Source organism: Glycine max, chromosome 2, assembly GCF_000004515.6.
Source record: "Glycine max cultivar Williams 82 chromosome 2, Glycine_max_v4.0, whole genome shotgun sequence".
In the NCBI taxonomy this organism is placed as follows: Eukaryota; Viridiplantae; Streptophyta; class Magnoliopsida; order Fabales; family Fabaceae; genus Glycine; species Glycine max.
Genome location: NC_016089.4, coordinates 12,866,393 through 12,934,639, shown reverse-complemented (window position 1 = coordinate 12,934,639; position 68,247 = coordinate 12,866,393). Strand labels below are relative to the sequence as shown.

At 33.2% G+C, this 68,247-nt stretch overlaps 3 protein-coding genes across 7 annotated transcripts; all 3 read right to left on the bottom strand.

Annotated features, from left to right (window-relative positions):
- Positions 1-10,421: 10,421 nt before the first annotated feature.
- LOC100793349 (transcription factor FAMA) lies at positions 10,422-14,280 on the bottom strand. 3 transcript variants are annotated; one of them, XM_006574936.3, is made up of 5 exons: positions 14,115-14,280; positions 12,764-12,893; positions 11,828-12,619; positions 10,929-11,363; positions 10,422-10,632 (listed from the first exon to the last, which is right to left on the bottom strand). In XM_006574936.3, the coding sequence occupies exons 2-5, from the start codon at positions 12,785-12,787 to the stop codon at positions 10,543-10,545; spliced, it is 1,341 nt and encodes a 446-aa protein (XP_006574999.1). In that variant the 5' UTR covers positions 12,788-12,893; positions 14,115-14,280; the 3' UTR covers positions 10,422-10,542. The 3 variants fall into 3 exon arrangements, with proteins under 3 accessions (XP_006574999.1, XP_040868360.1, XP_014622344.1); XM_041012426.1 differs by having other exon boundaries at positions 11,828-12,893; positions 14,115-14,271; XM_014766858.3 differs by lacking the exon at positions 14,115-14,280 and having other exon boundaries at positions 11,828-12,639; positions 12,764-12,879.
- Positions 14,281-29,674: 15,394 nt separating this feature from the next.
- Positions 29,675-54,806, bottom strand: LOC100792825 (importin-9). Of its 3 annotated transcripts, XM_041012420.1 has the most exons (33): positions 54,413-54,665; positions 53,611-53,672; positions 52,472-52,564; positions 51,436-51,607; positions 51,004-51,119; positions 50,400-50,486; positions 50,185-50,301; positions 49,995-50,058; positions 49,766-49,908; positions 48,519-48,566; positions 48,360-48,428; positions 47,223-47,298; positions 46,577-46,707; positions 45,553-45,612; positions 45,343-45,412; positions 45,174-45,238; positions 45,040-45,101; positions 44,849-44,972; positions 44,714-44,771; positions 43,710-43,822; positions 41,031-41,108; positions 40,882-40,944; positions 40,694-40,789; positions 40,483-40,592; positions 36,803-36,992; positions 36,263-36,377; positions 31,988-32,100; positions 31,814-31,891; positions 30,693-30,758; positions 30,482-30,610; positions 30,301-30,357; positions 30,132-30,212; positions 29,675-30,044 (listed from the first exon to the last, which is right to left on the bottom strand). In XM_041012420.1, the coding sequence occupies exons 1-33, from the start codon at positions 54,534-54,536 to the stop codon at positions 29,994-29,996; spliced, it is 3,081 nt and encodes a 1,026-aa protein (XP_040868354.1). In that variant the 5' UTR covers positions 54,537-54,665; the 3' UTR covers positions 29,675-29,993. The 3 variants fall into 3 exon arrangements, 1 of the variants encoding a protein (XP_040868354.1); XR_005889834.1 differs by lacking the exons at positions 29,675-30,044; positions 30,132-30,212; positions 30,301-30,357 and having other exon boundaries at positions 30,540-30,610; positions 31,814-31,939; positions 32,038-32,100; positions 54,413-54,806; XR_005889835.1 differs by lacking the exons at positions 29,675-30,044; positions 30,132-30,212; positions 30,301-30,357; positions 31,988-32,100 and having other exon boundaries at positions 30,540-30,610; positions 31,814-31,939; positions 54,413-54,806.
- Positions 54,807-64,766: 9,960 nt separating this feature from the next.
- On the bottom strand, positions 64,767-66,736 carry LOC100783984 (uncharacterized). The gene is made up of 2 exons (NM_001317551.2): positions 66,308-66,736; positions 64,767-66,126 (listed from the first exon to the last, which is right to left on the bottom strand). The coding sequence occupies exons 1-2, from the start codon at positions 66,625-66,627 to the stop codon at positions 65,256-65,258; spliced, it is 1,191 nt and encodes a 396-aa protein (NP_001304480.2). The 5' UTR covers positions 66,628-66,736; the 3' UTR covers positions 64,767-65,255.
- Positions 66,737-68,247: the final 1,511 nt, after the last annotated feature.

Sequence of the window (68,247 nt, the reverse complement as noted above, 5' to 3'; positions counted from 1 at the left end):
AAATACAAACGTAAAAGGTGAGTCTTTCTGCTTTGTCAACAAAACATAGAAAGACTTTAACAAGTTGCATACACAATCTATTAACCACAACGATGTGGTTATCTACCGGATCTCACTCATAACCAAAAACATTTCTTTTTACCATCTCTACAGATGTATCACATTGGTCAATCACCATTGGAACTCCCAAAACTTACTAGTACTACAACATTTTAATTTGGATGACTTCCGAGAGTACACCTCTACCATGGTACAGTGGCAAACTCTCATCGGTCGGCTATCCCTCACATTTGTCGAGATTGTCAAGTCAGCTTTGTGGAAGCGTGACCACAAACTCGATGCTAGATCCCCATAAAATAGCAAGTCAATAAGCATAACCAGATACCATTCTATAGGACCATTTAATCTTTGAGGACTGAATCCTCAACATACTCTTCATTGAGGAAATTATATTCTTGTTGTTATGGGGTTTGATTGCACACAATACTGAATGTCGACAAATGACAAACTGAGTCTGAGATCCAATCTTGGATTTAACGACACACACACATATCAACAAGTGAGGACCCTGTCCACCCAACACCTCATGGTGTTAAAATTTCCAATTAACTGTTGTCTTGTGAGCTTTAACAACTTTCCAGCATGATGCCACCACACAACTCTCTTCAACTTGCATTTCAACATTCCATTGTGTATTTGCATCTACTTGCATGTCTCTCAAGTGCCTTATTCTCACTAGAATAGAATACTACTCACACTAGTACTCGTGCTCGAGTCCTTGTGAGCTATCACACAACAATTCAAATCTTTCAAGACGTATAATGACTACTAAAATAGGATTGTAATTGACATCGGGACTTATACTCAAGTCCTTATAACTACCACACAACAACATCTAACAAAAAAAGGTAATTACATACTACGGTTATAAACCAACTGTATCACACACAATCATATGCATTTTCAGTGCCCGAGGTCATACCTCCTAGTCTCCAAATAAAATAATGCATACAACAGTAATAATTGCCTAGGATTCACACTTCTTGGGTCTTTCAATCAATTCAAAGCATATCACAACTCACAAGTACATATATCAACAAATAATTTCAACAAGTCACACTTAGCTAAAAATAAGAAACTTAGCTCAATGAAATTTAGCTAAGGAATTTTGGCAAAGAAACATTTTACATAACCTTGAAGATAATTTCAACAATGCGCAAAAACCCTAACCCTTATAAAACATAACAGATTCAAGGCTCAATGAAATTTAACTAAGGAATTTTGGCAAAGAAACATTTTTCACAACATTAAAGATAATTTTCTTAGCTTTGTAACATGGTAATGCAAAAAATTATAAAAAATCCACAAGAAATCCTAAAAATTCCACAAACAACAAAACATAGAGGTTTCCAATTTTGACACAGTTCAAAGATGTCAAATTTTCTCCCTCTTCCCAAAACCAATTTGAATGCTACTTTTTTCCAGTTTGAATCTAACAAAAATGTATTTCCAACAAAAAGGTAAAAATCATGCCAAAATTCATTTTCTAAAATTCCTAGTAAATTTTCCTTTCAAGACCTTTTCCTTGACCTAAAAAATAGTCCTTCCCGCAACCACTCTATTTTGTTTTGCCTTTTAAAATTTGAAGCTAACCTTTATAATTTTTATAATGTACATGGTCAAAAATCTGTTTCTCTCTAGGTTAAGGAAATGCAAACACATTTTCAAGATGATCACCATAAAGGTTCAAAAACAAAGAAAATCACACACTGCCAAATCTTAATTGCACAATATGACAATCACCTTAAATGTAACAGATAAGCCTTAATTTGACCTAATCTCACAAGGTCTCTTATCAATGAGTTGTTCACATTTTTTCTAGTTTAATTCAAGACCAATTTAAAAGGGTAGATTTTGAGAAAAGTTCAAAACATCGAGATTGGTCCAAAGAACCCGAACTTCCAATCAGTCTCACCATCATTAAGGCTCAAAATTTTGGAAAAATGGGCAAAGTCTCTTGTGTATTTTTAGCTCTACCAAATAAAATCCAAAGCAAAAAGAAGAAAATAAACCATACTACCAATTTCAAGACAGTTTCACAACAAAAATAGTTTTCTCTACAAAACATATTTTCTCTTTAAACCATCTTTTTTTTGTATAAGTAAATTAAACGGAGGTTCATTGTATCCATGGTTACCTCCTCGCGAAGGTAACCATGGGGTTGAGTTCACACAAAGAACTCCCCCTTACCTACAGTAGGTTGCATGAAATGAAGGAGAGGAAAGGTGAGGGAAGACAAGTTGATCTCTTGAGCTCTAGCACTTAGCACCAACAAGAATATGAGTTAAAACAATCTCGTTCTGTTTCTTCTCCAAGGCTCATGATCAACAACAATGGAGGGAGAGAGAGAGAGAGATAGAGCTTTGTTTTCTCTAAGTATGGTGAAAGGTGAATGAAGGAGAAAATAGTGGTGTGTAAGTTACAAAGGGGAAATGGAGTGTGATGTTGTGTGGGTTTGTGAGGTGGTCGTGTAGGTGTTGGGAGAAGGTGTGAGTGGAACTCCACATCTCCACTTGTGGGCATGTGGGGTGACATGTTTCTGAAGAGGTGTCAACAAGTGAGGGTTTAATTACACAGTGTAATTTTACGTTGTGTAATTATACCATGATGCAATTAAATTTTATAAAACTTAATCACTAAAAGAACATCTTTGCTAGTTGATCATTTATAATTTATATGTAAAAATTTATTTACAGGTAAAATTCTCGAGTACTAAATTATCAGAAAAATTTAGAACTTTAGTATTTTAAATTAACTATCAAACAAAATAATTTAGTCACACCTTAAAACAATATTTTAAAATAACTTTGCATACAATTAATTGTAAAAGAAACACTCATAAACAATTCAATCACAAACAAATATGTGTGTGTGTGATATGGTAAACTCTTTGACTTAACCATTATTAAGAACTACTAATTTCCTCTATTTTTCATTCTTTTCTTCAATTACTCAACTAATTATTAATCACATGCAATTACTCAAGACATATTTTTTCTTGTTAAAAACAAATAAATCCTAACCAAATCGCTTATGTGTTTACTTATTGGATCAAAATTTTGGGGTGTTATAGATCCAAGTTTGGGGATCCCTTGTATCGAAAGTATTATTGATAGTGGATTCATATATGCAAAGATAAAAAGTCTTCAATATGGAGTTCAAGTGGTGTAAAGGCCTAATAGGCAGTACAAATATTTAAAGCATATTGGTAGAAATGGATAACCTTTAAAGGCAATCATTGAATACTCGTGGATTAAAAAAAAAGACTTCAACTTAAGGGAGACTTATCATTTGAAAGATACTCGCATGAGAGATAGATTGTTTGAGTACAAGTGTGAATGAGAAGTCCCATGTACATTGGTCGTCTGTTACACATAAGATTGTTTGACTTATCATGGATACCTCGTCTTTGACAGGCTCCATGATATTATCTCTAACAGCACAGACAAAGAGAAGCTGAAAAAACAAAAAAAGACTACATGAAAGTAATATTATAAGAAAATGTGTATTAACAAATTTTATATTGATATTATTGAATATATTATAATATGGTATATTGTGAACTATGCTGGCCCCGTTTTTGTAAACATCTTTACTACAGATTCTATGTAGCTGGGAAAGTGAAGGCATTATATGTCTACATTGAATCAACCTAAATGCTTAAGCCAATGTCAAATAAATACAGTCAAGCCATTGTATGTCTACATAGAAGCATTGCTTTTACCAAAAACGAGCACTGCTTATCTTACACAGCATATTAAGGTCCCACACAAAACATAATCAACTTCTACTTACTAGATATTACAGACTGCAGGTAGTAGTTGACTTTCAATGAACGGGGGGAGGCAGATGACACAGTCGGCTACACACACTAAAATTCGTTGTTCTGTACACAATACTGCAACACCATCAAAATATTGAATTAGTGAGAAAAAATATACATCAAAGATAATACAGGGAATGACCATCAACATTATCGTCATTAATTGATAATGTATCAAATATAAAAGCACCATGAACATGCTTACATAGAAAACATAAACAAATAACTTCTATTTAACAATCTACCTCTGATGTATTATGTCTTCTGCATGTCCCTGTCCAAAACTAATTAAGGCAGCCGTTACCACACTAGCAGTAAGAAGTCCACCTGAAATTAACACAACATACTTAATCAAACTCAACTAAACAAAATAAGTTGAATGACAACGACAACATAATCACAAAACACTACCATATGTTACATAATTGAACACTACACCAAACAACATATCATTTGTTGTGTTTTGAATGATTCCTAAGTAGATTGGGAAAGGGGGGGACTGGCCATTTCTCCAGTCCAATCATTATTTGAAGCTAACACTGCATCAAACCAGGGCTGAATCAGCTGGTTTTGGTTCAACTGGTAAACTATTTCCAATTCAACAGGTTCAAGTTAGTGATAGTGTAGAGTAGCAGGCTATATCAGGGGACAAGATACAACTTGTGTTATTCATGGCTATAAGTTGTCTTTGCTACCAACGGTAATGCACATCTCCATCAAGAGACTGCCTTTATCTCTGCATGTGGTCCAGTTTTATCAATATCAACCATTATTGAAGATAATGATCATGAAGATGGTTTTGGTTATGCTTATTGGTTGACTTAGGCTTTTGATTCCATTTAAGTAAGCCTGAATTGGGGTTAAAGAAGTGAATTTAATGTATTCAAATTCGTCTCATACACCGGTAAGACCAAATTAATCATGTGGAGTGGATGATGCAATGATTTTATCCGAGGCTATCGAAGAATATGGAGAGTGACTCTCATGATTTTCATTTTAATCAACCATTGAAAGCCCTTAAAATATACTAGTAGTATATAAGTTTAATCAAACCTAATGTATAGCATAAAAATATGTAAGGATTGAGTAGTTAAAACACCGATATTACTCATTTACTCTGACCATCAACAACTTCTTGTAGGTGATATATTAATTAACAAAGAAATAGCCTACTATATTTTAAATTAGACAATGTATATATCCCATACATATAATAAAAATAGTTTTGTTCACCAAATCAAGCTTAGAAGAGATTAACTTTCATATACTCTTCTATACGAATCAATGTCATTAGGGAAGCAATTAAGGGGACCACTAGTCTACAAATGTGAAGAGGAAGTTAAATGACAGCTATACATAACACACAATGGTGGTTGATTCCTTATAAGTCATTTTAGTTTAAATAAAATGAAATGTAAATATAATTAAACACAGAAATACAAAGGTAAGTATGCATCTTTCTCTCTCTCACACACACACAGACGAGGGAAGCAAAACATGGTAATTGTCTAAAAAATGGATGAAAGAATTGATTCTATAAAGAAAAATACATCTAATAAAACATTTAAATGAATTTTAAATAGAAAAGAACTTAAGAGTATGCATATGCTTACATGACATCACAAATATATGGTTCCAATACTACTAAATACACAACATATTAAAAAATCCTATAGGAAAACAAATATTAAAGAATGACAACATGCAAAATCTACTTACATTAAGTGATATGTACAAGTATTCTAAAACCTTCCCAACTATATCTTCCTCCACAAATGGTGACAACACACATATTATTTGGCAAGCACATATTTTACGTCTATGAATGTGGAACAACAATGTAACAAATTGAACAAAATGAGATATAGCAAAGATTGATAAGAGCAAAAATTACACTAGCAATCAGAAATTTGCAGTATCATGCCATATTCAAACCCTTCAAAGCAGAAAATCTTTAGAGACATTCTCAGGGACATAAGGCTGACTAGTATAATTCTAGTTGAACAGAGAAACAAAAGGCCATGATACTTACAGCACTGTACTATTTGTATAACTTATTTGCAAGATCTTTATCATTCAACTATATCAACACATGTTATACTTAACATTAGCATTTGAAAATGATCTTCTGATCTTTGTAATAAATTGAAACTGTGAGCTGAAAAAGCGCTTGAACAGAACCATATAGGGCATGAGCAAAAAAAATTATTCCAAAGAAATTACACTCCAAAATTTGCATAGTATAGCTGCAGCCATATTAGTAAATTTACTAACATTATGCTCATTTCAAATTTAGAACCATATATCATGCTCTTGGAATTTGTATTAGAAATTAGTCTACCTTATAATGTCATAATCATTTGTAATAAAAAACTAGCTTACAACAGTTAAAGTCTCTGCCGTTGGCTTACAATTGATAAAAACCTGGGGAGAAGAAAGTAGAAACACACCACAAAACCTAGCATTGCAGTTGGAGATCTCAAGGGCTTATAAACCCACAGAAAAATCATGTACTTTTAAATGTGAGACTCTTTTAGAGTTTGGATTTAGCCTAACTCAGCACCATAAGTTAGCTCAAGAGCTTACCTTGGTGAACACTTGCAGGGCGCGACAAGTAAAGGGCACGAGCCCGAGGTGACGATCGTCAGAAAGTCATGCACATGCCACGTGGAGCTCAAGGGGGTGCATCTAGGGTTCATTTGCGGACGTCACGGTGGTGCACCTACGGTTCCTTTGCGGAGGTCACGGTGGTGCTCGAGTTGTTAGGCCAGTTGAAGAAGAAGAATGAGAGGGAGGGTTTTCGATCGAGGAATGAGTGCACGCTTTTGGAATATTTATTGTCTAATGTCTATGACGGTGTATACGTAAACCCATCTTTGTGTCTCACCATTTCTACGACGGTGTTTACATATACACTGTCTTAGATAAGTTAGACTTAATTGCAAAAATGCCCCAGCCTAACCTACTAAGACGGTGCTGCAACCAAAGGTCATTGTAGATGTAAAATATTTACATAAATGCCACCGCGCAGGCTACTACGACATTGATGGTGTGTCGTAAAAAAACCTTTTTTAGTAGTGAGTGAAGGAAGGAAAGTTGTAGCGGTCCTTGGAAGTGCAATCAAATTTAGTGAGGGAGTTGAAACTGGTCCATTTGCGTGGTGAAAGAGTTAAAGGATTGTGCCATGCGACAAGGGTGATTGAAGAAGAGGAAGGGGTGGCAATAGTTGTTTTCATAGGTGGAAGAGTCTTCGTAGAGAATAAAGAAGAGGTGGGAGGAGTCTGAGGTGGGGGTCTTGTGCTTTGAAATGTCATTGCAAAAAATCACCTCCAACAACGAGTGATGGCAGGAGAAATTTGTTGGGAGGAGCTTGAAAGATCTGGTGTAAATTAACCTATAATAACACATCAATCCAATGGTTGACAATTATTGTGCATAATTAACCACCTATCAAGGTAGTTAACCAAAACAATATGAACGAGTTTTACTTTTATATATGTTTACATGCAAAATAGCCAAATTACATAGAAGACAAATTCCCTAAAAATCCATGTTTCCCTAAATGAAACGACAAAACATTGAATTTGAATGACCTAATCGTTTATCCCAGGCCTCATTTTGATATGCTACATATCATTACAAGCTAAAAACAAAAGACCAGAAAGTGTAAATTGGATCGGAATGAACAATTTGCCCACTTTATGCCTTCTCGTGGTCACCTTCCCCTACTATTGATCTTATAAGACAACCAACTGGAGAAAAATGCACATAGCAAGTGTTATCAATTAATTGTCCAACAGAAATTAAGTCAGAAAGAAAGAATAAATTGATATCTCCAACAGAAACAATTTTAGAAGTGTATTATATATCCTTATTCCTTAATAATATTCCTTAGCAATTTGAATGTGTTGTGCATCCTAGTAAGATTGAACATTAATTGTAAAAACACGCAGTAGTCATATGAACCGAATCCCTAAAGAGCAAATCATGGTTGAGAAATGTAGTTTGGCTTACCCTAATCAAACCCCTAATTAAGGCTGAAAGCATTGATATTATCATCTGCTAGTCAAAACAATATTGGAGATTGTGGAAGATTTTTTTTTTTTTGAAAGGCTGGAGACTGTGAAAGATGCTGTGGAGGGTACTAACCCATTGTGGGTGAAAGGCCTAAACTTGTCACTATTCAGGTATTGTAGGACACTCTTTAATAATATGATGTATGGTATATTAATGTATTCTCATAATGTGTAAACTAATAGTTCATTTTTTATCAGACAAGCTAGGGTCATACCAGCAGAAGCAAACCCAACGCATCCACCACTAGTATATAACATTTTTCTAATTAATGAGTTAAAGCTTAAGGCTTTTGAGTAAGCAAGATTAAAAATCTCAGTCCAAAACACAATGATTACTAGCAGCTAAATAAACAATAATAATCAATGTTTCTATTTAAAAATAAGACATCATAAATTAATATGTGAATAATAATTAGTCTTAAATATATTCAATTCTTATATTAAAATTTCAATTTATTATATATATACATAATATATACATTGTAATAATACTTTTAATAGATATTTTTTAAAAAAAGTTAAAAGGTTAAAATACCAATGCAATCATGATTAGAATAATAACGAGGAAATTATTTTTAGTTTTATAGTGTGGAATAAACATTCCAAAATGAATAGATAGACACAATTACAGAGGTTCTAAAACACTTTTTTATATATTTTTTTTTTACGGATCGGAATAAGCTTACATGAAGACTTTTACAAAGTGTTTTATTGAAAAGTGATTTTTCAACCTCATACATGCCCACTAGGGAATGTGTTATAATTAAAACTGTTGATTGAGGTAACAACCTAGTTAGTTCTAAGTTAGTTTAACTAGAACGTAACCAACCTCATAGTAATTAACCCTCTCATCATAAGCCACAAAACTTGCACTCGATTCCGATTTAACTTAACTAGAGAAAGACCCTACAAAGATGGCTACATCTTAATCCAGCCTAATACTTCCAAGTTGGTCTCACTTCTGACAGGTCAAAAGACCAAAGGGAAGAGATATGGTACGGGGACACGTTGACTTTGCTCCTCAGAGTCATGTACTTGTTGCAAGCTAATTATAAAGTTCTGAATCTCATAGAAACAAACACCATATTGAAGATTTTGTTTTGTCCCGTAGACTTTCTGCCACTGCCCTTATTATTATTTCCCACGAACCTGACTAGTAGTAGTGATCATGGAGTGAGTGCATGCAAATTTAGATAAGTCAATCTCCAACACCAATCATAATATAGCACATGTGATGAACCGGTCAACCTCATCTCTATAGGATTCGAATTTGTAATTGAGTTAATGAATGCTTTCCAAGAGACTTCTCTTGTCCATACGTGAATTTTGTGTGATAGGTAATGCGAACATGCAGTTAATTTTGACAAAGTCTGTACAGAATATTATTGTGTAACAAAGAGAAATACTAAGAAAAGAAGTGTGAAACAATAAGGCTAATGAGATGAGGGAATTAAAAAAAATAAAATTAAAGCGTTAAAAATGTTGTAAATTTCGTTATATGAATAATGTAATTCTTTAAAAATATACTGCACGCCAAACCCCCCCTCCCCCCATATATGTGTAAAACAGTACATTCTCATTGATTTTCGATGTAAGTTAAATGTTCACAAGTTTTTCTTAATATAGATTTGTCTTGTATACATTTTCTGTTGTCTGATTTTATAATAGGATGGTTTTTAACTTTTTTTTTTCAAAAACTAATTAGAAATCAACGTTAGTTACAATGGATGTGTATATTATTATTAAATGATGTGATAATATATATATATATATATATATATATATATATATATATATATTAGTTATTATTATATTTATTCTTAATAAATTAAGGCTCTTCTTAACTTTTCTAATATTTAATATCTCTTAATGTATGTAGAGGTGTGGGACAATGATGCTTGTGCAACTTGAGTTATCAATGTTATTAAATAAATTAAAATTTTCATTTTCTTAAATTTAACTTACGATAGACCGACTCTCTTTAGGTCGGCATGCATGAGACCACACATATATATTTCATTTAAACATTTATTGTGGTATATACACGGTAGGAAAAGAAAATAGACAAATAATAATTATTGCCCAAGAAAAAAAACCACACATCTATATATGTGCTTGCCTAAATTTTATTACTCTACCTACGTATCATCTTCTAGCTCCTCCTTAAAAATTAAGAGTAATGATCATCTCGTATCTTTTGAAGAAGTTTAAAATAAGTGTGAAAAAGAGAGAAAAAGAAAAGAAAAAACAAAGAATGAGATAAAAAAAGAGCAAATAATAGTCAAAGAAAGATGCAAGAAATCAAAAGTTGAAAAATGAAGTTATCTTTAACGTATCCATAGTTTCTCTTTGATACAATGTGACACTTTTAGGAGAGAGAAATATATGATAGAAAGACTAGCCATATCATCTTGTTCAGTCACCCCTTCCGACAATGACAATAGTAAATCCAAACGACGGTGTAAAATCAATATCGGTATCTCATAAAGACAACTATAGGAATCACAAGTAGTTCTTGTACGAATACAGCACCTACACTACCACACAACATATATAATAGCTACATATATACTATTATTATTATCACATGCTAGTGTTTGCATGAATAAAATTGAATATCTGCTGGACGGAGCTGGCTATATCTTCTGCGGTGAACCTTGAATCACTAGCCACCTACACAAGCATTAGATAAATCAAGTTAACACAAAGATCTCAAAGGAAATCATAGATGTTAATTTATGATTTATATGCTTTAGGGCTTAAATAACTTGCCTCTAGTGTATAATAGAGAGCAAGCTAGGTTGTGTTAAACACTTTTTATAAGGTAATATTTATCAAAACTCCAAAGTCCAAACATAGATCACATTTAGGTTTGAATCAAGTTCAGTAGAGGGATAGGACTATTGTTATTATTATTATCATGCTTAAAGGTTTATGGGGGTAATTTGTGGGGAACCATATATATATACCTTGACATTGAATGAATAAAGAACTGTTTGTTCAATGGTGGTGATGTTGGTGTGAAGGATGATAAGTTGTAGATCTTCAAGTGCAGCAATGGTCTTGATCAACTGTCCTGGCCTCCTCCTTGATAGGATTTTGATCATGGCATCAAATCCTAGAAGCTTCACTTCAACATCGGCCAAACAAGACTTGCACTCTGCGGTTTCTTCGCGGAGGCCAGTCTCCATCTCCACAAGCTTCATCTGCTCGTTTGGAATAGGCAAAGTTGGAAAGAATGGAGGCTGTTGTTGTTGTTGTGCCACAAGAGAGGGATCCCCAACTTGTCTTGCTTGAGCTTCTCCAAGTAGCCTCCTCCTCTTTTGTGACTCCAAACATTGAAGAAGTTGCTCCAATTCCCTCACAAACTCTATAGCCCCTCCAATTATAGAAGCTTGATCACCCTATACATAAACAAAAAATGAAGGAAGGAAAAAATAGGACAACATATGCAAGATTTGCTATGGTATTCAGAGAAATCAAAGAGTTTTGGTATAATTGGTTTTTTGAGTCAATATATAGTTGAATGAGTTTCTTTTTGTTCATAAAAATTAAAGACATATACAGGAGGACTTTAACAACAATTTATGCACTTTGCTTAATTAATTGAGTTAGACTTTCTCAATATAATTGAATGAGTTTAAATATATGAAAGAAGAAAGATAGAGAATGATATTTTGAAATCTAAGAGTTTTGGTGTAACTAGTTTTTGAGTCAATAGTTGAATGAGTTTAGACATTTAAAAGAAAGAAGAAAATTAGAGAAAGAGAATTTCTCAATAATATTATCAAAACCCTTAAATTTTCGAGCGTGCCATAGAAACCGAATTAATTAAAGGAAACAAAGATTTGAATGCATAGATGCATACCCTTTGGACGTATGAACCAGGCATGAGGGATCTAAGGACACGAAGATGCTCATTCATTTGCTTCCTACGGTTCCTTTCAACCGCTATATGAGTCATGCGCTGGCTCTCAACCTCCTCACTCGTCTTAACAGTTCTTGGTCTCTTCTTCTTGCCGTTCTTGTTCTCCTGCACTGCACAATTCTTCTGCTGAGGCTCTTCGTGTCCAAGAAACCGAATCTGCACCGAGTTGTTGTTGTCGTCGGAAACACGAGTTGTCTCTTCATCTTCTCTCATCATCATTCCCTGATCTTTGCCTTCCACACTCACCAAATTGAACCTCTCATCAAGATGATGATGATTTTCTGCTTCATCACCATCAGGGTCATCATTATTCACCATCATGTTCTGCTGATGATCCTCCTCCATCTTGTCGTTCAACACGGGAAACTTAAGAAAATAAACCGGGTCTATTGCAGATTCTTCACAGCTTTTTGCTTGGTTCAAAGCCAACTTCGGTCCAAAATCTGCAAACTGCATCACATCTGCAAAACTGAGTTTGTCATAGGATGTTGTGGCAGCACTGGTAGCAGTACCATAAAAACCATGTGGGGGTAGTGTTGTTGTTGTTTGAGGCATGTAATCCACCATTGATCCAATATTGTTGTTTTCATCACCAGAACCTTGTTGGAACTTCATCATCAGGTGTTGTTGGTGTTGATTTGGTGCGTACAAATGATGATGTTGTTGTTGGTCTAGAGAGTAGTCTAGTGTGTTGAAGCTTGGAGGCATAGATAACGGTGGTGGTGGTGGTGTCTGTAGTGAATAATATGATTCTTCAGCAAAATTGGAGCAAAACAACAACATATGGTGATGATGATATGAGAGAGTGAAAAGATCTGACATAAGAAAAAACTTTAATGAAGCCAAAAACATAAAAGAAGATATATGTGTCTGTACCGAATAGTTGTGATCTTTCTCCATTCCTATTAGCTTATAAAGAAGATGGCTTTAATCGAGAGAAACCCTAATTGACCTCACTTCATGTAAAGACAAAACCCCACACCCAAGTTTCTTGAGGACCCTCCACCTGCATCATTTTGGCACATCCACTTATTAAGTATCATACATACATGATATGTTGATTAAAATAACTAATAGTGCATATTTAATTAGGGTATATTTATTTTTTTATTTTTTATTTTCAAAATTTTCTTTCTTTTTTTAATCTGTTTCCTTGTTTTCAAACAATTTGTTTTTGTTTTTTTGGGTTTCTTATACAAATCTGTGTGGACAAGAAACATATATATTGAGAACAATATGATAATCTTGTAAGTTAAAAGTGAAAAGAATAAATAAAAATAGACCCTTAGAAACACTTTTTGTTGTTGAAATAATTGCTTTTTAAAATTTTCTTGGCTAATAAAAAATAAACGACTATTTCTTCAAAATAAATTGAATCAGCAACCATGTAACATGATTAAATATACAAGGAATTAATAAACAAATTAAAAAGACCACAAATTAGAGTTTATTTTATGCATATCAATATTAAAAAATTTCTGTTTTTAAATATTTTTTTGTTTTTTTCTTGTATAAATATTTGAAAACACGAAACAAACAAAGAAAACAAGATGAAAATTTTATAAATTTAAAATAAAAAAATGAAATCAGATCCTTAGAAACAATTTCTTTTGAAATATTTACAATTTTTCAAGGCTAATACAAAAAATAAGGTAACGATTATTTCGTCAAAATAAATTGAACCAAGCAGATGTAATACGAGTAAGTAAAGGAACAAAGAAAAATATTATATAAATCAGAGTTTATTTTATGCATATGAATATTAAAACTAATAAATGAAAACAAGCCCATATAAACAAATTATTTTTTTGAAAAATTACCATTTTTCAAGTCCCCTTGGCTAGCTAATTAAAAAAATAAGGCAACGATCATTTCGTGAAAATAAATTGAACCAAGCAGATGTAACACGAATAAGTTAATGAACAAAGAAAAATATCATATAAATCAGAGTTTATTTTATGTATATCAATATTTAAAATAATAAATGAAAAGAAACCCATATAAATCAGAGTTTATTTTTTAAAATATTTACCATTTTCAAGTTCTCTTGGCTAATAAGAAAAATAAGGTAACGCTTATGTCTTCAAAATAAATTGAATTAAACATGTGATACGAATAAGTATAAGGAACAAAGAAACCAGAAATTATTTCAATTAAGCATATATATATATAATTAAGATTAACAAATGAAACAATTATGAAAGAAATTATGAGCTATATATGGAACCTGCAGGTAGGAGTGAGGGAATCGAAATTGGAAGGAGACAAGGGAGAAATTCAAGTGGGGTCTTGAAGACTTATGTAGAACAGAATCATGAAAGGGGAGTGTGCCCCACGAGTAGACCACCAGAAGAGGACGATATGGAAAAATGGGTACGTTATTGTTTAATTGAAGGGTGCTATATAGTGATGGTTTTTTGTGTCTATATAATAATAATAATAATGAAAATGTGTGGGGGCGCTGAGGAGGTTGGGTTTGACTTGTGTGTGGTCACAGAAAAGGAGAGAGAGAGAGAGAGAGCCAAAGGGTGATTAAATTTCCACCTCACTTGTGATGATCACCACCTTTTATTAATGTGTGTCACAGGCTACCAACGCTCTTGTGGTTACTTTGCCGCCTTGGTTCATGAGGTAACGCTGAACAAGAGTGTACACTTTTTTTAATTTTTAATCTGAACTTTGAACTTTGAATTTTCTATTAGGGTCACATTCAGGATCTATAGCACATGTATTTTTCTCTGTGAACTCTTTATTTGGGAAAAAAGAGAAAGAAAATTCTTAACTTCTTCCGAGAATTTGTTGGTGCATATGACTCACATGGCCACATGAAAATTTTCCCGAAAATAGACAGGCCTCCATGAATTTTTTACGCGAGTAGCTAGGTGTTTGTAAGTTTCGCAGATATATCCTTAAAATTATCACCCCGCGGTAGAAAATTGAGCTTCATGCAAGTTTCAAAACCCTGTGAATTTTGAATAATTAATCTATTGAAACAAAGGCTTATTTGTTTGGTCTCTGAAAGAATATTTGTACAAGTATACCTGTGAGACTAGTTCTCCTTTTGTTGGGATGTTAACCAGCGAAACTCTCCTCGTAATGACAACTTTAAATTAAGGTAGAAAAGAAATAATTGAAATTATACAAATAAAATGCATGGTTGACGCAATTAAACCTATGGTCATGATGTTGTCAGATGGGTGGATCATAACCTATTCGGCCTAGCCCAAGTGAGTTAGGACCAAATTAACTCAAAGAATTGCTTTGTATATCCAGCAAATTTCAAAATTCTGAAAGTATCCCTCGCTTCTAACTTCTTCGTTTTCCTTCTTCACGCAATCTTCATTCTTGTTTGCCTTCTTTCTCATGAGAGGTGGTAGTTCGTTGATGTGTCTGTTTGGTCGAGAGGCTTTAGTTACAACGGTTTGTTGGCAAGTGGTGGTGGTTAGTGTGACTGTTAACGGCAAAGGTAAGATATATTACTTTTCTTCTACAACTTCGATTTAGTTTTATACGAATTTCCAATTCATATAAAACTTATGGAGTGATAATCCGTAATTACGAATTATTCGTAAGTTTTATATAATTTATAGATTATATCTGTACGATTGTTATGGATTATCAATCCGCAAGAATCTTTTTTTAAAAAAATAAAATAAAATTTGTTTTATTGTTTTTTAGTATAATTAGTTTTATTATTAAAAATATTTTTAAATGCATATAGTTTCATAATTTGTACCTTTTAGTTTGTGGTATTTATTTTAAAATAATTTAGACTTTTATTTTATTTATTCGTTTTATTTTAAAATTATTTTTTTAGTCCTTATAATTTTATGAATTATAATTAACTACAAAAATATTAGCAACACATTCGTAAGTAATTTATTGTAATATAATTTATAATAAAAAAGAGTTTATATATATTTATAACTAATTTGTAGGTAATTATTTATGTATATTTTTTTGTAGCAAGGACTAAAAGGCAAGTCCCTAAAAGAGTTGATTTTTTTATAGCTAGTACTCAATGAGTATTTAAACATTTATAATATTTGTGTAAATATTATTAAGTTAACTACTTTATGGAAGTCAAAAAATAATTATATTGTGTCATATATTAGTTTATGCAAGTCTAAATTTTAATATATATGGTTATCAATTTTATTGTATTATATTATTAAATGCAGTAAAAAAAATTAAAAAAATGTGTGATGGTATATGTATGGTGTCGTTAGGGGCCGTTTGTTTGTTATTGAATTTTTTTCAATGTTTTGTTAAGATGGACGAAGATCAGTAAATATATGACAACATAATGTCTAAAGAAGTTGATATGAATGAAAAAAAAATGAAAAGGAACCTAGTGTGAATGAAGAAAATGGAGAGGAACCTAGTGTGTATCAACATGTTGATTGTTCTAATGCCTTTAATACTTCTCAGATATTAATATGATTTTTTTTTGTTAAAGTAAGTAAATGAATGTCCCTTGAAGACTAAACATGTATTATCCCTATTGTAGGTGTTTATTACCTGTGATGATGTTTTGCATTTGGCTCGATCTTTTGCGTATGATATTGGTTTTGTGGTGATGATTATGAGGTCAGACACATATACTAGAATTAGATGAAAGACCTCATTTGTTTTAATTTGTTGTGAAAGGAGTGGGAAACATAGAGTCAGGAAGAAAGATTTAGTACGAACTGGCAATAGAAAATGTGGGTGTAGGTGTCTCTTTAAGCTACGAGCGAAATCAGTAGTGGGAGGTGAAAGATGGATGATGAAGTTAATATGTGGGAGTCACAATCATGCATTGGCTAAGTCATTAGTTAGACATTCATATGTTGGTCGACTGACTAAGGATGAGAAGATTATTGTTGGTGATATGACAAAGTCAATGGTCAAATCAAGAAATATTCTTCTAACATTGAAAGGGCATAATGCCAGCAATTATACAACAATCAAGCAAGTATACAATGCAAGATATCCAAACCATTCTTCCATAAGAGACAGTAATACTGAAATACAACAATTGATGAAGTTTCTTGAACGAGATCACTATATTCATTGGCATAGATTAAAGGATGAAGATGTTGTACATGATATATTTTGGAGTCATCCTGATGCAATGAAATTATCCAATGCTTGTAATTTGGTATTTCTCATAGATAGTACCTATAAAACAAGGTATAGGCTGTCATTACTTGACATTGTTGGTGTGACACCAACAGAAATGACATTTTTAGCTGTTTTTGCCTATTTGGAGAGAGAACATGTAAACAATGTTGTTTGGGCTTTAAAATGGTTTCAAGGTATTTTTGTGAGACATGATGCACTCCCTAGAATCATTGTTATCGACAGAGATTTAGCATTGATGAATGTGGTGAAAACTGTTTTTCCTAAGTCTACCAATTTGTTGTGTTGGTTTCATGTTGATAAGAATATGAAGACAAAATGGAAAATCCTTGTTGCTCAATAGTAAATATAAACTAAAAAAACTAATAATTGAAGTTAAACAAAATTATAAATACCTATAAAAGTGTGATATATCTTGCAAGTTGTCTGGCGGTTTCTCTTTGATGTATCATTCAAATTCTTATACACATGGACCAGTGCAGCCGCTCCCTATGAGTAGCTTTCAGTTTGGCTGAGGTTACTAAATGCGTCCCAGAATACCACATGCACGTGTGTAGCACTCTTGTTAGCAAAGAGTGTGCAACCAACTAGATGTAAAAGATATGCTCGAGCTATTACGGTCCATTGTCCTGTGTCACATTTGCTACGATAAATGTCTCACAGCCTGACTAGGTGAACATATGCCTCATGGCATTGAAATGTCTCATCTCTTGCTTCTTGTGAATTGACTTCAAGCAACTCAACTAATAAGTCCACAGCTTGGTCTACATGAAGAGCATCAAAGGTATAGAAGGGGCATGTAATGGGTAAATGTAGCAACGATGTCACATCATTGAGGGTGATAGTGACCTGTCTTATCGAAAGATGGAAACTACTAGTTTCCTTGTGTCTCCTTTCCACAAAAGCAGATATAAGTCCCATGTCACTAGTGTCCAAGAAACATGCAATCAGAGGACTTAATCTTGTGGCAATCACTATGTCTTCAATCTCTATAGCAGACATTCCAAATTTATGTATCTTCCTTTCATGAGAGGACAACTTCAACTCAGGACGTTCCTGTAAAAAAATATTAATCACTTCAAGTTAAATGAAAAATAGTTATGAAAATATTATATAATTCAAGAAATAAGTACCTCTCTTGTCCAAATTGTGGCTGACACATGATGAACATATTCTGTCAAAACTTATGTATCATGGGCTCCACCTAGAAAACCCTAGGCATCAACACGTGCATCATCAATAACTACCTCCTAAGGCTGCTCATGAACCTCGTTAGTTGCATGATCCATATGCTCAACATCCTCATCAACAAGTGCAGTTGCCCGTTGTCTATGTGTAGATGTTGTCGGCCTTCGGCGCTAAGGGACTTCATTTGCATCACCACTAACTTGTGTTCCTAAGACTCTTCCTATAACTCTTCCTAAAGCCCAACGCAATCATCTAGTTCTAATCATAATTTACACATTTAAAAAATAATAACAATTAATGTCATCATTCAAATAATACTTAAATCAATTACTATTTAATAATTCATAAATAAATATTTTATTACTTAAATAAATTTTTTAATACTTTTATATATTCATAAATCAATATAGAAATTATTTTTTAAAATTTATAGACTTCACATCACTAATTCTAGTAAACTTAAATTAATGACCAAAATCTAAGTACAATTTTGTTTTTTATTTGTAATAAATGACTATTTCATTTTTTTTACAAATTAGTATTTAAATATTTTAAATATTTATAAAAAATCAAGAAATTATAATTTTATACTTCCAAACACTATTTATATATATATATATATATATATATATATATATATTTGGAATTTATGATATTTAACAAATTTATAAAAAAAACTATTTTAATTAGCAAATATAATTAAATTACTTATATTTTAAAAATAAATAAATAAATAACAATAATATTTATACATTCATTTTTAAATAAAAAAAATCTTAAATTATTTACTTATTGAATAAATTATTTGTTAAAAACCAACTTAAAAAACAAATATAATTAAATACATAAAAACATGAAAAATATACAACAATATTTATTTATTAAGAAAATATTTTAACAACAAAAATATTAATTTATTTTTAATTAATAATAATTTATTCGATTATTGTTTTATTAGTATTAAATTAAAAATAATAATTATACGGATTGAAAATTTGTATAATTCATATGGATTGACAATCCATATGGATTATACAGATTAACAATCTTTATGCAATATACAGATTTCTAATCCTTATAATGCAGCAGTCACACAAAACATAATTAAATTGAAAAAAAAATAACAGCGAAGGGACTCACAACGGTGGCGGGGAGCAGTGACAACGATCGGAGGCACCAACGGTGGGGTGTTGATAGCGCGAGAAGAGAAAGTGAAAAGAAGAAGAAAAGGGTGCACCGATAGCATGGTAGGGTGAGGGAGAGGATAAGAGGAAGCTTTTAAATTTTTAAGTGAAGGGTATTTTTGTCACTTCACTTAAATTGTTAAGTGCACAAACAATTTTGTTGGGTGCACGAAGCAATTGCCTCATTAACCCATAGGACACAAAATGACCCACATATTTAGGGTTAGGGCTAGCCCATTGGCCAACCAATTTATAAAAATTAATTAAAATTTAAAAAGTTTAAGACAATTTTTTCTTATAATATAGGATTGGCCGATGGGCCTTATACTTAAATAATTCGACCTATGTTTTCAATACTCTAGTCATAATTGAGTTCAAGATACTCTAGTTGAGGTCGAGTTATAGATACTGCAACTAACATTGAGATGAAAATTCTTTAATCAAGGTCAAGTTTAAGATATTCTGGTCGAGACCAAGGTGAAGATATTCTCGATCCCTGGCTAAGGTCGGCTGAAAGATACCTTGGCCAAGTCTGAAAAAAAAATGCCTTGACAAGGATTGATAGAAACAAGCCCTAGTCGAGGCCAATTGGAATATGCCTAGCCGAAAATTTCCCTGATTGAGGCCAATAGAATTAAAGAAGCCTTGGTCAAAGCTAGTCGATAAAAGCTATAGCTAAGTTTGGCCAAAAAGTGTCTTAGTTTAGGTTAGCCAAAAAATGTCTTGATCGAGACTAGCGAAAAGAGGTCCACTTTTAAAAACTACAATATTGTTACTACAATTTGAAAATTATATGTTCCAAAGTTGTAACTTAAAATATTCCTAAATAAGCTATTAGCCCAACTGCTATCACAAAATTTTGATAATATGTAATAAGTTATCAAAGAGTCATTCGAAATACCATCAAGCTCACACATAACTAGTCTTCCTTTTTTGGTCCATCACCAAATTTTCCTCTATTATCCACTTTGTTGCTTGTAATCTTTTCCGATTGCAGCTTGAGTTATGACCTTTTGGAACATCCAATGACGTTTTGCGTGGGAAATATTTGGCCTCCAAAAACTCTAACATCCAAAGTAACTAGATTTAATTGAGATCAGTCCCCACCATTTTTCCTGGCTAGTAGGGCAAAGTTAACAGCTTTGACAAATCTAAATCTAGCTATTTCCTTTTATTGGCTATGCCAACTTTACCCATGACAACCGATGGATCTTTTTAGCTAAAAGACAAATATTGGACAGTGTGCTAGTTCTTAACGAAATCATGGATTATGCTAAGTGATGCAAGGAAGACCTTCTCATCTTCAAAGTCGATTTCCAAAATGCCTACAACTCTATTAATTGGAGTTTTCTGGACTACATGTTGAATACATTAGGCTTTTGTCAAAAATGGAGATGGTGGATAAGAAGTTGCATTTGTTCAGCGCATGCTTTTATGTTAATATACGGTAGCCACATTGCTGAATTCCAATTGAAAAAAGGACTAAGGTAAGAGGACCCTCTTGCCCCATTGTTGTTTTTGTAGTAGTAGAAAGATTATGTGAGCTAATGAAAAAGGCAATAGAGATTGGAAAGTTTTCAAGTTTTAGTATTGCACATGGAGTGGAAACTTCTATTCTTCAACATGTAGATGATACTATATTTGTTGGAAAGGCGTGTACCCAAAATTTGTGGACAGTAAAAGCAATTTTTGAGGTGCTTAGAGTTAGCATCATAGCTTAAGGTAAATTTTCTTAAAAGCAATCTAATCGGGATCAAAATTGAGGAATCCTTTATGGTGGCAACCTCTAATTTTATTTGCAATATAGGAGAAGCTCCGTTCAGATTTCTAGTATTGCAAATTGGTGCAATTCCTAGTAGAATGGAAACTTGGCATCATACTATTGATTCAGTGAACAAGAAATTGACATCTTGAAAATGTAAGCATTTATGCTTTGCAGGGAGAGTCATTCTCATGAATTTTTTGTTGTCTTCTCTACCTCTAAAGAAAATATGTGATTATCTATGGCTTATGATTTTAAGATTATGAGCACTTTTTTCCACAAAAGTGAAGAACATCTTATGACTTATAAAAGTCAAAGCTCAAGGTCACATATTTTTTATTTTATTAGAAGTGCTGACAAAAGGGTTTATAAGGATTATAAGATGATACTGACATAGAGTCTAAACACAAACATAAGGAATCGATTCTTGATGTTCAATTCAAAAGACATATATAGAAAACAAACAACTCTCAAACCCAAGGATCAAATGGTGGCATATTTGAAGGGAGATAAACTTTTAACTTTTAACTCTCAATGCCAATCTTATTTGGGAAGGCATGGCTACAAGAGTATCATGGTCATGCCTCCAGATGATTAAATGCAAGAGAGATTATCATTTATCAAAATTCATATACATATTAGTTACGTTTTAAATTATTCACGATCAGTCATCAAGTCAATACAACAATCTTTACTTTGCAAATACTTTATCACATTTTATGAAACAGATCGAGAATTTGTCTTCATCAATTTTAGTAGTGACCCTTTCAATCAAGAATTTGTCTTCATCAATTTTAGTAGTGACCCTTTCAATCAGACTCTATAAGATGATCCATTTGGTCTTAGTCTCTTCGTGTTTACACACTCAAGACTATAGGACTGTGTACTCCTCTGATTTTCTCAGCCGAATTATATCAGATGACCCACTCAATCTTAGTTTCTTCATTTATGCACTTGAGACTACGAGGTTGTGTACTATTTTGTTCTTATTGGATCTACCTGCCATGGTCCATTGCCTCGGTCGGATGTCAAACGACCAACCTAAATACGACATTACTATACAAGTCATACTAGACCAAGTGAGCAAAGGAGATTACACTTTCACACTAGAATGCTTCTAGCTAGATTAGGTCTCCTCTCTCTAAGACACGATCTAACTAAAGGAACATATATATAATGAGGAGGGATCCACTTACTTTTAAAATAATTCTTTTAGATAGTCAAATTGTCTTATACAATATTGACCACTCAATATATATCGTCCTTTTCTATCTTGTATATGTCCTCTTTATTCCCACAAATATCATTAAGCACTTTTTGATTGACATAATTAATACAGTTTGTTCCACTTTTTTTTTTTTTTTTTTACATTTTAGATTTAGGAAAAAGGAACAACACTCATTGTAGCTTAAGAAATAGAAAATTTATAGGATTAGAAAAATGTTTATAAAGATTTATACTTATCTCACTTTAAAAGAAACAATTGTGAGTTAAAATATGCAACTTATCAAATGTGAAATCATGTATTGTTCCACTCAACCAATTCCTTACGGTTCAATACAGTTTGTTCCGGAAAGAATAAGTCAGTTTTATCGGCATAATCGAAAAAAAAATCATATTTATCTGATTTATTGTTTTAAGTTAGTTTCTTAAAAAGAAAAATTCTACATTTTAAGAGTGTTTTAGCAAATTAATATTTCTCAGTTGAATAAATATGTTATGTGCTAAATATTTACATTGTAATTCAATCATAAATTATATATAATGAATTTGTTAATTTTTTTTATTTCCTAAATCTCTATAATTTAATAGCTGGGATGAAAGCAACAATGCGTGTAACAACCTAATACTACACTACAACATTGACAGATCGAGTAGGAATTTAACAAATGAAAATTAAGACAAAATTCCCTAGCAATTATGAAATATGAAATCAACATAATTTATTGTTGAATGTTATTAATTTTTTGAGTGAAAAATGAAGACAAAATTCCCTACTAGACATCATGCATTCCCGACAAATGTTAGCCTAATTGACTTTATCTTAGGAATACAGTGTTTCATTCAGGAAGGAGATTATTATGGTTCTAACTAATTTTCACATAATATGTATGACTAGTTAAATATTATTTTTTTATAAATAAAAAAATGATTATATATCACATAAAAATCAATATCATAAACATAGTGATTTCAAACTATGTAATAATTTTTTTCTTATAAAGTCATGAGTCATCGTTCTACGTGACCGTAAGGCGTACGTGCGAGAATGAACGTTTGTCTAACTGAGCACGACTCTAGAAATTAAACTTAAGCAATATTAAAATTCGCTCAAGCAAAAGATTGTTCAATAAATACTAACCAAGAGTTTTTTAGTATGTATCTCTGTCTACAATTTTTGTCGATAAAAAAAATAACTTAATATTATTTTTAGTCCATTAAATTTCATATTTATTTTATTTTGGTACATTAAGTATAAAATATTTAATTTTAATTTTTTATGTTTTCAAATGTTTTAATTTGATATATATTTTTTTTTCATTTTCCGTCGTCTATTTCTATCTTAGTGTCAGCTAATATAATAATTTTCATATATCATTTCCCTATAAATTTTAGGAAGGCATAGTCTCTCGCGTGCAGGGGCAGCAGCAACACACGGCACTGTAGTCGATCGCGGCAGCGCCTACGATGGTCATGCGCCGGCTGAGGACAAACCATGACTTGGTGAGCCATTGATTGAAAAAATAAACAAATTGAATTAAATTAAAAAAAAATTATATTTTATATAAAATTAGAAAAATAATATAATAATTATAAAAGTTAAATTGATATAATTTGATTCATCCTCTGATATGATTAGTTGTCCATATTATTAACTACTAAAATTTGTTAGAAACTAAAAAAAATGTAAGTCTCATTATTTATTTAATATTTTTTTATACAAGATCTTATTAAATGACAATTACTTATCAATTTATATTTTTTAAGTGTTAATTATGTTTCTAGTTCTTGAACATTTTTAAATTTTTACTTTTAATCTCTAAATAAAATTTTGTTTGATTTCAATTTTTGAACTTGTGTTCCGTTAATACTTGTAGTTTCTGCATATTACCATTAAAGGATGATCTTATGTTTATTTTAATATTATCTTATTACATTTAGCAGTGGCTCGTTTTGTAGCAGCTAGTAACCGCTATGAACTAAAATGTTAAAATTTTAACAATTTAATAGTGATATTTAGTGGTAGAGACTTGTGGTCTTTTATTAGATGATCTGCCATGAATGATATATGTGATTTGTATCATAAAAAAAAATTAATGTAATGTAATTTATGATCTTATTCACTAAGTTAAAATTATTTTATAATAAAATATATTTAACAAATTAATTTCAATATACTTATTATATATTAATGTAAAAATGATTTCTAAATAAAAATGTTTTTATACGAGTCCAAAGCAAAAATAAACATTTTGTAAAAAAAAGAATAAAAAAAATATTATTGAGTTTTTGTTATACAATTGTATTAATTACTAGTAAAAATAAACATTGTTGAATTTTTGAAACACAATTGTCTTAACTACTCGGAGTAAGAAAGTTGTAGTTTATAATAGTTGTGGTCTTTACAATGACTAAGTAGTTTAAGAGAGATCTTTTTAATCATTATAGATTTTATTTTAATTTTTTTTTAATCTTTATTTGAAATTGATTTTTTTAGTTTATATTATTTATATTTTAATTATTTTTATAACAAAAATATATAAAAATAATTATTTACAAATTAGTTATAAATTATCAATTTTTTATTATAAATTATCTTATGATAAATTAGTTACGAATTATTTGTTAATATTTTTTTAATTAATTATAATTAATAATATTACTCATATTTTATATTAAGAACTAAAAGAAAATTAAAATATAAAGTATAGAGATTAAAAAGACCACTTTCAAATTATATGGACTAACATGAAATTAAATTATAATGACTAAAAAAATCATATTAAAACTATAGAAACTAAAAGAGAATTAAAATATAAATTATAGAGATTAAAAAACTAATTTAAAATTATAAAGACTAAAAAATACAAATGATAAACTATAGAGATCAAATAAGTAATTAAATATTTTTATTTTTAATTATTTTTACTTAATTTAATTAAACAATAATCATATTTATGTTTTATTAAAGTCATTTTAAATGTGCATGTCATATAAGAGAGAGTGAACCATAACAGTTAACATTTGAAATTAACAAAAGGATCAAAATAAAAATTTTGTGAAAATAAATTACTAAAATTACAATTTAATTATAAGAAAAACTATAATTATATTTTTGTTAACCTAGAGTTTATATAGAAAAAGAATCTAAGAAGTAAGTGAGAGAAAATGATAAGTAAAGACTTGATAAAAGACTAAAATATCCCTATAATTGATAGGTGTTAATAATTAAGAAAAACTATAATTATATTTTTGTTAGCCTAAAGAGTTTATATAAATAAAGGGAAAGAAAAAAAAGAGAAAAATGGAAATAGAAAAAAGTAAAAAAGAAAAAAAGAAAAAAAATCTGGAAATTAAGAGAGATAAAAGGATGAGTGAAGACTTGGTAAAAAAATTAAAATATCCCTACAATTAATGGGTGTCAATAATTAAGAAAACTAAAATTGTATTTTCTAGCCTAAAGAGTGTATATATAAAATCTCAAAAGTAAGAGAGAGAGAGAGAGAGAGAGAGAGAGAGAGAAATAAAAAAGAAGAAAGGCAAAAGAAAAATAATCTAAAGAGAAAGAGAGATAGAATGATGAGTGAAGACTTGATAATAGAATTAAAATATTCCTACAATTGATATGTATCAATAATTAAGATTATAGTTTTATTTTCGCTAGTATAAAGAATTTATATATAAAATTTGAAAAGTAAGTGAGAGAAGAAGAAGAAGAAAGATAAAAGAGAAAAAAGATCTAAAATGTAAGAGAAAGAAAAGGACGAGTAAAGACTTGATAAAAGACTAAAATATCCTTATAATTGATAGGTATCAATAATTAATAAAGACTACAATTTTATTTTTGAACATGAAAGACTAAAATTAATAGGTGTAAAAAAAGAAGTAAAAAGAGAGAGAGAGAGAGAGAGAGAGAGAGAAAATAATGAGTGAAGACTTGATAAAAGACTAAAGTATCTATCAATGTCAATAATTAAGAAAATTATAATTATATTTTTGCTAACCTAAAGATTTTATGTATGAAATCTAAAAAGAAAGTGAGAGAAAAAGATTAAGAGAGAAAAAATATATCTCAATAGTAAGAGAGAGAAAATGACGAGTGAAGACTTGATAAAAGACCAAAATATTCATACAATTGATAGGTGTCAATAATTAAGAAAGATTAAAATTATATTTTTGCTAGCATAAATAATTTATATATAGAATCATAAAAGTAAAAGAGAGAAAAAGGTTAAGAGAGAGAAAAGAAGAATAAAAAAAAGATAATTTTTTTTTTGAAAAGTAGAAGAGAAAATGATGAGGGAAGACTTACTAAAAAAACTAAAATATCCCTACAATTGATATGTGTCAATAATCAAGAAAGACTAATTTTATTTTTAGTAGCCTAAAGAGTTTATATAAAGGAAAAGAAAAAAAATAAAGAGAAAAATGTAAAAAAGAAGAAACATAAAAGAAGCAAAAATTTGAAAAGTAAGAGTGAGAAAAAAGTAAAAAAAGTAAGAAGAAGATATTAAGAAAGACTATAATTGTATTTTTGTTACCAGAATTATACATTGAATCTCATAAGTAAGAGAGAGAAAAGGAAAGAGAAAGATAAAATAAAAAAATCTAAAAAGTAGGAGAGAAAACAAAAGAAAAAAAAATTGAAAGTAAGAGAAAAAAAATAACGAGTAAAGACTTCATAAAATATTACAATATCCTTATAATTAATAGATATAAGAGAAACTATAATTATATTTTTGTTGGTCTAAAAAGTAGATATATAGATAGTAGAAGGTAGTTTATATGATTTTTCTCTGACTCAAACTAAAATCTAATTCATCACAAACCAAAATACTCCATCTCATATTATATGTTTATTTATGTGTTTTAGTTTATCTCAAAATATGTGTGATCTTAAAAAAAAGTATTAATTATTTTTTGAGTAATACTCTCATCTATTAGTATTTCACTTGGATACTTAAATGAATTCACATTTACATACGTCTTTTAATAAGAATAATTTTATTAAAAAAAATTATTTTATTGTAGTAAATTGTATAATTAATATTTTTCTTAATAGTTTACATTATCTTACAATAAAGATTAACTTGAGAGTTTAATGAATATATTGTAAATATAAAAAAAAATACCTTGACAATTAGTTAGAAATCATTGTTGAAATAATTTTTATGATAATTGTCTTAAAAGTTAATAAATTTATCATGTATAATAAATTATAATTAGATGATAACATAAAACTATTTTATATGTTAATGCATAAATTATTTATTGATAAAGTGGGACGACTAGAATAATTTTTTTATGCTACTATATGCATATTTTATAAATATTTTTACTGTTAAGTAAAATGTGAAATTAATTAACAAAATAATTTGAAACAATTCTTAATAATGAGATTCTCATAAAAAAAATACTACTATTTTATTATAAAAAATACAAAACAAAATATTCATAAAATATCTTACCTACCATAAATATGTATCTTAGTCCCCTTCGTTATACCCGCCACTAATTATAAATATTCCCATTTAGTTCCAACTTTTTTCAAGTAAAAAAATCACATCCTAAGCCTATACCTTTTTCTATACTCAACACCTAAACCTTCAACATGCTCACCAAGTACCTTACTCTAATTTACACTCATCTCAAATGGGTATTAGATTTTCTTCGATAGAAGGATAGTGAAAAAAAAAAAAAAAACTTGTGCATCCCATGAACTGAACCAGTCGCAGAGTTTAATTTATTTAACTTTTTTGGCTGTGCAATTGAAAAATTGTGAAATGTAGTTGAAAAATTAAGGAAACAACCTTCTATTATTCTTTTTTAATTTTCACCTGATATTTTTCTTTAATGTATTTAAAATGAATCTAGCTTCCTTTCTTTTCATTTTATAACAATATTAAATAATCAAATTAGTACTTTTTCTATTTTATGTCATAATTCCATTCAATTTCTCATTTAATCATTCAAAATCAGAAAGTAATGGCTGTCGACTGATTTAGCCTCGCTACTTATGTGAGGAAATAAATCTTTATTTGTGTTAAAAAGCATTACCTTTCCTGACACATTTTTTATAATTAGTTGAAATCTATAAAAATGTATCTAAAAAGTTTAAATCTAACGAAACTAATAAAATTGTATAGTTCTTCTCGCTCTATATTTAATGATATCGCCTTTTATAATAATATTAGAGAGTATATTACAATACTTCTCGTAATCCAAAATGCAACCGTGCATGACTCCTATTATAGACACAAGTTGGATGATAAACATATGGAATAGAAAAGTGTCAAGCCTTAAATTTACTAAGATGATACTTTTAATACTTATTTATTAAACGTATATTTTATTTTGTTAATGTAACAGTTAAATTTAAATTATTATAAATAAATCTAGTTTATATAATTAAAAATATTTTTTTTATTACTTCCACGTTTTGTTTCACATCATATTAGTAATTATAATTTAATTCTATATCTAAGAATATCTAAATCAACAAGTGTATTTAGAAACATAATACCTTATACAAAGCTTTTGGAAGGATTTAATTTTTGTACATATATAATTGCAAAGAATACCTCCAATATTTATCAAGATTAATCATTTTTGAGAGATTTAAAGACATAAAGAGGTGGAATATCCCCCTTCTACTAAGTTAGGATTTAAACCTTCAACTGCTTAACACCCGAGTCCATCACTATTAAACCAACCACTTGTTGGATTTTTTTGGAAGGACTTGTAATGTACAACATTCATTTCATATTATTCTTCTAGCTTAATGAATTGTGAAATAATTAATCTAAATTTTATAATCAAATATTTGTAAAATTTCATGCTCAATAAATAATTTGATGAATTCATCATCAAATATAACTTTTAATATAATCTAAAAAGTATTTTAGATTTTATTTTAATCATAACAAGTAAATATTATCTAATTATCATATTTTGAAACACGGATTGTTAGTTGATTCAGTAAAGATATCAATAGATGTGCTGCTTTCATATGGCCCAAGGGATATATAGGAGGGGGCAATGAAAGATAACTAAAATTTTAAAACTTAAAATAAAAAATAAAAAATAAAACTATTCGGAATAAACTCAAGATTGCAAAAGTTTTCCAAATAGTAATGATATGTTTTTTTTTTTTTTTTTTTACATTAGAACCCTTCAAACAACCGTTGAGTTCAATTCAGCTAGAGACACTTCTCCATTGGCATGCTTTGAAAGTCGTGAAACCAGTATACCAAACACATACTGATAAGTAGAAACCAATTCAATTGACATTCTAATGAACCATTATGCTACCAAGTACAAACTGATGTTTCCCTTTTTTTCTTAATAAATGCACAATTGATATACAGACAAAAGATTTGGTGAATTGATGGGCAGAAACCAATTAAAAGCAAAACTGATAACCGATACATACAAAACACATCCAATAAAAAGAATCAATAGACATACAAGGGGGAACACTGCAGCAGAAAGAGAATACCTTTCAGAACTGCAGACAGATTCCCCAACCTGAACAATGGAAAATATTGGTTTCCAACCATCACTTTGTTTCACTCTCTGGTATTATCAACCCATCCTTGAGACGGCACTCAAAGATAACACTAAATTCTCATCTCTTCAGTACCAGTTGAATGGCACTTCGTTGAGACTGAGACAAGCTCTGCAGTGCAGGACAATCATTGGACAAGTTAAGTAACAATCGTCTGTACAACAAGGTGGACTAAATGAAAAATATTACTGTAATAACCTTGCAAATGTGATCTAAGAACTGTCTGTCAGACTGAGAAAAGCTAACAAAGAAATCCACAAGGTAATTTGCCAGGTTTATCTGTCAGTTGCAACCATAATTATTAATAGATAAATATGCGAGTTAGTGAAACACGTTGAATAAATAAAACAGACTCCAGAGCACAGACCTGATTGAGAGGATCAGCAACACTTAAAAGGCCATCTACATACTGATCATCTTGGTCCTTGTGATTTTGAAGCAAGTTCAACAAAATAAAAATAAAAAAATTAAACTTTCAGCATAAAAGTATGATATAATTGCATAAAACAGAAATTTAGGTAAGTGACACAACTGTAACTCAACCGTACCTCATTAAATACTTTCACCATTGCTTCAAGTTGTTCATCCGTGGCTTTTCCCGAAGATGTAGACACTGAATAAAGAAATTCTTTATCATTTTCAATGCCATCTGCTTGAACTTCTTCCCAGTCACTATCCTGAGTACAGTTTATATTATATTAGGTAATTATCTTACTAATTAGTGTATAATTAGTATACACATCAATATTCATTAAATACCTCATCATCAGCGGCCAAAACTTGTTCTTGTATTTCAGTTAATGCATCTGCCAGTAAAGCCACTATCTACAAGATATTAAAAAAGAAAAAAACATACTAAGTTTATGTACAATATCAAAAAATTCATCTACTACCCATAGTCTCCTTTTACAGATAACCAGAAATTTTAATCATGATGGTAACACAGTAGTATTGTGATACGTATTTTATCAGAAGCTACTACAACAATAAGGTAAAGAAAGAATCAAAGCTCAAAATAAAATGAAAGCAAAGCTTCCCCAAGTCAGAGAACTGTTCTCTGGACTCCAATTTCCATTTCGAAATCTTCCATGCCATAACAACGACTACCCCTCCCCCATATAACAGAATTCACTCCCTGTTTCCCACTCCTCTTGCTAACTCAATTCCCACTCACAAAGCACTCACAACGAACTACAGCACTTATTCTGAATGGACTCTATCACCCTCTTGGGCCGGTGTGTAAACCTTCAGAGGTTTCTCACTATTGGGCCGATTTCTATCACATTGTTGCAATGCATCGAAGACATTTTGTCAAAACTGCTCTTTGGGTTTTGAAGGGGGGAAAAATCATTTTCAGATAAAACAAGCACTAGAAAATTAATATGAAACTGTTTGGGAGCTGTAATAGAAAACAATTTATGTGTCTTCATTTAATTGCTTAAACTTTAGGGATAGTTTATGAAAAGATGCTTCTACTCATACACTAAACAAAAGTTACACAAAAGTCAGCAATAATTTACAAGATAGAACCTCAAAAGTACTATCAAGAAATACAAAAACGCCAAGACACTGTCATTTGTTAGAGATATTTCTCTGGTATATTCTGTTTGCTAGTTTGCTTGCATTTCTGCTTGTCAATTGTCTGTTATAAATGACACCTATCAATAATGATCCTCCAGCCTATATGTAGATCTGTTTTGTAACAGAAAATCATCATTTTTTGTATTTTTCAGATATATGATCAATAAAACTTTGGTTCAGTATTCTCTTTACTCAATTCTTAAAACCATTCGACGACAACATAACATGTTCAATCAACTAACCACTACAGATGATCAGATATCTTCCACAAGGCACTATATACCATAAAAAAGAATTACCTTAGTAGGAAGTGGCAACATTACCCATTGATCTGGAGCTGATTTAGCTTTTGATCTTGTGGTTATTCCCTCGTGAGACTTCATGAGCCAAATAAGTTAAGGAATTCAGCAAGCACTCCCACCCTCCTGGGCGAAGAAAAAAAGAGAAATAAATAAATCAAATAACAGTAATACCTTAATCAGATGGCCCTGGACATATATTTTTGCCAATTCATTGTGCCTACTAGTTAGCAACAAAGCCAGGGCACTTGTAGTGACTTTTATTTGGTATGCCCCCATTATCTCGCCTACAATCATACATCAAGTGTTAGAAAATTTACTTGATATTTTTTATGCACAACTAAGCATTCCTTATTGATCATTCTCATGTTTGACAAAGACCTATAAGTAACATAAACATACTTTCACAAAAATGAATAGACTATTCACACATAGTTAGAACTGGGAATGGGGAGTTACGATCATGGAAGTCAAACTTGAGATACTATTCTACTTATAAATGCATCTAACATAGTATAAATAAAAAAGAAAAAAAAAATTATAACACACATCAAATACTTAATTAAGCTCAAATTCATAATCATAGATTCTTAGTTAAGCTTAAAATACTGCCCTAGTGTGCAATGTTATCAAATAGCGGCCATGGCGGCGCCATGACAGAATAGCGTGGTGGAAATTTGAAAAAACGCCACCAAATAGCAGTGGCATGGCGGGTTGTGTATGGCGGCACCATGGTGGTCATGGCAGAATTGCGGGAAAGACCGAATAGCGGATTTTTTTTTGTTTTTTGCGCGGTAGGTGTTGGGCTGACCCGATCCAACCCTACCCGATATTCTATTGCAAAAGCGCAACGGGGAGAACGCACAGCACAGAACACAGCAGCACGACCCTGCACCCAGCAGCGACCAGCAGTGACGACCCCACACCCAGTAACGACCAGCAGTGACGACCCTGCGAAGGCAACGCACACGACCCCGCACCCCACACCCGCACGAACGGCGAACGGCGACGTCAACGGCGAACGCAGCTTCAGTGGTGCATTTTTTTTGTTTTTTTCTTTTTTTTGCTGTTTGACACCCGTTTTTGATGTCTACAGCTTTTTTTATTGTTTTTCTATTTGACACCCTTTTTTATTTTTGACACCCATTTTTTTTTCTGTTCAATCCTCTTTTAAATGGCTGAACCATCATCTGATGCTGCTACTGCAAGTGCAACAAGGAAAAATAAGACAGACCCAGACTTCTATTATAAATACAATATTGTTTTGTTTGACTGACCAATTGATGTTCTGATGTGAATTGGTTGATAAACTTGAGTGCTCTAGATGTTTCGTGTGAAATTGTTTGAGGGGTTTTACTCCCCATGTTGTGAGAAGCATTTTGTATAAATTGTTGTATTAAGATTACGAAATGGTGATTCAAATTGTGAGTAAGTGACAAATTGAACCTGTGCTGAATTGTGAGATACATGTGTATTGAGATGTATGTATTGAGTTGTGAGCTATGAACTGTGCAATCACACAATTGTAAGACCCTTTAAGGGCGATGGATTTTTGCGCGACGAGTATTGAGATGGGATTCACTGTGGGAATCCGACGAGTTGAATCACTTTGAGGCGTGACGAGTTAAAATGATTTTGAAAACAATTGAGTAGTTGTGTGTATTGCATAGTTCATAGGTAAAATGTATATGATTCATGAGATGAGACAACATGTTAAATTGGGATTATACCATTGTGATTGAGACCGGGTGTATGTGATAAATTGAGTATGTATTGACTTATAATATATATGTGCATTGATATGTTGTGTGCACTGAGTTGTGAGCTATGAATCGTACAATCACATAACTATAAGATCCTTTAAAGGCAACGAGTTAATGCGCGACGAGTATTATGATGGGAACCACTGTGGGGACCCAACGAGTTTAATCATAAGCACGGCGAGATAAAATTATTTTGAGAACAATTGAGGAATCGTATGTTTTGTACAGTTCATAGATAGAGTCTGTGTGCTAAAATGTTTTTTGGGTTGGACCTAAATTAGGGGGGAAAGGCCCTGATGGACTCTTCAGAGTCTCGGCCTTGGGGGTAAATACACCCGATTTGAGTGCTCCTTTAAGCATGTGCCGATCCCACATGGTTGGAACATTCTCGCAAACGTGACCCTGACTGGTCCCTATGATTTTCCCTAGTGAAAGTAACCTGACATACTAGTGTGTGATTTGTCTTGTCATGTATTCTTAGACGCCCGACAAGATTTTTCACTGACATGGTACCACATTGCATATAGAATTGAGTCTTAGTGAATATGTTGCATAATGCTTGTGTATTGATCGATATTGATTGATTTAGTGATATTGCGTTTTGATCCTTGAGTACGTGAATGATGTGAAAATAAATGAGGCATGTTGTGTTGAGCTGTGGTGTTACGCGACAGGTGGTGGAATGACATGAAGTGTGTTTAAGTAAGTCATATTTCATTTATATGATACGTATATCTATGTTGTCTTGTTTCTCTCTATTAGTTAGGAATGTGATAACTCACTCCCGCGTGCTATTTGTGTTTGGATCCTGTGATGATCTCGAACTTTGTGTTCGTGAGAACAGATGGTTAGGTAGATGACTATGGAGAACCTCATGCTAGAGGACGCTGAAACACAATGCTCTGATAGAATGTGATATTGAGATATAGGTTTCTATATTAATTGCATGAAGTCTTGGACAGTCTTGTTTTGAGCCGAGATGATTTTATTATTTATCTAAACAAGTTCTATTATGATGTTAGAAAGTGAATGTGAGTCTTTTATCCTTTGAAATAATTTTATTTAAATGTGTTTTAAAACTTTTAATTAATTCTGCATACCTATTTCTTTTATTATTAGTACATATATGTATGGAGTAGAGAGTGTCACACTTCCCTAGTTACATAAGCATCTAAAGATCATGTTGATAGAGGAAGAAGAATCCAATAATGGAGCTAATCGAGGAGATAAGGAGAACAAATAGATGCAAAAGGAAGCTTAAGCAGTTAACATTGCATCGCTTCGTTGGATTAAGTTCAACGAAATCCTTTATGTTATGGGGGCAGATTCCAACAAAGAAAGCATAGGTGTTAGTAGATTGTGGGGCTTCTCTCAGCTTCATATCCAGGAGGATGACACAACAGCTGTAGTTAAAGGTAGATCCCATTGGGTGAAAGTAGGAGTCATCTGCAGTTGCTATTCTCTTAGAGTGTGTTTGGATGGAGGAATTTTAAATTCTGAGAAATTTTAAATTCTAAGAATTTCAAATATTTCAATTAAAATTCTTTTATTTTCAAAATTTTGTGTTTGGATAAAAAAAGTTAAAATTATGAGGGTAAAAAAAAATGAATGAAAAAAAGAAAATATATGATTAGTGTGCTAGTTATACGTGTTTCTCTACGCTCAAACCCGATCGATGTTCCACAGTCTCATACGGTGTTTCTTGAAGAAGACTGTAAGAAGAGAATTTCAATTTCTCACCTTTTAGAAGGAAATTGAAATTCCAGATTTTTAATTGTTTAAAATTCTGTTTTAAAATTCTAAAATTTTAAATTCTTCACAAAAAAAACATCCAAACAATGAATTCTAAATTACAGAAATTCAAATTCTCTGATAAATTACTTTCCTCAGTTAAAATTCTCTATCCAAACATACTCTTATTGTTGGGACTTCGGGAATAGGTAGAAAAGTACTTAGATGATGGGGTCATATCATATGGTCTGCAGCTCCACAGTTGAGAACCCAGTGAGATGGAAATTTTTGAGACATTAAATCCAAAGGAAAGACAAAGCAAACCCTCATGACCAAGACACCTACTGAAGATTGAAGACTAAAGCTTTATTTATTGTGTCTTGTATTAGTTTTTGATTTAGAGACTTTGCTTGCTTCGTTTTATTTTGTTGCATGATTGTGTGGGTATGGGTGAGTGCACAACTTAAGATACCACTACTTCCTATGATGCATTAAGATAATTGCAAAGATAATTAATGCCAAAACAATTAACTTAGTTATTTATATTCGAGAGAATTACAAAGATAATGCCAAAACAATTTACAAGAGAAGAATTAAGATACCACTACTTCCTATAATGCATTGAAATTAGCTATAACAAGTATCTAGGCAACTTGGAAAAATAAACATTGAAGTTCTTATCACCTAAATATTCCTATTTCCAACACAAACACTTAAACACTATTTGGTATTTGGATATGATCCTTCACCGTTGAGTCAAAACTAATGACTGTTTAAACCATTCATGCATAAAGATAACTCCATAGCTATTACCAAAAAGAGAAATTACAGAAACATACTTCAGTTATATGGACAAACTATGCAGTAACAAGTTCAGAATTTGCAAAAAACAAAATCCAAAAAAAAATCGCAAACCAAGATACCTTAACAAATATAACAGTAGAAGGATGCTCACCTTGTTGCTTAGTCCATTCTGACATTACATAAGCAAAGGAATTACAATGTCCTTCCGCAGGAATTGAGATCAGCAAATCGATAAATTGTCCAACATTAGGAACACTCATGTGTACCTGAATTTTAAGCAATATTTCAGAAATTATTCCTACAGAGTACAGACACAAAGGGAAAGGAGCAGGTTTACTGCAAAACATATAATGTAATACAAAATAAGATGCCAGGGATAACTTGACATGAATCAGAAAATAAAAAAATTAAAAGGATAACTCAAAACACAGGCTCCTACTAACAAAGAATAACTATTGACAAGGGAAACACCAAATTCGGGAGAAACATGAAGGGAAAAAGTAGCATAATATAGATAACCACTTCTAGAAGCATTCATTAATAGAAAAAAAAAAAGTTATAAATGACCATTTCCAGTAGTACTGGCTTTCAACCTCTGATTAATAAAAATAGAAATTTGACCATTAACCATTACCAACAAAAACTGACAGAAGAATCATTCAAAATTAATCTGAAAAGTTGGTTATATTACCAGTCTGGCAAAAACAATTAGCAATGAGCTTAGCAAGATACAGTTTTGAGCAGATTGCATGCGTTTGACAAGAGCAGCAACCAAGTCTTGTATATGTACAGCCATCTGTGTTGGTAAATGCAAAATAAGTTGAAGAATGTAACTCCCAACAAAGAGAGACCCAGAGCTTTCCAATTTCGGGTCTAGTAGTCTGTTTCAAAATTTACAAGCAATCACACAACAAATCAGAAACAGAGAACAGATACACCCAGAGAGACACAAAAGTAGAAAACTGAAAAAAAAAACCATAACAAAATTGCCCTACTTGTAACTGTAATGGACACTGGACTGGAGAGTTCAGATGAACCAGAAGCAAAGTAATCAGCATTCAGAAATTTGTCTCTTTTTTTGTGGAGGATGCAATTAAACTACCTTTTATTAATTACAGTAAGGAATTATAGTGTCGTGTGCCAAATTTGATATAACCAAAGTTTGGGCCATATCTTTTACCTTGGTACAGGATGTGCTTACTAAGCATATCCAAGAGTTAGTGTCATGCATGCCTCTTGTGGATGATATAGTGAAAACTAGAGAGTTGACAGAGGAACTAGATGAGAAGTTAGAATATGATGGCATGCTTTATTTAAGCAGAAACGAAGCTATTAGAGAGAGGGTTGGAGTAGCGCCTATTGTAGAGAAGATGGTGGAAAATAGACTTAGGTGGTTTGGGCATGTAGAGAGAAGACCGGTAGACTCTGTAGTGAGGAGAGTAGACCAGATGGAGAGAAGACAAACAATTCGAGGCAGAGGAAGACCCAAAAAGACTATAAGAGAGGTTATAAAAAAGGATCTCGAAATTAATGGTTTGGATAGAAGTATGGTACTTGATAGAACATTATGGCGGAAGTTGATCCATGTAGCCGACCCCACCTAGTGGGATAAGGCGTTGTTGTTGTTGTTGTTGTTGCTTTATTTAAGCAGAAGATGGAGAATATGGAATGTAAGTATAGCAAGAGATAGCAATCCTATCTTAGAGGTGAATCTTGGAAGCCATACTTTACCACAAGTGACATGGTTTTAACAGTGTCCATCATAAAAAATGACAGAAATAAGAGATGATGTAAACCATAGAATTCAAGTTGGGTTACTGAAATGAAAGAGTGCCTTGAGTGTTATTTGTGACAAAAAGGAATCGCTCAAGCTTAAAGGAAAAGTTTACTGCATAACTAAAGGAAGTGTGATGTCATATAGAACTAAGTGTTGGGCGGAAAAAAACTAAGAAAATAAACTTTTATGTAGAAAAATAAGAATGGTTTGTTGGATGTGTTAACATACTAGGCAAAAATATAGAATTAGAAATATATGCATTAGATAGAAAGTCATGATAGAACCTGTAGTAGAAAAAAAGGTAGAATCTTGCCTTAGAATGCTTTAGGCATGAGTAGAGAAAACTTGTGGATGCTCTAGTAAGTACAGTAGATCAAATGGAGGGCACACCCTATGACTAGAGGTAGAGGGAGGCCAACAAAACTATAGGAGAAACCATTAAGAAAATTTAGAGGTCAATAATTTGTCTATAGATATGATAGTACACTATGATATCATTTGATCCATGCCAACCCCACCTAGGGCTAAAGCCTTAGTTTGTTTGTTGTTATTGTAGTTGACTCCTCAACTCATTTCCAGCCGCACAAAGGGTATACACAATCATTCTGACAGAACTGGACCAGAAAGAGAAGAAGAGAATGTGCATTATTATTATTATGGTGCCTCCAACACCTAAGACAACATACAGATGAGTTTCGAGGTCTCACCACCCTCCACTTCCTAATCCCTCATTCTAGCTTCCCTCTAATTGACTATTTATAGTTTCTTAACTAACTAACAGTTAGTTATCCTAACTAACTAACAGCTAACATACACCTTTCCCCATCTATCAATACCCACCCCCCCCCCCCCTTCAAGATGGATCTTGTCCTCAAGGTCAAGTTGAGGAAAATGGCCTGCATTTCCTTCATCCTCTTCTTCCATAATCATCAATTTGAACTGTTTATTCTGACACACATGAGCAGGATTATCCTTTTCTTCACAGGTGAAACATTCTCCTTTCCTCATCTTCTCATTTACTTCCGCAGGTGACAAATTATGGAAGATTCTTCTACCTTGCCATCCACTGGATCCCGTTTTAACAGCATTAGTAGGATCAGCTACCTTACCATTTTCCTTTACAAATCACTGACCCAAATAACTGGGTTTCTGAAAATTATACCCCTTACTATTACTCACGGGTAACTTTCCTAAGACTCGATTCTTATCTTCCACTCTACGAGCCTTGACCATAGATTCCATCAAGTTTTTCGGTTCATGGAGCCTTACCTCAGTGCTAATCTCTTCTTTCAGCCCCTTGAGAAACACCTCTACCAGAAACGGTTCCTCCAACCCCTTCACCATTCCGACGTGCTTCTCGAATTGGCCTATGAATTCTTGCACTGTTTCTTCCTGTTCCAACGCCAGCAATGCCTGAAAAGGATTCCCTAGGTTAGATGCTTGAAACCTTTGGGAGATTGTGATCTTGAACCCTTCCCAAGAATGGTTTGGGTTCCAAGATTCCCCTCATTGGAACCACCCTAGAGCTTCTCCGTCCATAACAACCATCACTGCTTCAAGTTTATCCTCTTCTCTTACAGCTTACAACCAAAAATACCTTTCTATCTTCGTTAACCAGCCCATCGGATCTTCTCCCTCGAATATTGGCATTTCAAGAGTTCTCCACCGATTGCTTCCCTGCATAGCGTTCCCCTTATTCCCTCCTATCGAATCGTCCGCGTGAACATTTGATTCGGGAGGTTTTTTCTCCCATGCTGCCGCTAATCACCGTATCATCCCTTCTATTGAACTCAGTCGCGCCTCCACCACTTCGTGATTTCCTCTATCGCCTTCTCCATGGCTTCCATGTGTGTCTCCATTCTCGTGTTCGAATTTGTCACCATTAACTATTCCAACGCTCCTAGATCGGAGCTCTGATACCAATTGATAGAACTAGACCAGAAACAGAGGAAGAAAATGTGTATTATTATTATTATAGTGCCTCCAACACCTAAGACAGCATACAAATGAGTTTCGAGGTCTCACCACCCTCCACTTCATAATCCCCCATTTCTAACTTCCCTCTAGTTGACTATTTATAGTTTCTTAGCTAACTAACAGTTAGTTATCCTAGCCATCCTAACTAACTGACAGCTAACATACACCTTTTCCCATCTATCACATTCCAACAACTAATAGTAGGTAACTCTAAAATAAATTGAAAGTTTTATATAGATCTATGTATAGTTACATTTTTTTAGATATACATCTTTATAAACTTGGGTAACAAGTTGAATTTTACAGAAAATATAGAAACAGCAGTGTCTGTTAGAAGTCATCCATTTCCCATGCTGGTTTTCTCCTTTTCCATATTCTAGAGGAAAGCTCAATAATAAAAGCACAAACTTCAAGTTATAACAAAAGATTTTCATGAATTACTGTACATGTTTGACTTGAACTCGACAATTAATTAGGGATAGTATGTCCATTCTATTCCAAAGATTTTATTATTAAGGCATTGGAAATTGGTCTAAACTCTAAACTATTATGGAAAGCAAGCTTGAAGAAATAATGATAGTCAATTTACTTAGAAATGTAAAATAACTGCCAACTACCTTGAAGCAATATCAAGTAAGCTTCTCATAGTTGATCCAGAATCAGATCCCCATGCAAGAATTTGTTGTCTTCCCTCAGATATAAAAGCAGATAAACATTCTGTAGCATTCTGCTCGTGTCACATCATTGTATATATTTAATAATATAATCAGAAATAGTTTAAAATACAAATGAAATAAGATTGTGGTTTATCTAGCAAAAAAGAATCACCTGAATTTCACTGTGGTCATCACTTTGAAGGATTATGTTGATAACAGCATTAAAAGAGACATCATATATTGCTTTCACTACATCAGCAGGGGCATTCTGTATAAAGCTACAACAATCTGAGATGAGAAAACCATAAGATAAATAAATTGCTCAAAGGTCAAAGCTGACATGTTTCCAAGTATACTTGCCTTCAGTAACATTGTTACCAGATCTAATGATCCAGCTACCAAACCATCAGCCTGCTCTTGGGGCTATAAGAACATTTACAGAAGTGTATAAGCAACAAAATTATTCTAAAATCACTAACCACTGACACTGTAATAACTTAAAGTCATACTTTATTCAAAATTGGTCCAATAGATGGCAAAATTCTGGAAACCAATGGATGTACACATCCGGGAATGCTTTTGATAGCCTGGAAAAGATTAAATTCTATCAGATGACAAAAGAAATGATTTATAATTATTGAAATAATTTATTTCAAAGAAAATAACGGAGCTTGACAAATATAAATTCAGATAAAAAATAGAGAAAAGCACATATATAACCTACCAACATATACTTGTATTTGAGAGCATATATGAACATACACATACATCAGAGTTCTCAATCTGTCATATCACAACCAACACAAATCATACACTGCACTACAATTGATTTGCCACTGAAAATTGCAGCATTTCACAATTGTTGTGGCCATTGGGATGAAATGGAGGCATAGTTCCATATCTCCACACCCCCCCCCCCCCCCCCAAAACCAATTTGAGTTTGACCGTTTGTTTTTTGTTATGTTTTCAATTACACCCTTTTTCATCACAACAACCATTAGGGTTCAAATGTTCAAAGCTTTATTCATACACCCAATACTCTCTCCTCTGTTTCAGCACACAACCATTACTCACTGCTCATTGAAGTTTATGGCCAAGCCAGGGCACACTCACTTCAATTGTTCTGTTTATCATTTGCTCATACGCTGCTCCTCTTTTAGTTTTCACTTGAGTCCTCTTAGTAGCAGAAAGCTCTATGCCTTCCTCTAGTACTGCTCTGTTCACCATTTTTTTGTGTTCTAGTCCCTCATTCTGTTCCTATGTTGTCAATTGCGAGCGTCGCGGCCGCTATCGCGGCAGAGCGGAGCAGCGCGGCCCCCATCCGCGACGGGGATGGAGGTAGCGGCGCGGTTCAACGTCGCGGTTGGCACGGCCGCTATCGCGGCGGAGCGGCGCGGGATCTGGACCGGATTTTCGCGCCACTACACTGAAGCTGTGGAAATTCCGAAAACCCTAGCGCGTTACTGCTCTCCACACCTGTGAGGCTGCGACGACGCTGCGACACCGGCGAGCGCCGCCACCTTCACCACGCCTAGGAGCACGCTGCGAGACTGCGACACTGTTCGTACCTTTCTTTCCCAAGTGAGTCTGCGACACTGTTTCCTTGCTTGAGCTGATTTAGGGACTGGGGAAGTGAAGATGGCAATGGTAGGCGTGAGGGCAGGGGATTGGACAAGACAGAGAGAGACTCGTTGAGAGGCAATATGGAGGTTTTGGTATTATGATCCTTTTCAGATTCTAAGCCGAGTGGGGGAGGTGGCTTACAAGTTAGATCTGCCCCTGGAAGCTAAAATTCATCCGGTGTTCCATGTTTCATTGCTTGAAACCTCAGCATTCACCTCAGACTTTGCCACCAATGTTGACCGAGGAGCTTGAATTAGCTGTACAGCCAGAAGATATACTGCAGTGGAGGACTTATGTTGGAGGCAATATGGAGGTTTTGGTGAAATGGGCTCATTTGCCATCTTGTGATAACTCTTGGGAGCGAGCTTCCAAGGTTTTTCCTTCCCTTGAGGACAAGGTAGTTCTTTTAGGGGGGGGGGGTATTGATAGGATTGCTAGTTGAGCAAGGCTTCCTATTAGGAAGGTGTATGAGAGAAGGAACCGAGCATAGTTCCTAGGTTGTTAGTTCTGTTAATCGCAGAGCTGTGCCAGCTATAAATCCTCACGGATTAGTTAGAATGAGTAGTATAAATAAGGGAAGCTTAGTCTTCAGTAGGCATCTTTGTAACTGCTACTCTATTCATTTCTTCAATTTCAATAATACATTCTTGGGAGAAACTATTTCGATTTTCTCTCCTTCATATATTCTTGAGTTTTCTTCAGATTTCAACCCCCAGTTCTAACAACTCCCTTCCTTGTTCTTGGTCTTCCTCTCCCCTTTATCTCTTATTTTTCTGTAACCTCCATCAACCAACCATTTGAAGCATTTTCCCACTTTGCTCCTATTAAATTTTGTGTCTTCCCATTTTGAGTTCCTTTTTCCGTGTATTCACCGACTTCCCCGAACCTCTCAATTTTCAACATTTTTTTTATTTTGGATTATTGGGCTTCAATTGAAATCCAGTTTAACTTCTTTTTTTATTTTTTTATTTAAAGCATAACATATATAATAAACCAAATAAGAATAAGAATAAAAATATGATAAATAATTTAAATGATAACATATAATATAGGGTTTACTATCTTTTTAGTCACTAAACTTAAGATTTATGTTTTTAGTCCCTAAACTTTTTTTGACTGGTTTTTTGTCCCATAATTTTTTTCTGTCCTTAAGGGACTAAAAGTAAAGACAAAAAAAAAGTCAAGGAATGTTGACCAGTCAAAAAAAAGTTCATGGGCTAAAAACAGAAATCGCAAAAAAACTAGAGACTAAGATAGTAAAATCACTAAATCCTATAATATAGAAGTAAAAAAAATTAAAAAAATATAATAGCAGACATCCATTTTCTGCTATCCCGTTTTAGGAGTTTTGGATGGACTACTTAAAACAACAATAATTTTCACATAAAATTTAGCTTTTTATTGGTTGGATTGAACATTTCATGTTTAACACTACTACCTCCCATTGTCCAATTCAAGGTAGGATCTACATGTTTACATCAGTCATAACAAATGTAAGATGCTAAGAAAAAACAAGTAACTCCTTAGATAATATTATTTATTATTTGAAAAAAAAAAATCATTACCTCAAGAACTTCCAGTGCATCAATACTGATAAAAGGATCCGAAACATGTGATGCCCACAAATTAAGTATTACAGGAGAAATCATGTGTTCAACTAATGTTGATGATTCATGACCTATAATAAGCAATAACAAGGGAATAAATACAGGAGACAAGGATTTTAGTGAAAACTTGTTTGGAAACCCTATACACAATGATTTATAAATTATAAGTTTAATTACTTATTTGATCCCTATAATTACAAAAACTTCCAGTTTTAGTCCCTACACATACCATTTTTAATCCCTTTTAGTCCATACACATCATTTTAGTCCCAATTAGTTCCTAAGGCGAGGACTAAAAGGGAATAAAAATGGTATGTGTAGGGACTAAAAGAGAAATTTTTGTAACTATAGGGACCAATAAGTAATTAAACTTAAATAATAATGCATGTTCTGTACAAGAGAATCTCACTTTTGTGAATAAACAAGATTACAGCAAAATTACCCATTATATATGCAGAAAATCAAGCTAAAAGCAGGAAATATAATCAATATAATTACGCTGAATCAAATCAAATCAAATATAATAGGATATTATGCCTAATCTCAACAGTCTCCCCTCAAGCTGGTGGATATAAGTCATATGCAGCCAGCTTGTTACATAAGTATGATATCATCAGTCTGCGATGAGACTTGGTGAAGATGTACGGTAGTCAGTCATTAGAACCAACAAACAATACAGTGAACTCCCTAAAAACAATCTTCTCATTAATAAAATAGCAATCAATTTCATTATACTTCATTTGCTCATGAAAAATTGGGTTAGAAGTAACATGCAAGGCTACACGATTATCACAAAAGAATTCATAAGGCAAACTTTACAAAACTATTACTCCCAGCCTGATACTCTAACCCCATAATCTCAATCTATACAACTTCAATATGTGTGGAAGATGAGAACATAAACACGCACATGTATAAATATAACTTCAATATCTCAATATCTGAGCAATATATAAACTAACCTGCTTTTACTGCAGCAAGCAATGTATCAAGTACCATGTGCAAGGTTTCATCTGATGCCTAGAAATCGTATTAAGGTAACGATTAGATGCAACAATAGTAGAAGATATATGACAAGGATTTATATCGGGTAGTACATGATTAAGAAGATTTGTGAGGGATGAAAATAAACCCAACAATTGCGATTGTACAATTTCCTTTTTTGCTTCAGGAAGGAGGTTAGTAAGTGCTCTGCAGGCACCTACTTTTACAGGCGGGGGCCTGTTAAACTCAAAGTTAGAAGAGAGTATATTACGCAAAGAATACAAACTGACACAAGTGTGCTTACACATCCATTGTAATTGCCTTCATTGCTAAATAGAGAAACTGCTCTAGTAAACTATTGCTTATCTGTAAAATATGAAAATCAGTTAGAAGTCATGAGAGAGAGGCAATCTTAAAAGTTAGGGCAGGATCATTTACCAAAGAAGAGAATTTAGCAATTGAAGTAAAGATGCGAGCATATAAAAAGGGATATTCAAGAGGATCTGTCAGAAAAATGAAAACAAAATTAAAAAATATTTATCACAGCTTCATTCATTGAAGAAGAATGGGAGCTTAAAAAGCAGCAAGGGGAGAGTTGAAAGGTGACCTAATAGAGAGTCTTCAGTGAAAATCTGCTCAACCAGGTGCTTCAAGCTACTTGTATCAAATCCGGTTTCCTGTATCAATAGCAAAATATATCATAGTTAATCCTATGCAAAATAAAACCACAAGTTATTGAAGATGGAAATGAAAAGGTTTAAGCATTTATGCCTAATTCTGCTTATCAGAATTCACAACTGAAGTAAGAATCCCAAACCTGTGTCTCAAACAGTTGTTCTGAAAGAGATGATAAGGCAAAAATAGTAGCTTCTCTTATCTGCCAAAAATTAACATGTTCAAAACTTAGAAATGAAACGGCAGCAAAGGAAAATAAAAATCTCACAAAATAATCAATGCATAAGTAAAATTTGTCGTTAATGTCAAATATTTTCTAGAATCAATGGCATGCATACCATGTCAAAGATTAGCAGAGCATGATTGATGCTTTCAATGAAATATACAGGAAGAATAAATCTAAAAGAGGAACAAGGAACAGAAAAAAAATTTAGCCATAATAACCATGATTACATAGCAAGGGGTTTGGGAAGGAAGGATAAAATGTGGAGGCAGAAGGATAAAATGTATACAGTTGTTGATCAGTACTTGTAGCACTAATGTTTAAGTATGTTCCATAAGTGGTTAATAGTGTCATGAGGTTATTGAAACATCCAATGGTGGTTAACTTTGTCTCACAGGTGATTAAGAGGAAATGAATGTGTGTGTATAATTATCAATCTGCAATTGTGGCACTTATGGTTAAATATGCCTCACAAGTGGTTAATAGTGTCATGAGGTTATTGAAATGTCTAATGGTAGTTAACTTTACCACACAAGCTGATAAAACAAATGAATGAGATTGTATACAATTATTAATATGTACATGCAGCACTAATGGTTAAATATTTCTCATAAGTAGTTAGTAGTGTCTGAGGTTATTCAAATGTCTAATTGAAATTGTCTTAAAAGCGATAAGCTGTCCAGGTGGATGTTGGGTAGACAATTCCCAGTGGGACATTGATAATTTTTCCTAGTTGAAGCATCTTGAGATTTGAGTGCAGGTTGTGGGGCACTACTTTCTCAGTAACATACCTAACAGAGAAGAGTAACCACCGAAAAAGAGGTTTGAGAATCAGCAATATTATAAAAATAGCCCGTGTCAGCAGGTCAATCAAAATCTATATTGTCTACCAAACATATCAGATAATTTCTAGATCCAAGGATAATATATATTCTGTACTTACCCTCCACCAGCTTGCATTACCAGCTGCTTTTCTGATTTGAGACTCCGTGAACCATTGTTTTGCACCATCTATTATGGCCAAAATTCCTTCACCATCAAAAGAATTCACAACCTCTTCCAGTAAAAGCACACCTACAAGAAGCATTTTCTGATAAAGCTTATGAAACTATATAAAACAGATACTTAAATTCATTTGAACACAGAATCACAGAAATGAAAATTCGAAATCACCCAAAAGTAGGGGTGGCAATTGGATGGTTAGTAAACCAACCAAAATATCAAATGAAGATTGTTAGTGGATACTAAATGCACTGATTATCAAATGAATAACAAATGAAGATTGTTAGTGGATACTAAATGCACTGATGGATTATAAATTATCCATCCATAATGATCCAATCCAAAATCCGTCCAGTACATCCATTTGAAAACATTATTGAATGATATATGATAAGCTGTTTGGTGTTCTTGAATGACAAAACTCATCAAAATTAGAAGTGTTATTATAAGGATAAGGATTAACATCATTATCAAAACAATCACCAAAATAATTAAGATGAAGGAAACTGAACCTATCAGTCAATTTGAAATAAATTACCAGTGTCAGAAACTTAAACTGGCAAATAAAATCTTGAGGGGGTACTGACCAGAGAAGCGGCAGCTATAAGTGGCATCTTCTTCATCAGCAATGAACTGGTTAGCATCCACAGACCATGTAAGAACCTAAAAATAGAATGGACAATTCCTGAGTAATAAAAATAGTAAAGGGTTCAGTTGCTGAAAAATTAAAAAGAAAAAGAGAGAGAGAACATCAAGTCACTGCTATATATTACCATATTTTCACTGTTATAAAATACAGCCAAATACATCTACACCAAGTTCTAATCAAGGAAACAACCCCTCTGCCCATTGGGTTATGGCTGCATCTGATATTTCCAAGAGTTCACAGTGATGGGAACCTCACCACTGGGCAATCCTCTTTTCATATTCTGGAATTAAGGTACTTGAGCAAGCTAATGCCAAACAATATTGACTTTTTATAGATTCCAGTAATTTTGGATGAAACAAAGCAAATTATTGACAAAACTTAAAAACATAATTAGCATTTGTCACACTCATGCAAAGCCCAAAACCTCAAGCATTTTCTGACATTGCAAATTTTTTAAAAATTTCAGAAAATGAAATTCAGTATTTATAATGTACAAAATAGATTTTAATCATTGTCACAAATATCTTGAACTTTTGACCTTCATGCAGTCATACTACTTCAATAGGATAAAAAATCATTCATGAGCCTCCATCTAATAGCTTAAGCTAAACGAGATTGATTAGTGAATCACTCCATGACGGTGGTAAAATGAGTTCAAGTGAGTCAACAGTAATCAAATTTGCAAGGAAAAATCCAAAATCCATTGGTGCAACACCATGCAGAATGGAATCCATTAGAAGACTCCAGTACACCATTTGCTTCCATTCTATCTCACATAAACATGCACAAATGCACATATGCACATGTGCTGTAAAGTGTTATATGAAGAGGTAAAAGGATTGGCATTCAACTTATGAAATAGGGAAATATAAAAAAATAATTCATGGATACAGAGAAAGATCAATCTGCACTCAACCCAAGTAAGCTACAGCTTTTTTTTTTCAAATGACAAGCACAAATTTTTAAATAGCAGAAAAATTATAAAGTGAATCTGCAGAAAGCCAATCAGATGCTACTGAGCAAAATGAGGACAAATATGAACTTAGAGCAACAAGAAGAGTCAAGAATGTTATACCTGCTGTTGTGTCATTTGAAGAAAAGCAATAGTATAGTACACCAATTCTCTGATATTAGCCACAACCACCTATAGAAGTGCAAACCACAGATAAAAGTAATGATACAATAGAACACTATCAGCAGAAAAATAAAATTTCAAGAATGTTCTGAACCAAACCTTTCCCAGTCTTGGACTACCCACAATGGTCAACATGAATTCAAACAGCTGTAAATAACAACTTAGGTGAAAAAGATAATTCAAAAGTTATTATAAGAAATGAAGGAAACACAAACAAAAATGCAAACCTGATTTACACAAGTTTAGACAGATCTCAGCCAGTTTATTATTTAAAAGAGTATAATTATAATTTTTTATCTTTTCCATAAAATAATTCAGCAAAACTATAAAACACTAATAAAAAGGATAGGTCAAACAAAGAGGTTCCTTTTCGTCAGTAAATTGATGAAGCCACAATATTAAATTACAAAAAAAGCTTATTATCATTGCAGTGACTACAGTATCCCCTGTGGATTCTGGTTTAACTAATTTGAAAACCATGACTATCTTCTTGCCAAATAACAAGGTAAAGGAGACCATTCTAGCAACCAATTCAGTTTGACACTTCATAGTGACCTTTCTCTCTGGAATACTGACAAGTATGCACAGTTCCAATGAAACAATCAAGTTAACAGAAGTTACAGTGACTGACTTTGTTTAGGATTCACTGAAACATATATATTTTAGGATCCTAATTTTTCATTAACAATCTAAGATTGTCTCCTCTTTGTATACTCTAATTTTATCTCTGCCCAAACTATGGATGAATATTCTCAACCCCTGCCTAATTGCATCATACTGTGACAATACACAGCTGCAAATTCAAATATCCGATTCTTTAAAAACTTATTGGAATACACAAGCGAGTGGAGGAAAATGGAAGTCTTGTATTAAAGAAAACCTTCACACAATTTTTCTTCACAAAATAAAATGAAGCTATACATGTATTACCGAAATTCATTTTGATTGACTAATGGATATCTTACTACCTTCTATTAGATGATATTGTTAAGTTTCTCCATTTAGTCATTGATAAGAAGCATAGAAACAGATAGATAATACAAATCAACTTTATGAAGAATTCACAAGGGTAGGGGCTTCAATGAATAGAGAGATGAAGATAGAAAACCATATTCAGTAACATATCACCCAGCTGACAAATATTTGCATGGGCAGGCGGCAGGCCATCAACTAAATAACATAAAAGAGATTGAAAAGCCATTGAGAAGGAGATTGAAGAAACCACTCGCAACGGAAAAAGTCAGTCAGTTAACTCTGACATGAAAATATCTCTAACAGAAGAATGTCATTTTTTGCAATATAAAATAATTAACAGTATAAACATAACAAACTGCTGCTATCATCACCTGGATAACAAATGAATCAAGGTTTTTCTCTGAACCATCAGAATCATATCTTCCCTCATGTGAATCTTCTGTTCCTTCAATAGATGCTTTCTCATAAACACTCAAAGAAGAGACAAATGTACTCCACAAAGGTCCCAATATAACTACAGTGAAAATCATATAGTAAACAAAATAAATTAAAGAACTAAAAACAAATTGCATAGCAACTCAACTAAGGGAATAAACATACCCTCAAATTCACTTTTAAATAGAGTTGAAAAATTCTGAATAAACTGATTCAAGCACTTCAAAACCTTAACAACGAAAAACACAACATCCAGTTACTACATAGGAAATATATACATTTGTTTGTGTTTAAACACTAAACACATAAACATGTATAGATAGGGGGAGAGACTAATAAAAAGAAACAGACTAACCTCCATTTTAATACTCCAATCATTTGGATTTTCAGATTGAACTGGAATTTGAAGAATAGAAGAAAATTGGTCCATCCATGGTTTAAGCATAGGAACTATCAGAGAACTTGTTTCAGCCTAAACAGAATATCTTGATGTGTTAATAGTTAAAAAGAAAAATACCCAACAAACAATCCACACTAACAGTTCACAGCAGTCACTTAGTGGCAAAATACCTTATAGACACCACTCACTGTCCCCAGCATAGAAGTGCAAGAATAGATTATTGAAAGGGCCTTCGTTTGAATGTATGGATCATATATCTGAATGGCAATAAGAAAGTAAGAAAGATGTATTGGTAACAGAAGATACTCAATTAACCATATAAATAGGAAAATGGTAATTTTCCTTTATTTTCTTCGTTTTCTCTTTTAAGAAGAATTCAAAGATCTGGAAAAGTATTTAAATAAATTATCAAAAAATTTACATTATTACAAATATTTCAACTTTACTTCCAAAAATCAGAACTAATGAAATGGCAAAACTTTTGACAAATGACAACTGACAAAACTAGCATGCAAAATGCAGGTAGACAGAAAGGACTGCTATCAATAGAGAGTCCTTAAAAAGGGAAAAAAAATATAAATAAAGAATGTATTAATTAAAAAAAAGGAGAGGTACAAATGCAAGAGCATAAGAAATTCTCAAAAACTGTACCAAGAAATAAGAATGAAAAAAGAAAAAAAAAAACTAAGAACAATAAATGTAACACAGCACACCAAAAGAAAAACATAAAACAGGATAATTAGAAAGTTAACAGAAAAATACACAAAAAATAACCTGGGGACAGGACACAATTGTCAGCAAACTCGGGAATAGAGCAGGTATTAATGTTGGAACCATTTTATCATCCAAGTCAGCAGAGAGAAGAACCAAGCATCTCATAGCTCCGTGCACTAGAATAAAATTATTAAAAGATAAACAAATTAAAAAGATGATTAACATTCTGAAATTCCATCAAACATTGTAGCCCCAAAACAGTGCAATTACCGATCATAAATTTATTTCTGGAAAACCTAATAGAGAAAGAGAATGAATCAACAAGTCACCAGCAGGAAAGAAAAACATGAAGCAAACAATTGGCAACTCGGGGATATAAAACTGATCTTACCATGTAATGTTTAGTCTCTACTCTCTACTACCCAAGGCTTTTCCACAATCATTCATACATAGAAAATCCCAAAAATCACCAACTCAACCAGAAATGCTTACCTCCATTCATGTTGGTTTGATTGTTAATCAAATTCAGGAGAAATGGTAACAAATCCGGCCATAACTCTGGCCAGTCATGCATTGCAATGGATGCCACAGCCATACCAATAGCTGTGCAAATTTTCTTATGAGGGTCATCCAATGCCAATAGAAGCATTCTGCGGATGCTTTCCTGATGATGGAACGAACTTCAGTTAGCATCAGAAAAGTGCTTTTTTGTAGACAATTCAATTAAATGGCCTTATACAGAAAAGAGAAATTATAGATTGACATGGAACAAGAACAAACTTATCAGTAATGTATTCACATATGACATATCATTTAGTGCTCCAGAAATTCAGGTTCATAAAATTAAATATTATTTGCAGTGCCATATATGAGATCCATGAGGACAACTTTGAACCATTGAAATTAAGATAAAGGCATTGAAACCCTGATATTGCCCTCCATCCTTATCCAGTGAAAAGAGATGTCCAGCAGACCTAAAGCTCAATGGGGGAAAGATATCGCTGCTTGTGAACATAAACTTTCACAACAGGTGCTTTTACAATAGCTTTTTTAGAGCTTATTTTTAATAAGCTACTCATTCTAACTTATGAGGAGGGGATAAACAGAAACTGATTTTTGTTGCTTTTCATATTTAAAAAAATTACCAGGAGTTATAAGGTTGGTTGGGGGGTAAAAGGAGAAAGGAGGGAGGGAAAGGTCACGGTTTCAGTTCCCCCCGCTAACAAAAAACTAACAATTAACAACTAACATTTGCCGATAAAAAAATAATTATATATATATATATAAAAATTACCTAGTTATCTTAAATTTTTTGACACTTTTAATTAAAAAGATATTTTCTATAAATAAACGCAAATGAACAGGCCAATATTCATCCAGTAAAAAACTAAGACAGAAGCAGTCTGGATCTCATCGGTTTCCCTATATTTAAATCTTAATAAATCTAGCTCAGAAAATTGTTTCCTGCAATAGCTTCTAGACATCCACATATCAATAATACTCACAATAGAAATGAAAGCATATTTACCTTTTCATTACTAGAAACAACAGGAGGTTCAAAAGAGTCCTCACCCTCTTGCCAATGCTTTTTAACAAACTGCTTAAGAAGGACTGCAGCTAAGTACAGGAAGGTTAAGTTATCCAAGTTCAAAAGCTCATGGAAGAAGGAAAATGAATAACTTATTGGCACAAACATTAGAGTTGTAACTCTAGTATAGTTCTTCACATGTTGATGAAAAAAAGTGTTGAATAAGCTGAGAGAGAGAGAGAGAGAAGGAAGAGAAAACTTGTTGAACAGAAAGGCTGATTTTATTGATTATCAAAGTTAATTACAGAAGGTTACAAAAGAGGTATATATAGACCTATGTTTTGTTATTGTAACAGATTGTAACTAACTAACAGAACCTAACCAACTCTAACTGATTCTAACCAACTCTAAGATAGGTGCTGTTAGCAAAAGCTAACAGTCCTTACAATTAGTTTACAGAACTGTTTTCACAGTTGACTGACAGCATACTCTAATAAAAAGGAACAAACAAGAAAGCATAAAACTTTTGTTTTTTTCCTAAAAGAATAATGGGGCATTTAGTTCAAGAAAATGTTTTCTGTTTTTACTTTTACTTACTAAAATGTCATATTGTTTTGACTTTTACTTACTAAAATGAAGATAATAAAAATTGTTTTCTCCTAAAAGAATAAGGGGGCATTTAGTTTGAGAAAATGTTTTTTGTTTTTACTTTTACTTACAAAATGTCATATTGTTTTCACTTTGTATCTTGTTTTCAAAAAGATTATATAGGAACCATTTAAGACAACAAAAAGATAGTAAAGAATGGAAGAAACATAGCACAAGTGTCTTGTGTCAAGTTACTCTAAAGATTAGATAACTCGATAACAAGGAAAATGTTAACTCTAGCATTATTGCATACAACAACAGCAAATGGTTCCTCCCTTAGTTGTCAAATCAGTTGTCTTCTTCATTTCCTGCAAGTTCTTTTTTAGCAATCCCTTTCACCAATGATGAAAACTAACAAAATGATTGTTACTATGAACACTGAAAAACTCAATATTTCTTTCTTTAAGAAAAATAATGAAAAGATGGAAGGAAATATTTTGGTTCCGAATAAAAAATAACAGTAAGTATGTGATCATTATGAAATAGGATATCTGACGCAGTCCCACCACGAGCTCCATGTTTGCAGCAACTTTTGATAATGCACTGCCAAAACCTTAAGGACAATTTAACATGCAAAATTAGGATAGAAACACAGTTGAACCAGATTGAGAATATTCGTTAAATAAAAATGGCATTGAATGAGCATTACGAGTTATGCTCCTTCATCTCCATGGTCAAGTTATAGAGAATATACACATTACAATAGAAGATAAAGCAAAACAGCAATCAATGCTTCACTAAAGAAAATCAAACATATAATTCCCATTTAAGTATGACAAATACAATTCTCATTCAACAAAGATTAATTTTCAAACCCGCACAAGATTGATACATAACACCATTGTCATATGTTCACATTCAACAAGTTGCCACCCTAGTGAATATCATCATTTCCTTGTTAAATGTTTATTCAGATACTTCCACCTCCTAAATACCAAAAACCACCCTTCCTATCATCTTTTCAGTAACACATTAAAGACAAAAAAACAACAGCATTGTCAAACAAACTCAATTTCCAAAACTCATAACCATTTCCCTCAAGTCCTCAACTGCAAAACACTCACTAGTCACTCCGACACCAGACCACACAAACAGCAATCAGAGCACGCCTAACAAACCAAATAAGCGTCAATTCGATTCACCTAATTCTGAATAAGCAATCGCTTATGTTTTTAAACCAACGTTTCTGAATAAACAATCCATCCCAAACACGAACTAAGGTTTTCACATCACGGAGAGAAATCCGCATTCAATTAGGTTCTCGCCAAAGAGAACTGAAGTGAAAAATGAGACCTGGTTGGCGAGAGGCTTGATCGAGGGAAGCTTCCGCGAAACAGCGAACCTCGGGGTTGGGGTCGAGTGTGGCGGACAAGCAATTGAGCAGCCATTGCTGATCTTGATCCACGGCGTTTGCCATGCGCGAAATGGGAAAACCCTAGAGCTCGATGATGGAACAGCGACGTTTGTTGCTTTCGCTGCTTGCCACTTCGCCGCGCTGCTTTTTCCCGCTCTGCGGAAGAAGGAAAATATATACAATTGATTTTTACCTATAATAATATGTTATAAATGTTACTCGTTATTTACGACTCATTTTTATATTTAATAGTTGCATGAAATTAGTATTTTTTTTTTTTTAATTTATGGTTTTTTTTCAGAATTGTACATATTTTCATATTTAGTTTAATTTTACTTACTATATACTCCTAATTTTGTGAATGAATGTGAATAAGTTAAGTTTCATACTAAAAGAAGAAGGAGGTTCAAACAGCTGGTGTCTCGCTAAACGAGTCATATGCACTTACCGAATGACATCCGTTAAGCGAGACACTTAGCTCGCTTAGCGTGATGAGAAACCCTAGAAGAGGATTAGTCAGAGATGTGTTTGTCCAGTGCTTGCAAGCTCGTCAGCGAGTCATTTGTCTCTTCTCGCGTTCAGCGCGCCCAGCTCATTAAGCTAAAATTCACTAACTCACACTTAGCGAGCCTTCAGAATCTGAAACGTCAAGGAGCCTTTAAAACACTAAGTTGGCGTAGAATAAAGAGATGATTCGAAAAACAGAGCTAGAGAAGAAGTGAGAGCGACAAAACAACAGCCACCAAGAGAGTCTAGGTTAGAGGGGTGAGATTAAGGTTTTAGAGGTTGAAGGAGACATCCTCATCCATTTTCTTCCCTAAAAATTTGTACTTTGTGCTGAAAAGTTTATTGCTTGTAGTGAAAGACTAAATCTCTTATTGGGGAGTTCTACTGAACCTTTGATATAATACTCTTTCACTATCTATTTAATGATGTTCTTATGTGTTCATTACTTCTATCTATGCTTATTTTTTACATCTTTGTGGCTTGATCACCCATTTGTATGTATAGTTAGGATTTTTAGTATTGGGAAGTGCTTTAAAGCCTTAGAACTTTGATAGAGCAAGCTAGAAAATTATATGTCTAGGAATGGAGTGCAGTGATTTAGTCTTTATTATGTTGTAATCTTAATGCAACTCATTTAAACTAAGTTTGTTGAGGGATCAAGGACGAAGTTTAAATAGAGTTAGACTCATTCACTCGAGGGATCTTGGTTTGGGTAATTTCTCAGCATAAGAACACTAAAACAACGTTAAATAGAGAAAAACCTTTAGCAACATCAAAGTAAGTTCAGTAGAATCACCCAACACTTTTTACTTGACTGTTTTTACTTTTCAACTTCTAGACATTTTAGTTTGTAGTTAATTAGATTTTCATATAAAACCCCCCATTTAATATTTACTTACTTTAAACAAATGTTTGTTCATTGAACATATATTCTCTGAATGAAACAAGTTCCTTGTGATTCGATACTCGGTTCTTACCGTTTTATATTACTTGTACGACTCAGTACACTTCTTGATTAACATCACGGAAAAGCGAACAAGTTTTTGGCGTCGTTGTCGGGGAACTTCTTTCCATTTAGAAAGTATAGTTCAGTTTGAAGACATTTATCCTTTATTCTTTGATTGATTTCTTTGTGAATAGTTAGTTAGAATTTATTTATTTTCTCTTGATTTGGTTGACCGTTTTTTTGTTTAGTGCTCCTTGTATGCGAGGTAACTCTTCAGCAGGGAATTTAGTTCCACTAGATTTGGAAATAGAAGCCACTTGTAGGAGAAATAACATGGAGAAAAGGAGAAGAATTTTGCAAGAACGGACAACACAACCAAGTTTGGAGGAAGCTCAATCATCTGAATCATCTTCAGTCTTTCCAAAGTTAAGAGAATCTAAAGTAGGTGCATCTAAAGCCCCAATCATGGCTGAAGATCAACCACAAAGGGTTACTCTTGAAGATTATTCTAGCTCGACCGTGCCGCAATTTTTTACAAGCATTGCGCAGCCGAAAGTGCTAGCCCACAATATCACATATCCTCATTCCTTGATTCAGTTGATTCAAGGAAATTTGTTTTATGGATTGCCAAACGAAGACCTTTACGCACACTTGGCTACTTATATTGAAATTTGCAACACACTGAAAATTGTTGGTGTGCTAGAAGATGTAGTAAGGCTTAGCTTGTTTTCATTTTCCTTGGTTGGAGAAGCCAAGAGGTGGCTGCACTCTTTTAAGGGAAATGGTTTGAAGACTTGGGAGGAGGTTGTAGAGAAGTTTTTGAAGAAGTATTTTCTTGAGTCCAAGACAGTTGAAGGCAAGGCATCTATCTCTTCATTCCATCAATTCCCAGATGAATCCCTGAGTGAAGCGCTTGAGAGATTCCGTAGCTTGTTGCGGAAAACACCAATTCATGGATTCTCCGAGCCAATTCAGCTAAAAAATTTTATAGATGGGTTGAGGCCATAGTCCAAGCAGTTATTGGATGCTTCTGCTGGAGGGAAAATTAAATTGAAGACCCCTGAAGAAGCTATGGAACTGATAGAAAATATGGCTGCTAGTGATCATGCTATTTTACGTGATCAGGCTTATATGCCTACAAAGAGAAGTCTACTGGAGCTTTCCTCACAAGATGCACTGTTAGCGCAGAATAAGATGCTAGCTAAGCAGCTAGAGTCCTTGACGAAAACACTTAGCAAGCTGCAAACTCAATTGCAAGCAACTCAACCTTCACATTCAGTAGTTCTGCAGGTTGGAGGTTGTAGCATATGTGGAGGAGCTCATGAATCTGATTGTTGTATATCTCTTAATGAAGCTGCAAAGGAGGTGAATTATATGAGGAATCAGCACAGACCAGGATTTAATGCAGGTGGATTTGCAGGTTACTAGCAAGTTTCCAATTTTAATCATAATCAAGGGCAGTGGAGGTCTCATCCTGGAAACCAATTCAATAAAGACCAAGGAGGACCATCCAACAGGCCTTAAAATCAAGGGCCTAGCCTTTATGAGAGAACAATCAAGCTGAAGGAGACTTTGGTTCAGTTCATGCAAGTTGCAATGTCAAATCACATGAGCACAAAGTCTACTATAAATAATTTGGAAATTCAAGTAGGATAGCTGGCTAAGCAGATAGCCGATAATTCTTCTAGAAGCTTTAGGGCTAATACTGAAAACAATCCCAAAGAAGAATGCAAAGCTGTCATGACCTGAGGCAAGAAGGCAATTATGGTGGAAGATGAAAGAGGGAATAATGATGAGCAAGAGCTAGTAGCTGAAGAAGAAAAATATCAGTTGAGAGAAAAAAATAAATGATGAAGAAAAGAAAGAAAAAGAAGAAAAAAATGAAGAAAAGAAAGAAAAAGAGGAAGAAAAGAAGACAAAGAATGAGTTGGCTAGAGAAAAGAAGAAAGAGGTTGTTTCATGCTCAGGGAAGGAAGCACCATATCCTCTGGTACCGTCCAAGAAAGACAAGGAATGACACTTGGCTCGTTTCCTTGACATCTTCAAGAAATTGGAGATAATTATCCCCTTCGAAGAAGCCTTACAACAAATGTCATTCTATTCAAAGTTTTTGAAAGATCTGCTGACCAAAAAGAGTAGATATATCCTTAGAGATAATATCATAGTGGAAGGAAATTGCAGTGTTGTTATCCAAAGAATCCTTCCACCTAAGCATAAGGATCCAGGGAGTGTTACAATCCTTTGCTCTATTGGTCCAGTGTCAGTTGGTAAAGCCCTCATTGACTTAGGGGCCAACATAAATTTGATGCCTCTCTCCATGTGCAGGAGGATTAGAGAGCTAGAAATTATGCCAAAAAGAATGACACATTGCAGTTGGCAGATCGTTCTATTACAAGGCCTTATGGCATGATAGAAGATGTTCTAGTCAGGGTGCAGCAATTTACCTTCCCTGCGGACTTTGTTGTCATTGATAGTGAAAAGGATGCGGAAATCCCACTGATTTTGGGTCGTTCCTTCATGCTAACTGCCAATTGTGTAGTGGATATGAGGAACAGTAACCTGGAAATGGGTATAGATGATTAGAAGATCACATTCAAATTGTTTGATGCAGCAAAGCACTCACTTGATCGAGATACCTACTCCAAGATGAATGAAGTTGAGAATGAGATGGTTCTGATGGCTAGAGCCAAGCTTGCTTTAGACCGTTAAGGTAATATGTGTCAAGCTAGTGACGTTAAAGAAGCATTTACTAGGAGGCAACCCAACTCTTTTCCTTTATTTTCTTACTCATTGCATATAGTTAGGTTTTAACTTGTTTGTGATTGCTAAAGTAAGTCATCAACATGCTTTGTATGATACATGGAGGGTTGTTTAAGCTTCTCTGAAGCTATGGATGAAGAATAACTTAGAAAATTTTTCAATCATCCACTCGCTCAGGACGCCCTGTGCCCTAAGCGAATTAGTCTTCATGCGCTGAGCGAGTCATCACTCGCGCTAAGCGCGTCAACCTCTACCCATTGGCTGAAGGGTCCTCGCTAAGCGAGACCACTGCGCTAAGCCCAAAAACCTCCCTAGAATTGCATTTATTGGAATTGTGCTAAGCGAGTCATCTTGTTATACGCGCAACTTAGTCTTGCTAAGCGCATATGTGCGCTAAGCACAATTATCTCTCTGCCTGGACCTTAATGTTAATTGGGCTCAATGGGTCATACCCGCTAAGCCCAATTCCTTCTCGGGTATGGAATTGCGCTAAGCGAGACCATCTCACCAAGCATGACCCCATTACTGCATCTTGAGGCATTTAATTCGTTAAGCTGGCCACATCCCGCTTAGTGAAAGTTGTAAACCAATCAGAACTGCAGAACTCGTTACACGCGCATATGTGCGCCTAGCCCAAATCCTTCTTGGGTTTTCAAATTTTTGAATTGGGCTAAGCGAGCCTGCCCCGCTAAGCGCGTGAATTTAAAATCTGAAAATTCAAACATCACTAAGTGTTCGCTTAACGAGTCACTCGCGCTAAGCGAGACAGTCGAAACTGCCAAAAATAAGCATTATTGCCTTAGGCAGTTACTTTTTGTGCTAAACTCATAACTCTTTTCCTCATCATTGGTATTTTTGCTTGCATTTGCACTGTGCATCCTGTTTTCCTTCTTCTTTTGCTCTCATCTTCACTCACTTCTCTATAATCCAAGTAAGTACCCATTTCTTTGTTTTAATTTCAGTTTAAACCCTAGGATAGAAGCCATGTTGTGGTGGTCTTTGTAATTAGGATTTTGTGTTGATGATTGTTGTTGATTGCTTAGTTGTTAGATAGCATGTTATTAGGGGTTTAATTTCGCATGTAATGTAGGTTGTTTTGATGTATTTTGCTTAGGTTTCTGAGGCTTGATAGTGCCTGATAAAAGGGGCTTCGAAGCCCCATTATTTTCTAGAAATTTTGATGTACTCGCTAAGCGAGTTCATCAATTTTAGATGAATTTCTGGGTTTTCTAATGAACTTGCTAAGCCGGCCTTGTCCCACTAAGTGTGTTCATCATTTTTGTTTGAATTTATGTTTTTCTGTATAACTCGCTAAGCCACTGCACTTAGGCTTAGCGAATGTTTAAATTTCCAGTTTTTAACTATTGAGTTCGTATGAACTCGCTAAGCCGACATGTCGCGCAAAGAGATATAGTTTACCTAGGTTAGAGTTTATGAGGCTTTTGGTATTCTATTGGTGGCTAAACGAGTCAGTCTCGCTAAGCCACCATGCCTCTTTAGGTGCGCTAAGCGAGTTTGCCTCGCTAAGCGCCCAATTTATTTTTCTGTTTTATTTTCTTGCTTTCAATTTTGAATAAAACCTGTCTAATTTCAATTCCTGTGATTCTTTTGATGCAGATGACCTCTAGGAAGAGGAAAGCTACTGCCTCTAGACCCTAGGAGACCTATGATACCACCAGATTCATTTCCAAGGGCGCCTGGGAAAGATATGACTAGAACATTCACTCCCGAAGCATTCTTCCAGAGAGGAACGTCATATCATACATTTTCGAGTATGATGAGTTCTGCCAGGAGCTTGAGAGGCGTAGTTGGCATAAAGCCTTGACCAGGCAACCTGATGGTCACATTGATGTGGCCCTGGTCAAGGAGTTCTACGCCAACCTCTATGATCCAAAGGATAAGTCCCTGCTACAAGTCAGAGTTTGGGGCAAGTTGATTAAGTTTGATGTTGGGTCTCTGAACACCTTCTTGGAGACCCCCATGGTTTTGGAGCCAGGGGAGAGGTACCTACACCAGGTTCTGCGGCACTCACCCAGATCCTCAGGAGCTTGCCTCCAAGCTCTGTATTCCAGGGTGCAATTTTGTTCTGAATGCTGAGGGAGCACCCTGGAAGCTCCTAAGGAAGGACCTCACCGCCCTCGCCCAGACCTGGAGTGTGTTATTATACTCCAACCTCACCCCCACCTCTCATACGTCCAATCTTAATATGGATAGGGCGAAGTTGGTATATGGATTAGTTATGAAGATGGATATGAACTTGGACTCTCTCATCTCAGGCCAAATCTCGCAGATGGCCCAGTCCAACTCTTCCAGGCTTGGATTTCCGACGCTTATCACTTCCTTATGCATCGCTTGGGGAGTTGTTCCAGATTCTTTGACTTTCGAGTCCTTGAGCCTTGCCATTAATTTAGCATACATCCGAAAGAATTGCTAGAACTTGGATGATCCCACGATCACATTTCCGGGGACCCGCAAGACTCGGGCTCGAGGACCTGAGGCTTCTTCTTCTGCTCCAACTCCAGCTCCAGCTCCACCAGCTTTCCTTCCTGCACCACCAGCACCCTTTGGCACCTCCGCTCAAAGCATAAACGTCGTGGTGCCAATGCTACAGAGCCTTCACCATGGCTTATGCCTGGTGATGCAGAGTATTCATGATCTAGCTCAACATCGACCCATCATCATCATGGAGGAGTTTATGGCCCAGGTGGCCTGGCCAGGAGTCCAGCCTTCTCCTTTGGGGGGAGGTGAGGCTCCTACAGCCCAGGAGTCACAACCAAAGGTTGATCCAGAGCCGGAGGCATCACCAGAGGTCAAGGCCACTCCTAAGGAGACACCGAAGGACACTCATGCTGCCACACCCGCCGAGTACACAGATTATGTTACAGATATGGCGGCGGTGCAGAGCACTTAGGATCCCTGGCCCACTCCAGCACCAGAGACATCTTTTCCGGCCCAAGATGCCCCCTACATACCTCAGGATGAGCCCACACCGGCACAAGATGACTGAAGACAGGGCTTCATTTATTTTTCTGCTATTCATATATAGTTTTTACATTCCAGTTTTAGTTTAGTTTATTTACTCATTTAGCAAATTTTACAGTTTTTAAAATAGTTTACATTTATATATGCAATGGATTTTTTTGGTTTGAAATTTTTGTGCTTGTGGCTTGATCACTCATTTGTATGTATAGTTAGAATTTTTAGCATTGGGAAGTGTTTTAAAACCTTAGAACTTGATAGAGCAAGCTAGAAAAATGTATGTCTAGGAATGGAGTGCAATGATTTAGTCTTTATTATGTTGTAATCTTAATGCAACTCATTTAAACTAATTTTGTTGAGGGATCAAGGGCGAGATTTAAATAGAGTTAGGCCTATTCACTCGAGGGATCTTGGTTTGGGTAATTTCTTAGCATAAGAACACTAAAACAACGTTAAATAGAGAAAAACCTTTAGCAACATCAAAGTAAGTTCAGTAGAATGACCCAATGTTTTTTACTTAACTGTTTTTACTCCTCAACTTCTAGACATTTTAGTTTGTAGTTAATTAGATTTTCATATAAAAACCCCATTTAATATTTACTTGCTTTAAACAAATGTTTGCTCATAGAACATATATTCTCTGAATGAAACAAGTTTCCTGTAATTCGATACTCGACTCTCATCGTTTTATATTACTTGTACGACTCAGTACACTTGCTGATTAGCATCGCAGAAGAGCGAACAATAACAAAATGTTTGTTGATTTTTACTTGTAATAATAGGTTACAACCAATGAATATATATTAATAAAATAATGAGTAAATTAAATTATCATTCTTATATTTATGACTTATTACCCATTGTCTCCCTTAAAATCTATTAGTTTCACCTCCCCTGACCTAAAGGTTGTTTGGCTAAATTTTAGTTAAATATAATTGAAAGGTTAAGCTAGCAACTTAAGGGTAAGTAACAAAGTAGCATATTTATCAATTAAAAATCCTAATAAAACTTTACATTGAATTTTACACTACCACACATGTAATTTTTAGTAACATTTTTTTGCCTAAAAACACTTAGTAAAAATGTTACTAAAAACTTTTGACAATATTTAAAAACTGTAATCAAATAAGAATAAATGTTATTAATATATTTTTGCGACATTTTATCAAATGTTGTGTATAACCTATGTCGTTAAAGGTTTTAGCGACATGGGTTATACACAAAATTTGATAAAATGTTGCGAAAACATATAAGAAATATTTATTTATATATTTGCAACATTTTTTAAATGATGTCAAAAAATTTTAGCAACATTTTTACTAAGTGTTAGACCAAAATGTATTGCTAAAGATTATATGTGCAGCAGTTTTAGGACAATAGCCTTTATAAAATCTTTTAGTAAGTTCCCCAGTGTATGAAAAATTAAATTCTATTTACTAGAAGTATTTAAAATTTTAAATCTTTTAGTAACAATGAAGCTAATATAAATATGTTACTTAAGTAAATAATTCATATTATACATATATTCTTCCATAAAAAAAATTATTTTGCTTATTTTATGATTAACAATAAAAATTTAATATAGAGTAGTGAATCTTAATTCAACATACCTTATATTAATTTGTTTTATACTAGAATGTATGACCCATGTCATGGATGGGTAAACATTTTCATTAATATTTTTATAAAATATTTTAAATATAATTTTTTTTATGTATTATGAATTATTTATAATTATTTTTTAATCATGAATTGTAATGTATAACATTTTTAATCATTATTTATTAATTATTATTGTCTATGATAGACTATAATCTTTAAAAAACAATAAATGAGAGAAATATTTTTTTCATTTGTACTTAGTTGGGAATAAAACAAAGTTCATTAATTTATCAAGGAGCAAATACAAAATTTACTAATTTAGTAGGGACTAAAATAAAATATCAAGGACCAAAAATAAAATTTTATTTTATTAGGACTCAATACAAAGTAAAAACTTAGTAAGGAGCAAACACAAAAATTGAGCATTTATTAGGGATAAAAAATATATTTAAGCCTATATTCTATTTGAGAATATTGAACTATTACTTAGTTTTATGTATAAATTTATGATTTTATTGACAAATTATTTTAAGATTATTTTCAATTGTGAACCAATATTTTGTGTTGTTCGGAGCTTCCAATTAATAGTGTAAATTTTTACATATTTTAATGATTTATATTTGTAATATTGGATGATTATCTTTATATTGTTGTTTATTTATGACATATGCTTGGATAAATCGATGTTATTTTTGTTTGTTTTTATTATTATGTGTGGATGCTTTTAATGTTATGTTTGAATTATTTAAGAGTAAATTTTCAATTTACTTATAAAAAATTTTAAATGTTAAATGACAAGTCATGACGGCTAAAAACAATCAGAAATTACTTCACTAAGGTACACCAACAATTTGCAATCACGACCCATTTTGTTCTCCCATGTGAAGCAATGAAAACCGATGAGCAAGGGCATGTTTTTTTTCCATCTTGCTTCGAGGAAGAAAAAGCCCTCAATTGATTTTTCAATTAGTTGAGCACATAGAGAGAAATAGAAGGAAAATAAAAGGAGAATGTTCACACAACGTTTTTGGGCATCAAAGTTTTTCATTTCTTTTGATTTTGAATGAAAATCTATGTTTAAGCATGTGTTTTTCTATTCTACACACGAGAAACAAAAGCCCTCAATCAACTTTGAAGATAATTAAATAATAAAGAAGAAATATATGGAAGGCAGGAGAAATTAGGGTTACAAATTGTAATTTAAAATTAAAAAGATCAAACACAAAGAAAAAGTTTATTAGGAAAAAAAACATAAAATTTAAATATTTATTAGGAATCATAAATATATATTTAACCTTTCAATATATATGTAAAAAAAATTATATGATGCTGGAAATTGTTTACTTAAGTATGCTTTTTATTTTTTCAGTTCTTATAAAATAAATAAGTTTCATTTTTGGTCCTTATAATTTTTTTTTCTTTATTAGTAACTTATAAGCTACTAAAATCTAAAATTACTTGTCAAACCTAGTCTTCCAATACCTGATTCTATGAGTAAGTTTTGCTCAACAATTCAATGCATTCAATTTTCAAGCTCGTGACTCAATACATTTGTGGTTTATCCTCATATATAGGTATCTCTTCAGGAAACACAATTTTTTCCTTGAGATGTTTAGAGACAGATTCGAAGCTCGTGACTCGATACATCTGAGATTTAGTCTCATGGTCCAATACAGGCATCCCTTTACTCGAGGCACATGATTCAATACTTAATCCAATATATTGAACCATATCAACCATGGGGCTCTTGATGCAAAAAGAACATGAAGAATGATCTCGACAGTTTATCCTTATAATCTTTATGCAATATCAAAATGATTACACTGAAAAAACTGAATGAATGAACAAACTTAGTCAACAAAATCTTACAAAATTGGAAGCATACTACAAGATAAGTCATTCTTTTCTTTCACAAAGACCTACGGGATATACACTTGCAAACAAATTTGGACGAGTTTTGCTTGGTCTAAAACCAATTCCAGAAATCTTCATTCCCATTTACTCCTGAGTTGATCATGGTGTTTGAAAGCATGGGTTAGTACTATGCTTCCGTCCAATGTTTTTAGTATAAAAGTCTCAACCAACACAAAACATCCAAATTTCTTCCACCCATTTGTGCCTTCAAATTCTTCCACTTTCTTAACTCTAATTTGCTTCTCTATTCCTCCATTCCACCCTACCCTTTCCTGCTCCCACTTCATTCTCTCAACTACTGCAGTGCTCAATCCCACACTACTCTTTTCTCCAACATTGTTGACACTATTAAACCACACAAAACCTTCAGCAATATCCATCTCATTAATCACTGCTTCCCAGCCAGCAATTACAACCACTTCCTTTTGAACCACAACATCCACATTCACAGTGTTTCCCATTCCATACTCATTCTCACATGAAAAGATTTGCTCCCATTTCTGCTCCAGTGTCATCTCATAAAACATTGACTTTCTCATTTCTTCCTTCAATGTTTTGTGAGTTCCCTCCTTGATAAACATGAAGGGGCAATACCATTTTCCCACAACAACACTATCTGAACTCTTTTTTGCTAAGGAGAATTGGAACTCTGGCTTGCTGGCACGGAGGGTTTCATTCACACCTGATGCTTCTCCTAGGCTAGAATCACTTGAAGTTGAAGCACTCACTTTCCACCTTGTACTCAAAAATCTTGGAGGGTATCCATCTGGGGCAACAGATTTAGCTGAAAAACCACTCCTGAAAGTAACTTTGCTTCTTCTAGGAAATATCTCAAACTCTTGATATGTGTCATTGATAACTATTGGATGTAGTGGTACATCAGATACAGCATTGTAGAAACAGAATGTGTCCAAATCTTCCCCCTTTGAGTTAATGTATGCCTCCCTGCAAAACCAAATGCAAACTACATCACTATAATCCTTTAAGTCTTAAAACTTGCCAAAAAGATTAATCATTAATGTGATTTACAAATCCATCCTATGGTGAGTCAGTGCAGAACAAATGATCTCTACATGATAACATAGTAATGAAAATACCTAATTTGTTGAATAAAATTTAAGCTTACCCTCTTTTTTTCCCACTGAGATTTATCACATAGTATTTGTTGGAAGACAAGGGCTGGTTAAGAACTGGAATGAAGGCAACATGGTGGTAGTGAGTGGTTCTATTCAGTGAAATGCCTGATCTATAGAACAACTCAAGGTTTAGATTTTGAGGGAAAGGCAACTCCTTCACTTCATGGAACTCTCCCAACCCAAAACAAGAGGTTGGCACCAAATCTTCATCTTGGATCACCAAAATACCAGAATTGGGGCCCTCAGGTGGAGGCAATGAGAGAGCATCTGCAGATTTCTTATACAGAGACAAAGGCCTAGTCACATACATCCTATGACACTATTCTTGCTTCTCTTCTTAATTCTTCTTCACTCACCAATATTCCTGTTCTGAATCTAAGAATAACTTGCTTAATGTGGATCTTGATGGATGTACATGCAGTCATGCACTTATATATATATATATATATATATATATATATATATATATATATATATGACTATGTGAGTTGAAATTTGATTTTGATATGGTCAACTGTGACCAATTTTACTAAACGTGTATAAAATGGTGCCAACTGACCAAGGTTAGTGAAGAAAAATTAAATTTTCCAGCAAGCCAGAATAGTAGTCATATGTGGGGATTTTCAACATGTGAGCCCCACATGAAAACAAAATTGCCCCTTCCGGCTAGTGGGTTTGTGTTTTGTTTTTGAAAGGGTCCACTTTGGCAGCCTCGTTGGCTTTGTCTTTGTCTATTTGGACAGTTCAGCCTAAAAGGACGTAAAGGGTAGATTTGGGGATCTGAGTAGATTGGTGAGATTGAAGAGATTAGACCCGGCAATGGAAGAATAAAGAAATTGTTAATGTTAGGTATGGTTTGCAGGTGGATTTAGTATGTTCTGTTTAGAACCATGGTTGATGGTAGGATATAGAAAAAGACTTTGGTTTCGGAATACTTGTACCACTTGAAATTCTCTTACTCGCGTGATGCCAGTTGGACAACTTACGGGGTTATTTGAAATTTGTCATTGTATATAATCTGGGTTTTTTTTTTCTTACTGGATAAATAATCTGGGATTATTCTATAAAATTTGTGCATTTTTATATACCAAAAGTCCAAAATAATACCATATCCGACTAAGGATGGAATGTCGTTTAGTAAATTTTGTTTTTTATTAAATAAAAAACCCATCAATTATACATTAGTAAAATTGATTGTAGGATTTTTTTTTTTTTACTTTTAAAGTGAGTAAAATTATTTGGTTAGTAAAATTGATTGTAGGATTTTATTTTTTTTTACTTTTAAAGTGAGTAAAATTATTTGGTGTGTAATTGTATATAATAAGATCCACATTTTTTGAAAATAAATACATTTATACTTCACAAATAATAATTTTATTATTCAAATAAAATTATTTTTTTCTAAATTATTTTTTAGGAAAACCAATGCTAATAACACCTTATTTGATATATTTTTTTCTCAAAAATATATTCTATTTCTATGTTGTTAACTAAAATTTATTAGAAATCACAAAATTATAGAATACCAATATTATGAATATCATTTCTAAATACAAGATTTTTTACATTAGCTTTTTAATAAATTCTTTTGGTACAATTTTTGGACCAATTCCACTCAAATTTAAAATATACGGACGGGATGGTAGTTTGTTTTAATTGAATTTATTTTTGTTAAATTTTGACAGAAGTACATTCAATTGAAAAATATAAATGTTGTGTACAAGAAAGTGTTGGGAATCATACAAAAATATGTGTGCTTTAAATTTGAACATATTACGTAACCAAGCTGATCTCATAAGTAAACAAAATTAGCTATTATACCTTCACAAGATGTGTCCTTATATTAGTTCCATTTGTACAAAAAGATTAGTAAAGTTGCAGCAAGGATATGGACGAGTCAAAAGATAGAATCCCCCACATCTCAGTTTCC

Excerpts from the sequence above, each read along its gene's own strand:
- LOC100783984 (NM_001317551.2), bottom strand. The coding sequence starts at position 66,627 with ATGTATGTGACTAGGCCTTTGTCTCTGTATAAGAAATCTGCAGATGCT. Across the intron at positions 66,127-66,307 it reads CTCAGTGGGAAAAAAAGAGG|GGAGGCATACATTAACTCAA; the intron begins GTAAGCTTAAAT and ends TTGGTTTTGCAG.
- LOC100792825 (XM_041012420.1), bottom strand. The coding sequence starts at position 54,536 with ATGGCAAACGCCGTGGATCAAGATCAGCAATGGCTGCTCAATTGCTTG. Across the intron at positions 46,708-47,222 it reads TTATAGCTGCCGCTTCTCTG|GTGTGCTTTTACTGGAAGAG; the intron begins GTCAGTACCCCC and ends TGCTTCTTGTAG. Across the intron at positions 45,413-45,552 it reads AACAACTGTTTGAGACACAG|GAAACCGGATTTGATACAAG; the intron begins GTTTGGGATTCT and ends CTATTGATACAG.
- LOC100793349 (XM_041012426.1), bottom strand. The coding sequence starts at position 12,787 with ATGGAGAAAGATCACAACTATTCGGTACAGACACATATATCTTCTTTT. Across the intron at positions 11,364-11,827 it reads CTGGTTCATACGTCCAAAGG|GGTGATCAAGCTTCTATAAT; the intron begins GTATGCATCTAT and ends GTTTATGTATAG. Across the intron at positions 10,633-10,928 it reads TTTATTCATTCAATGTCAAG|GTGGCTAGTGATTCAAGGTT; the intron begins GTATATATATAT and ends ATGCTTGTGTAG.